Below are 72,089 nucleotides of genomic sequence, written 5' to 3' on the forward strand. Positions count from 1 at the left end.
GATGGCCACAGCCATGGAGGAGCTTAGTCACCAGGGTCTTGAAAAAATGGTCATTGTTCAGAATAGACTGACATCTCTTGAGGAGCGATGGTCAGCTATTGAGCAGAGAAAACAGAACTTCATGGAAGTCCTCCAGTGCAGAAATGGGTTGTTATGGTCCCCTGAAATGCAGCAAGGTGCTGTCAAGCCACTTGCTAGCTCTGAAGTGGGGCTGACCCATGAGAGGGATGCTGGTAGCAGAGAACAAGGAAGAGGGGACTCCTCTTCAAGAGCTCACATGACCATGCCACTGCAGAGCCCTCGGTCAGAGCCCCACCAGAGTCCTCACCCAACTGAGATCGGCGTCTCAGCCCCTGCACAGCCATAGGAGCAGCAGACTGTTGCCGAGCCCTCACAGGTTCGCAACCCCAGAGGACGCCCACCAAAGGTGTCGAGACAGGAGCAGCAAGAAAGTGAGCAAGGGGCCTCCACATCTGCTGCAGCCACAGGGGAAGCACCACGTAGGAGCATTCGTAAGAGGAAGATAAAGCACAAGTAGTCACAAGGGTAGTCACTTGGGTGTTCTGTTGTGTTTATTTTTGAAAAGCCATCCGTGACTTTATGTGATAAAAAAACTTGATGGCAAACTGTTGCAGTTGTGGCCTGTGTCATTTCGCAAATGGGACTTCCACATTGAGGGCTTAGGGCAACTTGCAATTGTCAGTATGGTGGTCAGAGTGATAGGAATCTGCAGGGTCTTGGCCATTGTCGATGCTCTGGTAAGAAGGTGTGAGGCAAAAGTGTTTGATTGGGCAGCCTAAGCAAATCTGGCCAAGATGAATGTGTCCCTTGCATCCCGGGCAGCAATGTGCTCGCGTGCTGCTGCCGCTGGTTTATGCACCTCCGCAAGCTGTTCGTTGTCACTCTCCTCCTCCTCCTCCTCCTCCTCATCATCATCCTCATCCTCATCTGAGGAGGCTATGCGATGAGCCACTTTTACCTCAGACAGCTGCAAGCCACGATGCTGTGCCATGTTGTGAAGTGCACAGCAAACCAGAACGATTCTGGAGACCCTGGCAGCTGAGCACTGTAGGGCTCCACCTGATCTATCAAGGCATCTGAATCGCATCTTCAGCAAGCCGATGGTTTGCTCGATTATGGATCTGGTGGAAGTGTGGCTGGAGTTGTAGCGCTCCTCAGCTTCGTTAGATGGTCTTCTCAACGGCGTTATTAGCCACTTCTTCAGGGGATAGCCCTTGTCTCCAAGTAGCCATCTGAAAAGTTGGTCTGGCGGACTGAAGAGCGGAGGCACACTAGACTGGCGCAGGATGAAGGAGTCATGGCAACTGCCAGGGTACTTGGCGCAAACATGCAAAATTTCCTTCTTGTGGTCACGCACCAGCTGCACGTTGAGGGAGTGGAAGCCCTTGCGGTTGACAAAAATACCTGGATTGTGATGGGGTGCCTTAAGGGCCACATGTGTGCAGTCAACAATACCCTGTACCCTTGGAAAGCCTGCCAGATTAGCAAATCCAACCGCAAGCGCGGTTACACTTGCTTGATCCTTGCAGAAGTTGATGTAATTGTGCGTGATGGCAAAGAGGGCATCGGTTACCTTCGTGATGCAAATGTGTGCGGCCGCCTGGGAGACGCCGCTGATGTCTGCTGTTGATCCCTGGAATGAGCCTGAAGCAAAAAAGTTGAGTGCGGTGGTGACTTTGATGACCACTGGTAAGGGGTGTCCACCTGCTCCTCTGGGCTCCAGGTCTTGCTGCAGCATTGTGCAGATGTCACCCACTACCTCTCGCGAAAGTCAGAGCCTCCTTTGGCACTGCTGCTCAGTCATGTTGAGGTAGCTCATCCTCTGTCTGTAGCCCTGTTTTCGGGGTATCTCCTGTGGCGACGTGCTTCCATGCGCTGGGGCCTTCTGGCCTGTGCAGCTTCAGGTGGGTAAGCAGCTGCTTGGCGCTCCTGTTGTTGCTCCTGCTTTTGGTGCTGCTGTTGTTCAGGGTTCTGCTGCTGCTGCGGCTGGTCTTCGTCTGAATCTGATGTCCAGGAGGAAAGGAAATAAATGGTTCCCATGCTTCTGGTATATACCTCAGTTGAGGAAGCGCTCAGTCAAGTTGGGGTGAGGGGTTTCCCAGGAGGTCACACGGGAGATGGATCTGAGCCTCAAAACTTCCACAATGAGTAGGCCTGCTAAAAGTTCTCCAAGACCTGAAAAAACAAAGTTCTGCCACCTGCAAATGATCATTGTTGAAAATTCCTTTTTAATGGTGGAGCTGCAGCTGTTAGTAAGCAATCCACTTGTGAGGCCGCCAGGATTAACTGGCGTGTTCCAGAGGAGACGTGCAGCACGGAGGAAATGTGTTAAAGTTAGAAAGGCCTCTCAAAATGGCATTATAGAGGCAATTAAGTGCTTCTTAAGGGCCTTAAGGGCTTATCCCACCTCTTGGAGGCGGGATCGAAACGGGGTCTGAAAGGCTGCTTTTGGGAAAATTGATCAGAGGCGGGCTGGAGGTGGGATTGGAGCCGCCCGCTATTTTTTGCAATTTTAACACCTCACACTCCTCCAAACTCGCCTTCTCGGGCCTGGCAAAATCCAGCCCTATGACTCCCCTTCCCTTTGCCTCAGCACTGACGGCAGTACCTTTAGCTACCTCGATCCTACTCTCTGGCATTCCCTCCCCACACTCTTCCACCTCAATCTCTTCCTTTAATGACCGTCTCAGGATATTGATCATTTTTCTGGACCTCCCCCTTCCTAGCTCAGTTTTTGTGTTTCTTCATGCCTATCTATGAAATGCCTTGGGATGTTCTTTACATAAAAGGCATGATATAAATGTAAGTTGTTTGATGTTGTTGCAGTACCAGAGAATATAACACACTGACACCAATGTCTAAAAATTGGCCACTTTGAATATTAACGTGGAATTCCTTTTCTGCTATCTTTATAAAGCTGTTAACCCTTTCATTTTAAATAGGTTAACACCTCCATTAGCACACAAACACATTTAATACAAACACATTCGAGAGCATATAAATTAACCAATCAAAGAAGCTAATTTTTAAAAATACAAATAGGGGAATACTTTGTACAGAGAGTGCTCCTGCTATCTTATCCTTTTCCTTTAGGGAATGCCATTATAGATGTGTGTGCCAATTACTGCAGTTTGAGTAATGACTCATTCACCTTGACAGATTCTGGCCGAGGCAGGTGGTTTCAGGGAATAGAAGTGGCTGGTGCTGGCTGTTAGGTAGGTAACTACTCTAGGATGCTTCTTTAATTCTGTCTGCATTTCTTGCAATTAATGCTAGTTACTGGTATAAAGCCAAGGTTCATGAATCCAGTGCTAAATCCCCAAACATGAGTCACAGAGGGAGAGAGAGAGATAGGAGCAAACCTATCCACTTGAGCAGTGACAGATTAGTGATCCTTAGAGTGTATTTTTAAAGTACTAATTTTAAAGTACAACTATGCAGAAAAACTGAAACATTGGACAAGAATTAGGCACAGCTTAGGATAAATAGAGCATTTTTAGATGATAGGCACCAAATGTCACGTGATACGGTTCATCACTAGCACTTGCTGCAAATTAATAACACATTCTATATATTACAAAACATTAATAGACAGTTCTGTATTGACAGCTTTACAGAAATATTACAAGTTCATCGTTACAAGGATATAACAGCTTTTTCTAGTATAAATAGATCACAACCATAGGGAGAAAGATGGTTTGATATTTTGTTGTTATTCAACTGTTGTCATTTATTAAATTGCAGGGATTGAATTCCTTCCCAATTCTCCACTCAGTCTCTGGACCTACTTCAGTCAGTCAGTCCTGCACAAATGCTGTATTTTAATAATTTGTCATGGGGATAATTTAAATTTCTAGCTTCATGACTCATGGCACTATAAATATTACGAGAATTTAAATGCATATTAAAATGAGAAGGTTGGAGAAGGAACTGAAGGAGCAACTGCCTCACTGTTACCAGTGCTTAACAGGAAGGTGACATGCCAGGACTGCTGATTGTTCTCCTAGTATTTAGAGTGGCAGTGAAGCAAGGAGCTGTTATCATGCACTGTAAATATTCACAAATCCTATTGAGATTGTGTTATGATCTTTCCCCTGTAAAATTTACAACAAAAATACACTGTAAGGATCACTAGTCTGTCCCTGTTCAAGTGGATAGGTTTGCTCCCATCTCTCTCTCTCCCTCCCTCTGTGACTCATGTTTGCCGATTTAGCACTGGATTCATGAGCCTTGGCTTTATACCAATAACTAGCATTAATTGCAAGAAACGCAGACAGAATTAAAGAAGCATCCTAGAGTAGTTACCTACCTAACAGCCAGCACCAGCCACTTCTATTCCCTGAAACCACCTACCTAGGCCAGAATCTGTCAAGGTGAATGAGTCATTACTCAAACTGCAGTAATTGGCACACACATCTATAATGGCATTCCCTAAAGGAAAAGGAAAAGATAGCAGGAGCACTCTCTGTACAAAGTATTCCCCTATTTGTATTTTTTAATGAATTTATCTCCTATCTGTTGGGAGACGTCTTAGTTTTATTAGCATATTTTTTGTCCCCTGGAGATCCAACACTTTGGGCTTCTGCTTGCATCCTGAACCACTCCAGTGATTTATACTACAGGACAGCTCTATATATCTTGGAGCAGTTCCATTCATTTCAGTGAGAGTTAGTGCTTCAAGCTGACCTTGATATGGATTTGGAAGTGCCAGAGTGAGAGGTAACTAGTAGTGCCTGGGTCCCGCTATATCTCGCTATCTGTCAATCCTTTGGGGCATGTGCCTCTCCATGGAACAACCACATAACCAGCCAGTAACCATTCACCATGTCCAGCTTCTATCAATCTTGGGTACATATCTTGGAGGAGAAATTTGTGTGTTTAGGGCCACATGTTAGCGCCACTACTGCCAGCTTATGGCAGTTCCAGCGGCGCACGTCATATCCATCTTGCCGGTAGCGCTGCTGCAAAATCCACTCAGCAGGCACATCGCAATCATGGAGATCATGACGTCAGTGACTGTACAACGCTCAATTGACGCCCGCTCTCCCAACTTCATTTTGGCCATTGCAGTTACCGGCTGGAGAAAGCAACGACAGGTTGAGGTGGCGTGCAGCAGCAGGAAGTTGGCTCCAGCGATGATATTTAGAGGGATCATCACCAATCACTCGCACCGGACAGGGTTTTGCAGTTTGAATGGTTGTGTGCCACTTCCTGCAACTGCAAAAGTTTTCTTTAGTTATTTCAAGGCTATTTGGTATCAGGGAGTGTTCTGGCAAGTACAAAACAGGCACATTATTTTTGATATGCTTCAAACTATAACACTTGTTAAAAGTCATGGGGGCTGTACTGGCAGTCGACCTCACCCTCCAGGATCTACAGCAGAGGGAGTGGAGGCAGTGAGAAAGACAGGAACATGTGCACAGAGGGAGGAGGAGGGCCATCAGAGCTTTCAACAGGAGGCCTTAGCCTCCTAGGGTCTTCCGACATCACTTCTCCTACCTTCAATTAAGCGAGGAGCAGTGCATTAGGAGGCTTCACTTCACCAAGGAGGTGGTCACAGAACACTGCCACCTCCTGCAAACAGACCTCCAGCCTCAGACCAGGGTGACCACAGCTCTCCCAGTGGCAGTCAAGGTCACTGTGGCCCTCAATTCCTTTGTCAGCAGATCCTTCCAGTCTGCAGCAGGAGATGTAGCTAACATCTCATAGTTCGCTGCCTATCGCTGCATTTGGGAGGTCACTGAAGCTCCCTACACCAGGAGAAGGGATTACGTTGGCTTCCCAATCACCAGAGAGTGAAGCAAAATGAGTGTGCATGTGGCTTTGCCAGGATAGCGGACTTCCCCATGGTGCAGGGCACCATCGACTACACCCACGTAGCTTTGCAGGCACCGCATAACAACCCTGAGATCTTCTGTAACTGCAAAGGCTACCACTCACTTAGTGTGCAGTTGGTGTGCAACCACACACAGCGAATCCTTAATGTCAATGCCCGCTATCCTGGCAGCAGCCATGAGGCCTTCATCCTGCACCAGACCGGTGTGCCGGCACTCTTCCAGCCACCATGTCAAGCTCGAGGGTGGCTGCTCGGAGACAAGGGCTGTCTGCTTTCCACCTGGCTCATGACTCCCCTCCGCAACCCCACCACTCCTGCTCAGCACTCATATAATGACAACCATTCTGCCACCAGGAACATCATTGAGCAGACCATCGGCCTACTGAAGCAATGGTTCTGCTGCCTTGATCACTCTGGAAGAGCCCTCCAGTACTCGGCTGAGCGGGTGTCCCATTTCGTGGTGGTTTGCTGCATGCTCTACAACTTGGCCATCATGAGGGCCCAGCCCTTGCCACCAGGGATTGTGGGACCACCTCAGGAGGAGGACAAGGGAGAGGAGGACGAAGGAGAGGAGGATGAGGAGGAGGACGAGGAGGAAGAGGATGAGGAGGAGGAGGTCGAGGAGGAGGAGGAACAGGAGGGAGGGCGGAGGCAGCGAGACAGTCGGCCTTCTGGACGGGCTGTCCGTGTTGAGCTCATCAGACACTGGTTTGCATGATTGAAACCCCAGATTCCCGTAGCTCACCATATCCCTATCATACCATTCCTGTCTTACGCCATATCACAGCGTCCTCCTTAGTGCAAAGCTGAAATGAGACACACCACAAAAGATTCCAAAAACAATTAATAAATGTATTTATAAACATATCACACATATTACATGAATACTATTAACTAATCATCCTTGTGCAATCACTTATTGCCTGTCGTTCGTGTGCCTTTTCCTACTCTAGTGCCCCTATGCAGTGCTTCCGCAGTGGCTGCAGCGTAGCTGGTGGAAGGCTGCTGAGTTTCCATACGGGAGACTTCAGATGGCCTTGCAGGACTACCTCGATCAGTTGTGGACCTAGAAGGCCTGGCTGTAGACTGAACCACCTCGGCACGTACGGCAGCAGTCTAGGCTGGCTGGCTGCCAGGCAGCTGCAAGGGCAATGGCGAAGTGCCAGTGGTGGGAATAGGAATGCTTTTATCCTGAGAGAGGACAGCAGTTTCCTACTCCACAGACCCACTGCCACTCCCACGGGGCGGCGCCTTAGCATTCCTAGCAATCTGTTGGCACACAGACTGCTGGCCTGCTGTGACTCCATGAAAGCCCTGGTTGACTGTGGTAGACCCAGCTATGATGGCAGCAATCAGAGCTTGGGTGGCATCAAGCTGAGATTGCATGAGAGCAATCTGAGCTTGTGAGTCTTCAAGCCAAGACTGCATAAGAGCAGTCTTAGCTTGGGAGACGTCATGCTGAGACTGCATGAGAGCAGTCCGAGCTTCCGCTGCAGCACTGAGATGTTGGGTCACTTCCACCTGTGCTGCAATGGAAGCTGCGACATTGCTCATCATGTGCACCATCACATCTGGGTCGACACGATCTCTCTGCGAGTGCACCATCATTTCCAGACTGGAAATCCTGGGCTCTATGCTCTGTGCAGAGACCCGTGCAATATTGGAGACGACTCCTCCACATTCCTTGCCATTGCCGAGAGGCTCTCTGGCAGCCTTGCCATTGCACCTATCATTTCTGTGTGCATACCCATCTCGCTTCTTCTAAAGGTCTCCCCATCGAGGTCCCCATCTGAGTCCTGTGCAGCAGAACTCGTGCGCAAACTTGCCCTCCTGGGAGCTGGGCCCCGCGCTACCTGGCCTTGCTGCTGCTCACTTATGCCCGGTGTCTCATCCTGTGCAGATCCCGCTACTACACTAGCCTCTAAAGAACACGTAGTACCAGTATCTGAGCTGGTGTCTGTGAGTGACAGATGCAGTGACGCGGTGTCTTCTTCTTCCTCCTCTTCTTCCCCCTCGTGCTCATCGATGCCCTTGGGGACAGGCTGCTTGGGTGCTTGCTGATAATCTGAAAGCAGAAGGTACAAGAGTTGGGTAATAGTGAGGGGCAGAAATGTATGCATACAGCATGAGTAGCTTGAAAGTCAGAAAAGGTTATGGGCTGAGGGATGTGAGAAGAAGGAGTAGGAATGAACATACTGTTGTTGTCCCCAAGGGGGTTAACGTTGCCGGTGGCCACGGTGCCGACAAACTGGGGCCCAATGATCTCCAGCACTCTCATCTCCAGATGGCTCAGCTGTTCAATGTGGGCTTGGCCGCCGCCTGTCCACTCCTGCTCAAGCTGGTTGTGAGCCACCTTGGCTTGCAAGAGAAAGGAAAGTGAGTGTGGTGCAATGTGTTTGGGTGATGTGCCTGCCATAGTTGAATAGCTGTCATTGTGTGCAAGGTGTGAGATGTGGGTGTGAGTTGATAGGTAGAGATTGTTGGTGGGTGAATGCTGGGGATTGGGGTGGGGTGCATTGAGCAGTGTGTGAAGCTTGTGGTATATAGCATTTGTTGAAGCCTTCACTCACTCTGACTACCCGTGTGAGATCATTAAGCTTCTTCCTACACTGGGTGTGGGACCTGAGGACCACAGTGCTGCCCATGACATGGTGTGCCACCTCCCACTGCATAGTCCGGCAGACTTGTGGTGAGGACCTCCTGCCAGTTGACGGGTACAGGACCGCCTGCCTTCTCTCCATCGCAAAACCAATGCCTCCGGAGCTTCATCTGAGAACCTCCGGGCTCTCTCCCTAGGGCGATGATCTGCCATCAGGATTTGTAAAGAAATCTTCCTTCTCCTTGTCTTTCTTATGGTTGTTGGGGCAGCTGCACACCCAACAATGCTGAGAATGAGGTGCTGCAGCATCAATGAACCTCCCTTTAAGTAGTGAAAAAAGCCTGTGGCAATCATTACTTGGAATTAGATTGCCCCCGATATTGGTCCAGTTTTTCAGTGTAATGCCAATGAGCTTGAGTTTTAGGACTAGCATCATGACTGCAATCATTTTAATGAGGAGTAAGCACGAATTTTGTGTGCATCCTAGATGATTTTCAGGTGGCACAGCTTAACTTTTTTTAGTCTAAACACTGCCCATCTCTTGGCTATAACGAATTTCTAGCCCCTTATTTTTAAAAATCTAGTGGGGTGAAATTGGTCTTTGGCGATAGCACACAATGGGCGATAGCAAAACGGCAGCCTGTTTTACACCCTGCTTGATTTTCTTTTCCATTGACTTCAATGGAAAAAAATTCCAGACAGGTGGAAATACAGGCTGCCAATTCGCTATTGCCCATTTTGCACTATCGCCACAGACCAATTTCACCCCCAGTGCATGTTGTTTGCATCACGATTTACAGCACTAAAATTAGGGGATTACTGCAGTTGAAAAATATTAGTGCAACAACTACAGAGCAAAATTAATTTGCATCCGAACACACACAGAAAAACACAGTATCCAGTTCAGCTATATATGGTGCAAATCCAAGGATGATGCAACAGTCCAGGTGACTAAGGAGGGAAGATTCCCCCCACCCTCACCCCCATTCACTATATATAATGAATTGTAAATGCGTGTATAAAAAATGTATTTATGATTTCATAATAGTGAAATCTTCGCTCCCTAATGAGTCAGTGCAAAGTTATACAGAGTTTAGGGTGGAAATTGTACTGCGTGGAGAAACTAAGGCACAATTGGCAATAAATATACACAAAGGGCTGGATTTTCATTGAGGAGGCGGGTAGGAGGCGGGACTACAACTTTCGGGGTTGTAGTCCCGCCTCCATCGAGTTCTAGCCAACCCACACAATTTTGACTTGATTGACCTTGTTGAGCCCGCCCAGCGGGCTCAGCAGGCCAATTAAGGGCCACCCAGCAACAGGTGACGTCGCAGATTGTTATTTCATCTGTCAAGACCTTTTGACAGATGAAATAGCAGCATTTCACAGCTGTTTGAAGCTGTCAAACACTGACAATCTGTACTCCAGGTTAATTCCTTCCTCTCAGGATGATTTAGAGATCTCCCCGGAACAGAAAGCTGAATGCTGCAATTTTTGACAGATCGCGGCCATTCTGCTTTCTGTGCCGGTGAGATGAGGGACTCCCGAGACCTGAAGGAAGGAAGGCTGCAAAGGTAAGTAAAACTTCTTTAAACACTTTAAACACACCAAACATACTTAACTTTGCACTCATGCACCCATCACTCACCTGAACACCGGATATCTCGACACCTCCAAGCCCTTCATCCCTACGGCCTGCCTCACTAACTTGGCGTGGTTTGGAGCTGTCGGGAATCCCACACTTCAAGAATGAAAATAGGGATTAGGCTAAAAACTGCCTGTTAAATACCTGTTAACAGGCAGTTAATTGGCACTAATCCCCTTCTTGCCTCGGGGAGGCGGGTCCCAGTGCGGGCCGGGTACCCGTCTCCTTTGAAACTGGCTTGGAGGCGGGATGGATTCGTGCCCTCCGATTTCAGGATTTTAACCCCCCACATGCCTCCAATCCCGCCTCCACGGCCCAATGAAAATCCGGCTCAAAATCTATGGGGGGAAAATTCAGTAGCACCTGATTTAGCGCTACAATCACCTCCAGGAGCGATAAAAGCCAAGTTTGCAGTTGGAGGCGATAATTAGCACCAGGCGCTAATTTTTGCGCCCGGATGATAATTGTGCCCCAAATGGGGTGATACTGAATTTCTCCCCCTATGCCTTTAATTTAAAGTTGGTTAATTCAAATTATTGGATTAAAAAAAAAAAATTGAACTAAAAAAATGACTTCAAATGCTCAGACTGTATACAAGTACAACATTGTCCACACTCTGGCATAGTAATTTACTGCCAGTAAGTTAAGCTATCCAATTAAGTTAAATGAAGCTATATTAATTTACCATTTTAACAGCTGTTAATGAGTCACTTGACCTTTTTTTAATGAGCTTAGCTTATAGCAGACAGACAGTTATGTGGAAAATAGTATCCAAACCCAAAGTAACAGGAGGGAATGGTATGTTACTTGGAAAAAGACTGCATATATTCAGTCAATTTATAAAAACAATGAAAGACAACTTACCAGCTACTTCTGTGCATTGAAATGACCAGGCAAGAAAGGCCAGAAAATAAACAAAATGTCTGCTATTACCAGAGATGCTGAGGAATGTAACGATCAGATGAATTACCTTAAAAGGATGGGATGTTATAAGGTGTGAATTATACTAAGTTTCAGAAAGGTAAGGCCAATATTGGACATGTGCTTTGCTCCGTGACTGGGATGAGAAAAAGAGGGCAAGGAGAATGAGAGAGGTGGAGGGTGGGTAGGGCTGTTTATTTTTAACAATCTGAAAGAGGTTAATATCTCAATCAACAAGTCCTTAGATTACGTTGAGTGTACAGCACAGAAACAGGCCATTTGGCCCAATTGTTCTATGCCGGTGTTTATGCTCCACACAAGCCATCTCCCACCCTACTTCATCTAACTCCATCAACATATCCTTCTATTCCTTTCTCCCTCATGTACTTATCTAGCTTCCACTTAACTGCATCTCCTTAAATGCATCTGTGCTATTTACCTCAACTACTCCTTGTGGTAGCATGTTCCACATTCTAACCTCTCTCTGGGTAAAGAAGTTTCTCCTGAAATCCCTATTGGATTTATTAGTGACTATCTTATATTTATGGCTTATAGTTTTGCACTCCCCTATAAGTGAAAACATTTTCTCTACATAAGTTATATTGTGTTACATCCTCACTGTATGTAAACAACAACTATAGTGCATTACAAGACCACTCTATGTGACACATAATGTATGTATAATGCTTATTGACTTCTTGTAGGTGCAGTTCTGGGCCTTTTTAAAGAAGCTGTGTCTTCATGAAAGCATAAAATAAAATTGTAAAAATACATAGTGCAAATGAGAAATATCATAAACAGATTTCTGGCTCTTTTCTTAGCTGAAACAAGTTGCCAAAGACTTTTTCTGAAGACAATGGGGGTTATTTTAGCCAAAGGGTGAAAATAGGCACTAAATGGGTGCTGTGCTAATAGGACACGCCTGTTTGAAAGTCTGGATTTAGCACACAATTTTGGTCCTATTTGCTGATTACCATAGTTTGAATTTGCCTGGAGGTGCTAAAGCAGAAACCTGCAGGTTTAGCACTCAAGTGCTGATTAGACACAATTTTTAGTCAAGCAGTACCTGTGGGCTCCTCGCACCACTTCCACTCAAGGTGTGGAGTGCGCTAGCTAGCACACAGTAGCATGTTGCAGGATTATTCAGGGACACAGGGAGAGGGTGCACAGGTTCACAGATGCGGCACTGGAGGCCCTGGTGGAGGAGGTCCAGAGGAGGAGGGATGTGCTGTACCCACAGGGGAGAAGGAGCCCACTTCGCCCTCCTTGCCCTCCTGTCCCTCTCTCCTGCAGCAGCTGGTGCTGCTCTGCCTGGCCTCATGTCCTCCTCCCAATCCTCGTCCAGACCAAGGGCAACCTAGCAAGATGCCCATGACCAAGCACTCCCTTTGTCCTGGTGACTCCTATAGGGTGCCCAATAAGATGGAGTAGCACAGCACTCACTCTCTTTAGGTGAAGTCCTCAGAGAATTTGCAAAATAAATGTTGTTCAAGTATTGGTGAAGTTTTGACAACGTGTCCCAGAATGTTTCCCGATGTGTTTCAGACGTCCTCTTCACAGCTCCAGCAGCATGTGACCATGAAATGGTGAGGCTCCCTTTAAGTGGTGAGGATCCCTTTAAGTAGCGCTTGAAATCAACATCAATGCCGTGTTTACTCCCAAACAGCTGTTCGCTGTTAGGAGAGGGCGTTAGTTGAAGCGTTAACCACCAAATGCCATGCAGCCTCTTTAATGAACGCTAACAGGCATTTTAAGTGGCAATCAGCTGTTTAACGATCCGCCGGGCGGCTGTTCCCAGCACTGGCTTCAACTCCTTTACCAAGCTTGTGTCTGGCACTAAACGCAGGCTAAACCGGCGTTGCAGCATAAGACCCCATCTTGGCCACCTTGGAGGCTTTTTAGCACCTAAAGTATTCGGCAAAAATCACCTCCATGCTTCTTTAAAGGAGATATAATCCAAATCTCTTTCTGAAATGACACATTTTAAAAGTCAAAATGCATAAATCCAACATTTGTCTGTTAACATATTGCAACCTGTAGTGTATGTGCTTTAAGTCAGAACTACTTTTTACAGCCCCTGTATACTGTAGTACCGGCAGTGACCACACCGGTATATAAGCTGTGCGCATGCCTCTGTACCCCAGTCTAGAAATTACCCTCCTCCAGTAAAGACCTGTTATTTGTTTATGTACAGCATCCGTGTAATTATTTATCCACTGAACCACGGGTCTAACAGTGGCGACGAGTGTTGATGCGAATCTACCTGCAACATAAAAAAAAAAAATAATAATTAAAAAAAATAGTCGAGTCCAGGAACACGGACGTCGACCACGAGCAACCACCCAGCAGTCAGGCAGAGATCCAACTTTGCTGGGGAGGCTGTGGAGAGCCGGGCTTGGTTCCCCAGCCACAACGAACAGTAAGAGACCGACGACAGGTCCAGAGCAGACCCTTCCCGAGCAGCGGCGGCTGGAGCCGACTGACGGCAGAGAGAGAGAGCTGGGCAGCGTCGACGGGGTAAGAAAGAGGGTGAAGAGAGCAGGGCGCAGCCGGGGGTTGATCACCGAGCGGCGTCGAGGAAAAATACTGCAAGCCGGAGAGAGAGAGGGTAAGAAACAGCAGGGTTCTAGACTGAGCGGCATCGACAGATATCAAGAGAAGAACGCGCAGAGCACAGCCAGGGATCACGGGCTCATCAGGGTCCACGGGGCGAAGCAAGGGGAGACGCCATTGAGCTGCGGAGAAACAGGGAGAGCGCGGGAGGCGCCAGTGAGCCGCAGAGAAGCAGGGAGAGCGCGGGAGGCGCCATTGAGCCGCGGAGAAGAAGGAAGAGCGTGGGAGACGCCATTTTGTGAAGCCGCAGCGGAGAAGACGGGCGAGCGCAGGAAGGAAGGAAAGCGCGGGAGACACCATTTTGTGCCAGCGGAGAAGAAGGGGAAGCGCGGGAGGCGCCATTGGGGATAGTTAACGCACAACCAAGGATGCCGAAGAGTGGCAGTATCTCTACGTTCGACAATGAAGTCGAAGATTGGGCGACATATGTGGAACGTATTGAGGTGTACTGCAGGGCGAATGAAGTGCCAGATGCTAATAAAGCACTGGTTCTGTTAAATTCCATGGGTGCAAAAACTTATGGGTTACTGCAAAATCTAACAAACCCAGAGAAGCCGGTAAACAAGAATTTTGAAAGCATAGTAGAAATCCTACAGGACCACTTAAACCCCACACCGCTGCTGATAGCAGAACGATTTAAGTTCCATAAAAGGAACCAACACAAAGACTAAAGCAATGCTGAGTACCTAACGGAACTGCGCAAGCTATCGAAATACTGCCAGTTTGGAGCGGGACTAGCAGACACGTTAAGGGACAAGTTTGTGTGTGGGCTACAAAGTGAAGGAACCCAGAAATGGCTTCTATCAGAAAAGGACCTTACGCTGGACAAAGCTTTCAATATGGCAGTATCACACGAAGCAGCCGCAAGGGGCGCTGCAGAGATACAACGGAGACCGCAAGAATACGGCACCAACAAAATGACCTATGGAACAGGGAAGTGCTAACGCTGTGGCAGAACAACACATGACCAGAAAGATTGTTGGTTCAAGGACCAAGTGTGCAGACAGTGTGGGAAAGCAGGACACATAGCAAGAGTCTGCAGGTCTGGGAAGAAAACCAACAGTAAGAAATCTCCACAGGAGAAGTACAAAAAGGTACACCAGGTGATGGACAGTGGTTCAGATGAACAGAAAAGTGACACAGACTCCGGAAGCAAGGAGCTGGGTTGTCTGAAACTACATAATGTAACCGAAATGGAGGATCACCAGACTATCTGGGTTACACTCAAGATAGACGGAGTCCAAGTGGAAATGGAATTGGACACAGGGTCAGCTCTAACAGTCATAAATCAAAGAGACTACAAGCGGCTATTTTCACACATACCCTTGAAAGCTACAGAGATTGTCTTGAAGACGTATACGGGGAAAAAGTCTACCCCAAAGGAAAAATAAGGGTGAAAGTGACATATAAAGGTCAGGAAATACCTAAAATGGATATATATGTATTGCCAAATGGAGGACCACCACTGCTAGGACGTGAATGGATCCGGAAGATACATTTAGATTGGCATTCCATACAGGCACTGAAGGTGGAGGCCAAAAAGGATGACGACGTCACACCTGGCCGACTGTCAAAAATGCTAACTGACGCAAAAGAAGTGTTCCAGGAGGGACTAGGAACACTAAAAGGAATAACAGCAACAATTAAAATAGAGGATAATGCAAGCCCAAAGTTTCTGAAGGCCAGACCAGTGACTTATGCAATCAGACCAGCGGTTGAAGCAGAGCTGGAAGGGTTGGAACGTTCAGGAGTACTGTCCAAAGTGGACTGGAGCGAGTGGGCTACACCCATCGTTCCTGTAATGAAGAGGCCGTTGAGTAATACGCCTGGGGAACCAAAGAAGGTCCGCATTTGTGGGGATTTTAAGGTGACAGTGAACCCAGTCCTTCACACGGTGCAATATCCGCTTCCACGAATTGAGGATATTTTCGCCTCACTATCTGGTGGTAAACGCTTCACCAAAATTGATCTAGCCCAGGCGTACTTGCAAATGGAGGTAGAAGAAGCTTCGAAACATTACCTTACGATCAACACCCATAAAGGTCTCTATCAATACAACCGGCTGGTGTTTGGAGTAGCCACGGCTCCGGCTATCTGGCAAAGGGCGATGGATCAGGTCCTGCAAGGGATTCCAGGGACCCAGTGTTATTTGGATGACATCTTGGTCACGGGCGAAAATGACGGTGATCACCTTGCTAACTTGGAGAAGGTGCTCACCAGATTAAAGGAATATGGGCTACGAGCTAATCGCCACAAGTGCGAGTTTTTCCAGAAACAGATCTCGTATTGCGGCCATGTCATCGATGAAGAGGGGTTACATAAGTCCCCTGACAAGATTGAGGCAGTAGTCAAGGCTCCAGCACCGGAAAATGTGTCACAACTGAGGTCGTTCCTCGGGCTGGTAAACTATTACCACAAGTTCTTACCAAATTTGTCTACGGTATTACACCCGCTGAACACCCTACTGCAAACAGGGGTACCATGGAAGTGGGATGACGAATGTAGACGAGCTTTCCAGAAGTGTAAAGAATTGATCACATCAAAAGAGGTGTTGGCCCATTTCAACCCAGCACTACCAATTCGTTTGGCATGTGATGCATCACCCTACGGCATTAGAGCGGTGCTGTCGCACAAATTCCCAGACGGGTTGGAGAGACCAGTAGCCTTTGCGTCTCGGTCACTAACCTCAGCCGAGCGCAACTACGCCCAGATTGACAGGGAGGCCCTCAGGGAGTAAAAAAATTCAACCATTATCTGCATGGGCAGAAGTTCACCTTGCTGACTGACCACCAACCACTTGTCTCCATCTTTAATCCTAAGAAGGGCGTGCCAGTAATGACTGCACAGCGGTTACAAAGATGGTCCCTGTTTCTAGGGGCGACTCAATATGAAATAGAATATAAAGGCGCGAAACAGCATGGGAACGCTGATGGGCTATCGCGCCTGCCACTGCCTACGGTGGAGGAAGCACCAGCAGTGGACCCTATCGAGATATTTTATTCGTCAATAATTGAACGATTGCCAGTAACAAACGCGGATATAGAGGAGACCCGCAATGATCCAACGCTGTCACGGGTATATGAATTGACGGTGAGGGGATGGCCAACACATGGCGACTCACTGTTGCCAGCATTCTCATCCAGAAGAGAACAGCTGTCAGTATGCCAGGGGACAGTGATGTGTGGATCCAGAGTGGTGATTCCACCCAAGTTAAGGGAGAGTTTGCTAAAGGAGCTACATGAAGGTCATCTGGGGGGATTGAAAATGAAAAGCCTTGCTAGGGCTTATGTGTGGTGGCCGGGAATCGATCAACAAATCGAAGACCTAACTAAGAGCTGCTTAGAATGCCAGAAGGTCCAAAATGCACCACCACATGCCCCTCTACACCCATGGGAGTGGCCCTCCTCTCTATGGCAATGGGTGCACATTGATTTTGCTGGTCCATTCATGGACTCCATGTTCTTAATAGCAGTGGATGCTCATTCAAAGTGGCCTGAGGTGATAAAGATGTCTTCAACCATTACAGAGAAAACGATTGCAGTCCTACGGACCATATTTGCCAGAAACGGTTTGCCAGAGCAGATCTGCTCTGATAATGGACCACAGTTTTTGTCCGACGAGTTCCAAAAATTCATGAAAAGGAATGGGGTAAGGCATTACACATCCGCCCCGTATCATCCAGCCACCAATGGATGGCTGAGAGGTTCGTACAAACCTTTAAGAAGGCGATAAAGGCCATGTGCGATGAGGAAATTCCACTACAGCATAAAATGGACAATTTCTTATTAGCCTACCGAAACGCGACACATGCAGTTACCAACCAGACCCCGGCCATGATGTTCTTTAACCGAAGGTTGAGATCTTGTCTGGACTTGCTCAGACCAAATGTGCGAAGAAATGTTGAGGACAAATAATTCCAGCACATCAACGAGAAGCCGACAAGGAGCTTCAATGTAGGGCAACCAGTCTTGGCCCGTGACTATCGAACAGAGAAGTGGCAACCCGGAATGATATGTACAAGGCAGGGGCCATTAATGTACACAGTGGATGTCAGGGAGAACATTGTGAGACGCCACGTCGATCAGATCTTAGCGTCACAGGAAGGCGTCAACCCCACGTCTCGAGTACCTGGGGATGAACCCGACATACCGGTAGTATCTATTTCAGACCCAGTAGCAGTGGAACCCGATGAACTACCCGATGAAAAGGCGTCAGAATCGCCTCTGCACCAAGAACAAGAACCCCCGGAAAGGCGCTATCCTGAAAGGGTCAGGAAGCCGCCCAAAGACTGAATCTATAAATGGACTTTTGTTATTGAATGTACATGTAAAAATGTAATTGTTATTTGAATATTAAGGGGGTATTAATCTAAAAAGGGAGGAATTGTAGTGTATGTGCTTTAAGTCAGAACTACTTTTTACAGCCCCTGTATACTGTAGTACCGGCAGTGACCACACCGGTATATAAGCTGTGCGCATGCCTCTGTACCCCAGTCTAGAAATTACCCTCCTCCAGTAAAGACCTGTTATTTGTTTATGTACAGCATCCGTGTAATTATTTATCCACTGAACCACGGATCTAACACAACCGATGTCTGAGTTTCTGGATAAAGAGCCGATCACTGTCTCTGATGAGGAGGAGGAAGATTATTCAGATGATTTGGAAGAAGTGGGGGGCGGGCAATATCAGTTTTTCTCTTCTTCTTAGGAAGTCTCTCGGAACCGGGGATGACTTGCTTCCACACTAAAAATGAGTTCTCAGGTGACTGATGAGTCCAATGCGGGACCTACAGTCTCTGTCACAGGTGGGGCAGACGGTGGTTGAAGGGGCGGGTGGGTGGGGTACTTGGGTTGACGTGCACACCTTCCACTGTTTGCGCTTGGCTTCCGCTCGCTCCCGGCAAAGAGACTCGAGGTGTTCGGCGCCTTCCCAGATGCTTCTCCTCCACTTTGTGCGGTCTTGGGCCAGGGATTCCCAGGTGTCGGTGGGGATGTTGCACTTTTTCAAGGAGGCTTTGAGAGTGTCTTTGAAGTGTTTCCTCTGCCCACCTGGGGCTCTCTTGCTGTGTCAGAGCTCCGAGTAGAGCGCTTGTTTTGGGAGTTTCGTATCGGGCATGCGGACAATGTGGCCCGTCCATCGGAGCTGATCAAGCGTGGTTAAGGCTTCGATGCTGGGGATGTTGGCCTGAGCGAGAACACTGGCATTGGTGCACCTATTCTGCCAATGGATTTAGCAGGATAGGCGCAGACAAAGGTCCTCTACCAACCTACCCCACCAGACAGTACTGCTCCCCAATTATCAAAATCCATGACGAGGCCTTGGACAACGTGGACCACTTTCCATACCTCGGGAGCCTACTGTCAACAAGGGCAGACGTTGATGACGAAGTCCAACACCGCCTTCAGTGTGCCAGTGCAGCCTTCAGTCGCCTGAGGAAGAGAGTGTTTGAAGACCAGGACCTCAAACCCAGCACCAAGCTCATGGTCTACAGAGCAGTAGTGATACCCGCCCTCCTGTATGCTTCAGAGACATGGACCATGTACAGCAGGCACATCAAAGCACTGGAGAGGTACCACCAATGCTGCCTCCACAAGATCCTGCAAATCCATTGGCAGGATAGGCGCACCAACATCAGTATCAGTTAGTATCATATAGTCAATACAGTCCACACCACTTACACCGTCCACACTTATCACAGGTAGCTGCCTATATCGGGCAAATGATGCTAACTATTGCCATTACCATAGGAGTCGGTTACAAAGGTGGCGCTTATTACGCAGTGTCTATTTCAGGAAGTTCAATAATTACTTACCCTGAACTCACTGATTTAAAAGGCTGTGCTGATTTCAGGCAAATTCAGATCCAGAAGCAGTTTCAATCAGTTCTTCGTGCCTCGTTAAATTGCGATTACCTTAGTGATCAGATTTTGGATGCATCTTCTAACAATTAGGAGAGGCAGTTGCTCAGCGGGATTTCATGTTTGTTTTCTTACCGTCCGCTCCATATCACAGGCAAATCACGTTAAACATCAACACACCCTCTCTAAGCGGTGGGGACTGTATCTGCAGGGCGCAACATAACTGTAAAGTACTGGATGGTAGACAGATCTTCCACTCCAGCATTCTCCACTGTCCAATTCATGGTTGTGTAATCTGGGTACCACCTAAAATGAATGGATCAGGAATTCTCCCCTCACCCCTTCCCTTCAAGGCAACAGGACTCATGAACTGCCATTGACTGCAGTGAAGCTGTGCAGCCTGACTTACACCAGCTGCACTATGACACACCACTTGTGCTCCCATTACCCAAGCCAGTGAAAATTGGGTCTATAGTCAATCCGGTGACTAGCCTGCTAGTAATCTGTTAAAAAAAATTGTGTCATGTGAAATATAAAATTACATTTAACATTGCAATTTCCCCCTTAAATCAGGGAATGAAATCTGAATTATAATTTTAGAAAGATTAACCATTAATTAAAGTCTAATGGACCAGTAATAATAAAAACTCTTAGTAGTTGAATATCTTACAGTAGCTTTATATTTAGGCAGAAAACTATGCAGGATAATTGAGCAAGTATCAGAGTAAAGCGCCAAGGGGGAGAAATTCATTATCGCCTGTGCAGCGCTGCTGTGATCCGAGGCTACTTCCCTCCCTTAAAGGGAAGGGCCATTGCTGCAGTCGCTACATTGGGACCAGTTAGCTTGTCCCCGAGGGCGGCCGCGATCCGGCTCGATCAGCCCCATGCACTCCAGTGGAGTGCTGGGCTGATCGAACGCGGCCTAGGAGAAGCAAAAAAAAATTGAACTTTCACCCCTGAAGTGCCCGGCCTCCCGATCAATGCCTCCTGCAGCTGTCGGTGTCATTGCCCGGCAATGCTGCAGGGGGTGGAACCAAAGTTCGGGTCCGGGGTGCTACCGAAGCAATGGACACGGAAATGACGTCACGATCTCCGGGCAAAGAAGATTGGAGCACGAAGTCTTACCTCCGCCGCAAGCCTCTCACCGAAGTTCACGGGAGTCGTTCATCTCGCCGCGCCCGTGCGGTAAGTCGTTAGCGTCCCCCCCCCCCCGGAGGCGTTAACGGAAGGTGCTAAGGAGGCCAATTTCTAGCCCCAAGCGTTTAAACTCAACTTCCAATTTTAGTATCCAAAAGGAAAGCTTATTCAAATGAGACTTTTCCCTTAATAATTGAGGAACATGTGAAAGTAGCAGTCATTAATTTTTACTTTACTTAAAAGTACCATAAACCCTGGTAAATGTACAGCAGCATTACCACACACAGCACAAACTAGCAGTATGTATTTTTTTTTAAATTGGTCTATTACTAGTTCTATCAAGCATTAATCACAAGGTAGATTGAACACTTAAAATGAAGTGTTAACAATTTGGTGAGATTACATGCTAAATTTGACGTAATTTTAAGAATATGATGAAATATAGTCATTTCCAGGCTTCTGATGAATCTAGTCTCTCACTCTGTTAGCAAGCTGTTCTAGCTTAGCAACCAGCAATACCCAGCCAAGAAATGCTATTAAAATGTCCAATTTACAGAAATTACAACATGTATCATAATTTCACACTCAGAACATCACAATGAACTCGACGATGTGCCAGCAGAGGTGTTTCTCAATCTTGAGCTATTTACCGTGCAACAGAGACAGCTGTTCAGTGAGAAACTGCTCTGGTTATCTTTTTCCTCCATCTGAGATGGGGCATACCACTAGGGCAAAGTGCTCCATCTAGCAGGAGTGCTGGGAAGTAGCAAAACACACTCAGCGAGGGAAGTAGGGTTCAAATGGCAGTCGTGACTGTGATTTGAATTGGAGCTTTGAGAAAGATGGTCCAACTCACCACTAGGAGTGCTACAGATCTATGCTCAGCTTCAGTTCCAAAACAAATAGCTGTGTTGATGTAAGCCTCTTCAACATTTTAGCACCAAGTAGTGAGTAATTTAAAGAAAAAGGACATATAACACAGGGTGTAAAATATTTGATTTATATAGGACTACTATATATAGTATATTCATATATTCTTACTCATCACAATGTATTTCCATTTCTTTCTTAAATGTGAAAGTCCAGTAATCTGAGTGCAACCATTTTTGTTTCTAAATTTGGGGGTTCGGGAGCCATTTTTTCCCTTTGTTCCATTGGTTCCTTGCAGGAGCCAAGGTGCTGATGTGGGGCGGGGTGGGGGAGGGGGTGTTGAGGTGGGGGGGCACTAAAACTGCTGCATAAAAGGGTGATCTCACTATAGGAGGGGGCATTACATGTTTTTAAACACACAGAAAATAGATTGGTGCACTGTTTTATTCCGATCTCAGGCTTGAGGTAGGTTTAAACCAATTCAGAGATGTGGAGCTAATTTCTATGCCGACCTTGTAGCCTTGTGCCCACTGCCGTAGGTGCTAAACACGGTGGAGAACACCAGAAATTTAGGCAGCAATTACTGCTGCAGAGAGAAGTTGGATTTCCCAGTTTACTCCAAACCGGAGCTACAATGATTAACAGGATTTCTTTTTTTGTTGTTGGCATCAGGCTGTCAAGACCTGCTTGAAGCATTACCAATTCCACCAGCACTGCCTTCCTCTGATCTCTACTTAAATACTCCAGTTATTGTTTGTCCTTACTTGGAACTGAAGTAAAAATAATGGGAATGCAAAAAGCATAGCACAGTTTGCACAATGAGCAGCATTCCCAGTGTCTGTATTTTGTCCATTGGTGCAGAATGCAGATAACTGAATGGGAGCAGAGACTGCATGGAGCCCTCACAGCCCCAGATGGCCAGAAAGCATCTCACGCGCAGGACTAATTACCTGGATATGACTGCAGAACTCTCTGCACTGACCCTGGAAGATGGTTACTAAGTTGTACCATCACATGATAACCCAACTGGAAGGTCAAGGCACTGTGAACACAGCACAGTCCTGACTTTTAATGCTTCAGGCTTTTGGCTCTTGGTGTCCAAGCCATGTAGCAGACATCCAGGCCATTTTCCAAGGGTGCAGGACATCACTGAATGGGCTCATTTAGCCTCCATCAAGCCAAGCCATACCTTACAGAAATAGAAAAGGACACTCAGTCAATGTGGAGAGAGTGTGTGATGTCAATCCAAGCTAGCCAGGAAGCTGTCATGCCTTACATCATGCTGGACATTCAAGGTTTGTTCCAAGGAGATAGTAGGTTAGATGGATGGCTATTGGAGGGCTTAAGCTATCCTCTGACCTTGGCTGTTGACACCAGTTGCTGTGACACCACAATGTACCCCATACCAAAACAAGGGTGCTCATTGTGCACTATTTTGCAATTTTGAAGCAATGATTCAGTTGCCTGGATCAATTAAGCATGCACCTAAGAAAGTGTCCAAGGTTGTAATGTTCCATAATGCTCCATAATATCACAATTGTAAGAAGCATTAGTGTGCAGTCCAAAGGCAGCAGTCTTTGGGGATGAGTAGGGCAAAGGGGGACTTGAAAATGTGACTGATGTGGATCGGGCATTACTGCAAAATTAGCGAACAGTGTCAGCAGATCACTGTTACATTCTTCAGCCAAGCTCCAACATGTTGAAATACAGTGGAGGTAATGATGCCGTTCATTTCTCCTTGTACTTTGAAGTGCTGATAGTGCCTTGCAGCTTGCAGGAAAGGTATGCTTTAATCACTGGAACTGATGGCTATTAGGTGCTTCCCAATAATCAACATTCCTGTAGCATGGTACTGACCTAGTTGTCTTGAGGGTCAATACATGCCAGTCTACCTCACAATGTATGCTAAGGGGAAACAGCAAACTTCTGGTGGAATGTATTCAATATGTCACCCTATGCTCCCCTTCTGCAATGGATGCTTCTAATGGGTTTTTGTCTACCTCTTTCTCCGTGTCTGCATCTTTGTGCATCCCAGCTGTACATGCAGAGCTCTTGGATGAAGAGGGGCTGTTGCCTCTATGTGCAAACAGCCCAGAATGTCCTGCACCTATTGGTGGACTGAAGTACTTTAGAACTCTACCGGACTTTGTCAGTAAAGTTAATTATGCTTTTCGGTGGTCAAATTGTGCAGCTGTGAGGTAAAACCGGCATTAATAGGAACCGTACTTGAAGCAGGTTCAAGTACTATCCTCTGGTTTGCAGAGTAAAGGCCACAGATAGGATGTTACTCATGCTGATGAGTCTCCTGCAAAGAGTTTTGTCTGATTTTAGGTGGACTGACAATTTGACCTCTTAAAACTATTAATAAACTTTACTTACCATGTCAGATAGAGTTACATAGGAAAATAGGAACAGGAATAGGCCATTCAACCCCTTGCTCCTGTTCCGCCATTCAATTAGATCATGGCTGATCTGTACTTTAACTCCATCTACTCAGCTTGGTTCTGTAAACCTTAGTAGCCTCACCTAACAAAAATCTATCAATCTGAGTTTTTAAATTTTCAGTTGACCTAGCCTCAACAGCTTTTTGGAGGAGAGAGTTCCAGATTTCCATTACCCTTTGTGAGAAGAAGTGCTTTCTGACAACACCCCTGAATGGCCGAGCTCTAATTTTAAGGTTATGCCCCCTTGTTCTGGACTCCCCACCAGAGGAAATAGTTTCTCTCTATCTATCCTATCAAATCCTTTAATCATCTTAATCACCTCTATTAGATCACCCCTTAACCTTCGATACTCAAGAGAATTCAAGCCTAGTTTATGCAACCTGTCCTCATAATTTAACCCTTTTAGCACTGGTATAATTCTGGTGAATCAGTGCTACACCTCCTTCAAGGCCAATATATTCTTGCTCAAGGGCGGTGCCCAGAACTGAAGGCAGTTCTCCAGATGGGGTCTAACCAGAGGCCTGTACAGCAGTAGCAAAACTTCCACCCATTTGTATTCCAGTCGTCTTGAGATAAAGACCAATATTCTATTAGCCTTTTAAATTATTTTTTGTACCTATCCACTAGCTTTTAGTGATTTCTGTACTTGGACCCCTGAATCTCTCTGCTCCTCCACACTTCCTAGCTTCTCACCATTTGGAAAATACTCTGGTCTATCTTTCTTAGATCCAAAGTGGATGACCTCACACTTTCCTACATTAAACTCCATCTGCCACAGTTTTGCCCACTCACTTAATCTATCAATGTCCCTTTGCAACTTTCTGCCACATCTACATTATTTACTGTGCCACCTTATCGTTGCCAGCAAACTTAGATATACATCTCTCTATTCCTTCATCCAAGTCATTTATAAATACAGTGAAAATCTGCAGCAGATCCCTGGGGACCATGGGTAGGATTTTCAGTGGGCCGTGGAGGCGGGATGGAGGCATGTGGGGGGTTAAAATCCTGAAATTGGGGGGCACGAACCCACCCCGCCCCCAACCAACCTCCATGCCAGTTTCAAAGGAGGCGGGTACCCGACCCGCACTGGGACCCGCCTCCCCGAGGTGGGAAGGGGATTAGTGCCAATGAACTGCCTGTTAACAGGTAGTTAACAGGCAGTTTTTAGCATAATCCCTATTTTCATTCTTGAAGTGTGGGTTTCCCGACGGCTCCAAACCACGCCAAGTTAGCGAGGTAGGCTGAAGGGCTTGGAGGGGTCGAGATGTCCGGTGTTCAGGTGAGTGATGGGTGCATGAGTGCAGAGGTAAGTGTGTTTGGTGTGTTTAAAGTGTTTAAAGAAGTTTTACTTACCTTTACAGCCTTCCTTCCTTCAGGTCTCGGGAGTTCCTCATCTCACCGGCACAGAAAGCAGAATGGCCGTGATCTGTCAAAAATTGCAGCATTCAGCTTTCTGTTCCGGAGAGATCTCTAAATCATCCTGAGAGGAAGGAATTAACTTTGAGTACAGATTGTCAGTGTTTGACAGCTTCAAACAGCTGTGAAATGCTGATATTTCATCTGTCAAAAGGTCTTGACAGATGAAATATCAATCTGTGAAGTCACCTGTAGATGGGTGGCCCTTAATTGGCCTGCTGAGCCCGCTGGGCAGGCTCAACAAGGTAAATCAAGTCAAAATCATGTGGGTTGGCTACAACTCGATGGAGGCGGGACTACAACCCCGAAAGTTGTAGTCCCGCCTCCTACCCGCCTCCTCAATGAAAATCCAGCCTCTCTAGTCACATCCTGCCTATTTGAGTACATACCCATTATCCCTTCTCTCTGTCTCCTAGCCCATTCCCTATCCAAGCCATTTGGTTGCCTCCAATTCTATGCACTCTCAATTTTGTTAACAGTCTCTTATGTGGAACCTTATCGAATGCCTTCTGGAAGTCCATATAAATAACATCCATAGATACTCCCTTATCTACCATGTTAGTTATCTCCTCAAAATTCAACTAGATCATTAGACATGACTTACCCATTACAAATCCATGCTGATCAACTCATATTTGTCCAAATGCTCACTCACACTGATAACAGAATCTAGCAACTTCCCCACACTGATGTTAAACTAATCAGCCTAGTTATAAAGTAAAGATGATTAGCTGCAAATCAGAGTACCAGACAACTATGATTTATAACATGCAGTTAATCAGAACTCTCCCCACCCCTTCTCCAATATTATCTTGGAATTAAACAAAGTCTTTGTAGGAGTCTCTGCACTCCTAACAAAGAATCTATAACTTACTGGAAGTTAACAAACTGAATTTATTGTCTAAGAACTTTACAAAACAAGAAACTACAGGAGAAGCTCAAAACAGGTCTTTTCTCTTTCAATCCACACGAGGACTGGCTGGCCCCGCCCTCTACCTCTGACGTCATGATGCCATCATGTTTCCCGCCGAAGGGGACGTCACGTGACCCACGTGATGACGTCATCGCGTCAGATCGCGATGTTGTCGATCTAGCTCTGTTTAACCAGAGCCAACTTGAAAGGTAATAACATTGGTTACAGACAATTAATGCTAGAGGTAATAACATTGGTTACAGACAATTATGTAAGTCACTGTAAGAGTCTCTTAGTGGTTTTGCCACATCTTCATATTACCATCGTGAAAATGAACAGTTCAATCTTCTTGTGACCTTTGATAACAGAACTCTATTTTGAGAGGTTTCCCTCAGCTAGGGAGTTACATGAAATACATAAGCCAAACCCTTGTGGAACGTTTTAGTCAGAATATCCTTCAGAAACCAGTAAGAACTATATAATCTGCAGCAAATGGACAGACTTATATCCCAAGTCACAAGCATCTTAATGAACTTCTCTACACCAGCAGAATCTAGACTCATTATTAGGGTAGGTCTTGACTTTGTGCAATAGTGCGAAATGGGCGATAGTGAGTCAGCAGCCCATTTTACACCTCCTCTGGTTTTTATTTTCATTCAAATCAGAAGAGATGTAAAATGGGATGCTGGCTCGCTATCACCCATTTTATACTATCACACAAAGTCAAGATCTACTCCATTGTCTGATTGTTAAACCAGGCAAAGCTCACACAAAACCATGAGTGAATTATTCAAGATAGAATAATGCAGATTTCTGTATGCTCTGAACAATTTTATCTAAACAGTACAAGGATACATATTGGAGCTACTTTTATACCTGGCACCTGTTTATTTTGGATTATGGGAGACTGGCATCCGTGAGGGGGCATTTACACTGCTCCCTTATCCTGGTGGCAGAGTCCTAGACTGAGAGAAAACCATGTCCTTTCTGTTCTCGCACTGGGAGTTAATACTGACAGAACTGTGTTTATTTGAAACATATCTATATAATGGTCACAATACAGACTTACCCAGAGCTGGTCTGGTAAGTGAAGCAGTGTCATTGTGTTGTAAAAATGTGACAAGTCGACAAAATACTCCAGAATCCATTGCAAGTCATGCCATGCATCAGTGCCATGATTTATGTCTGCCCATTGCTGAGAGTCAGTCAGAGAGACAATGCCCTTATAAGTGTAATACATGATGACCACATTATACTGACCAATGTAGCACATGACCACATTATACTGATCAATGTAATACATGATGACCACATTATACTGACCAATGTAACATGTGATGACCACATTATACTGACCTGTGTAACACATGATGGCCACACTATACTGACCAATGTAACATGTGATGACCACATTATACTGACCTATGTAGCACACGATGACCACATTATACTGACCTATGTAACACATGATGGCCACATTATATTGACCTGTGTAACACATGATGGCCACATTATACTAACCAGTGTAACACATGATGGCCACATTATACTAACCAGTGTAACACATGATGGCCACATTATACTAACCAGTGTAACACATGATGGCCACATTATACTAACCAGTGTAACACATGATGGCCACATTAGACTAACCAGTGTAACACATGATGGCCACATTATACTAACCAGTGTAACACATGATGGCCACGTTATACTAACCAGTGTAACACATGATGGCCACATTATACTAACTAGTGTAACACATGATGGCCACATTATACTAACTGGTGTAACACATGATGGCCACATTATACTAACTGGTGTAACACATGATGGCCACATTATACTAACCAGTGTAACACATGATGGCCACATTATACTAACCAGTGTAACACATGATGGCCACATTAAACTAACCAGTGTAACACATGATGGCCACATTATACTAACCAGTGTAACACATGATGGACACATTATACTAACCAGTGTAACACATGATGGCCACATTATACTAACCAGTGTAACACATGATGGCCACATGATACTAACCAGTGTAACACATGATGGCCACATTATACTAACCCGTGTAACACATGATGGCCACATTATACTAACCAGTGTAACACTGGCCACTCCAGCTTCCTCTGAAATTCAGAGCACCCCTATCTATACACAGTCACGTAGAAAACACTTGTTGCGCACAGACAGTAGTGTGCATGAGTTTTGGAGAAAGTCAGAGTGCCCGGCACAACTGAAGTATCGTGAATAACATCGATGAGGAGACTGGACGTACCCTGATGTCTGCAAATAATGACAGCATCAAATCGCCTGGTTTCCTTACCCTCAGAAGCCTTGATGAATCTATCACCTTGGCACCACTTTCCACGCCGCTAATAAGACACATATAATGCAGTTCAGTTAGCATTCTTCCACAGTAACTTATTCACCAGCCTGCTCTCCTTTATTTTATAATGCACTGGAGGATTGGAGTAAACTCTCCACTAAATGGAATAAAAAAACCATCAGTTCCAACGTTAACTTGTAAAAAATAACTTTAATATTCCATCTATGTCTGAATTATGGAGATTTATGTAAAAGCTGAAGACAGTAATGCTGGATCATGTAACAGTCTTTAAGCTCTCCCACCCTTCAGTTATTTTGTATTGTATTTCTGGCTTCATATTTCTTAAATAGCAATATGTTGCACAAAATAACATTTTGAATCTATTATTGAGTACTTTCACAACAATTTTGGATACTGCCACATTTGCTAGCAGCCCTGTGCTTCTGATTATCCAAAACACCTCAAACTATAATTGACAAGTAAATAAAGGAGTTAAGCATGAACAACTGGCTGCTATAGCAACAATCACAGCAATAAATGAGGGAGATGTACCTGGCATGGTTACAACCTGCACGCATGACAATGAAGGACTGAATGATTAATGTGCTCAGTGGAAAAGTGGTTTATTGTGCAAAATGTAATCATCCGCAACCACTAAGTATTCTCACATTCTGAGCATCCTTTATCGCTATTGCTGTCTCTTATACAGGAATACATCTACAGGAATCAATATCCTCATTCACACAAAAAACACTTAAAAAATAATCTGTGACCACACACACAAACATGAACACTTAATAATCTGTAACAAAACACACACATAAAGGATAATCTTGACTTTGTGTGATAGTGCAAAATGGGTGATAGCAAATCAGCAGCCCGTGTTACATCTCTCCCTATTTTTATTTCCATTAACTTCAAAATTACCCCATACTATTCATACTTAATTATATGCTCAAGTGTTTTACACACACAAACAAATCAACACCCAGAGCACCACTCACCAAATTGCTTATTCATCCTGGGATTTTACACACTAACAGTGCAATTACTTACAAGAGCGTTAAAAAAAACAAGCCTGAAGGCTTTGGCCTAGAAATTCAGTAAGGCCCCGCCAGGTCTTTAGCGCCTGAAATTTAGCGCTCGCCCGGATTCCCGTAGCGCCCGCCTGAAATTCAGTTGCGGCGCCCCAAGACGGAGGCGGGCGCTATTGCAGGGTTTGGCCGCCTCGCTTGGGGCGATGAAAGTCAATTGCAGGCGTCCAGCTGCCGCTGCGGCACCCGATGCGGTGCGGCAGGCTGGGGTACTGCAGGCCTCCTCCTTCTCTTAAGGAGGAGCTGCCTGCAGCCGTGAGATCGCCACTGGATTCCCCCGGCAAATGAGCCCGGCACCACGGAGAAGTGCCGGGCTCGCGGGAGTCAGACACCAATGCCGCGGGGGGTGGTGCAGGAGTCCGGGGAGGGAGGTGCGGCCAGGCGGCCGCCGGGAAAGCGGCCGACCGCCCGTCCACCTTTATGCGCCGGCCTCTCGGAGCTGCAAGGCACCGTTTTTCAAACGCTGTTTGCGGCCGCCACGGGCGAGGCGGCCGCAACTGAATTTGGCGGTCGGCACAGAATTGCATTGGAGCCGGGGCGCTGCGCACACCGATGACGTCATCGGTGCCGGCGCAGCGCTACCGGCTAACGCCGATGTTAGGGACCAACTGAATTTCGGGCGCTAAAAAACTTCCGGCGCAAACCACTCTTTAGCCAATAAGTGGGCGCAAACGCGACTGAATTTCTAGGCCTTTGTGTCTTAATGTGAGGAGCATTCGTAATAAGGTGGATGAATTAGCTACGCAAATAGAGGTAAACGAATATGATATGATTAGGATTACGGAAACATGGCTCCAGGGTGGCCAAGGCTGGGAACTCAACATCCAGGGGTATTCAATATTCAGGAAAGATAGGCAAAAAGAAAAAGGAGGTGGGGTAGCATTGCTGGTTAAAGAGGGGATTAACACAATTGTAAGGAAGGATATTAGCTCTGTTGATGTGGAATCTGTATGGGGAGAACTGAGAAATACTAAGGGGCAGAAAACGTTAGTTGGAGTGGTATATAGACCTCCAAACAGTAATGCAGAGGTTGGGGATGGCATTAAAAGGGAAATTAGAGAAGCGTGCAGTAAGGGCACAGCAGTTATCATGGGTGACTTTAATCTACATATAGATTGGGCTAACCAAATTAGTAACAATACTGTGGAGGAGGAATTCCTGGAGTGTATACGGGATGGTTTCCTGGACCAATATGTCGAGGAACCAACTAGAGATCAGGTCATCTTAGACTGGGTATTATGTAATGAGAAAGGATTAATTAGCAATCTTGTTATGCGAGGCCCCTTGGGTCGGAGCAATCATAATATGATAGAATTCTTCATTAAGATGGACATTGAAGTAGTTGACTCAGAGACTAGGGCCTAGAAATTCATTGTAGCCACTTTTGGGGCATTAAAGTTGGGCGGCCGCTAAAGTTTGCGCCCGCCGCCAAATCGAGGCCACTTCTCCGATATTCATTAGCTTCGCCCTAAGAGTTTGCTCGAGGGCTAAAACTGGCGCTGGACGCCTCTCTTTAGGCGCTAAGCCGGAGGTGCTGAGCGAGAGCGCCCAGGCCGGGCGCAGCGCAGGTGCGGCCACTCGTGATTGACAGCAGACACCCTGGCGCCGGCCAGCTCTTAAGGGGGAAGGGTCGACTTTGTCTGCTGCCACGCCCTGGATAGTGGAGCCCTCCAGCTAGGCCTGAACACTGCTGCTGGACCCAAATAGCGCCTGAAGCCATGCAGAGGGCCCGTGAACAAGCGCAGCGCTTCTCAGAGCGTGATCTGAGTGTGCTGGTTGGTGGTGTGGAGAAGAGGCGCCATATTTTGTACCCGGACAATGGCAGGAAGGCGCCGGTCCGCGCCTACCGGAGAGCCTGGAGGCATGTCGCCAGCAAGGTGTCAGCCAACAGCGAGGTCCCCAGGACCGGTGTCCAATGCCGCAAAAAGTTTAATGACCTCACGCGGATTGTCAGGGTGAGTACCCTTTCCAGTGACCTCCTCATCCTTGCATGTGCGCCTCACATTATGGGCAAAGGGACCTGAAAGCCCTAATGGCCAGCCCTCATCCAGCAGCTATGGAACAGGCATGAACATCAATTGCACATTCTGCACTTAACACACTGGCCAAGCTATTCCACCATGGGAGGCAGTGCACACAAGATCAGGGCGACACACTGGCCAGGCTATTCCACCATGGGAGGCAGTGCACACAAGATCAGGGTGACACACTGGCCAGGCTATTCCACCATGGGAGGCAGTGCACACAAGATCAGGGCGACACACTGGCCAGGCTATTCCACCATGGGAGGCAGTGCACACAAGATCAGGGCTACACACTGTACTTAGAGGCCGTCCTTTCTCTTGCAGGCCAAGCTGGCCAATAACAAGAAGAGCCTGACTGCGACCGGGGGAGGCCGACCCCAGATCCAGCCGCTCACCGAGCTGCAACATCGCGTGGAGCGCATCATGGGTGGCCGGGTGATTGGCCCCGTTGCATGTGGAGATGCCGACCCTGTTCTGGGCACCAATGGTAAGGACATCAATGTGTGGACCTCTCTCGTCCCACTTGCGCATCAGATCTACATCCTTTGCCACTGTCCGACCAATGTGCTGAATGCCACCACTCATGCATCCCTCGCTGACGCCCTCTCCTCACTCTAAAGCTACTCTTGTGCCTTCCTGCTTTCAGATGGTGAGGAGGAGGTCCCTGAACATGCCAGTGACAGCCCCTCAGAGGAGGAGGAGGAGCAAGAGGAAGGCGGCCCATCAGGGGAACCCTCAGCCGTGGCAACCCATGCCAATGTAGGGGACACGTCTTCCCTGGAGGGGAGCGTCGCGGAAGTGTCGGAGGGGAGGGGAGCTCATGGGACCTGCGGCCTGCAGAAACGCCGGAGGGGGGTGCCAGCTCGGCGGCCTTCTCCCCAGAGGGGGGAAGGGTCGGAGGGGAGTCCAATTGCTGGGCCCAGCGGCGTCCAGCAACGCAGGAAGGGTCGGCCAGCTCGGCGGCCTTCTCCCCAGAGGGAGAGTCCGGCCTCCAGTCCGGAGATGGTCTTCGCCGAGGAGATGGAACGCCTCGAGGACTTGTCCCCGGACTCGGAGCGCCGGCACACGGAGCTCATGGGGGTAGTGGCACGGTTGCCTGAGGCCATTGAGACCCTCTCTCGGAGTGTCACCGACGTCAGGGCCTCACAGGCCATCAGTTTGGTGGAATTCGGGGCAGAGCAGGCAGCGAGTCGGGTGGCATTCGGGGCAGATCAGGCAGCGAGTCGGGCGGCATTCGGGGCAGCTCAGGCAGCGAGCGGGCAGCTGATCAGTGGTGCCGTGCAATCACTGGGTGTTCTGATGAGGTCACTGAACAGGTCAACACGGGCACTCACTGCTGCCACACTCGCTGTGTCAGCCAGGCATCGCCAGGCACCCGGCGCGCTGCAGCAACACAGCAGTCTGTCCCTCGGCAGATTGGTGCGCATGCTGCAGTGCTGGCCCAGGCGAGTGCCAGTGTCTCAGGTGACCAGCGAGCGCCTGCCATCCGCCAGCTTGCCCCCATTCCTCCAGCCGCCACTGCCACTCCCCCAGTGGAGCTGCCAGGAGCTGCTGCAGCGACTGATGCTGGCCAGCCACAGCTGCAGCATTCAACAGCCGCCCGCTCGACGGCCAGACCTCGACTAGGCCGACCCCCAAGGGCATCTGCCGTCACGACATGTGCCCCTCTGGAGCCTGCCCCCAGCCTTGCAGAAGCCAATGGCCTTACTTTGAGGAGGAGCAGCAGGGCAGGCAGGGGCCACACAAAGATGGCCAAGGCATCGCCCTAGCGGGCCAAAAAGTCGAATGTGTGGCCAGTTGTGTTTGTTTTTTGAGGCCGAGAATTGGATGTTTGTTTTTTGAGGCCGAGAATTGGATGTTTGTTTTTTGAGGCCGAGAATTGGATGTTTGTTTTTTGAAGGCCGAGGATGTGATGTTTGTATTTTACGAAGTCCGAGGATGACGGCCATTTTAGTTGCACTGTTTTGTTAATCCTCTCCAGATTGTGGGAGCGAGTAATGTGTTTGAGTGTTTTTTGGGGGTTTCGTCTGTTTTTGGTTTTCATGTGGGAAGGGCCCTGAGTTTGTACAATAAAGCATTTTATTTATTAACATTGTCCATGTTTGATCTTTGAAGTGTTTGTTGCCTTAACCGGCTGAGGGCTTGCGGAGCGGCTGCAATCATGTTCTTTCATTGGCACAAGCCATTCCCTGACAGGGGGCCTAGAAGTGACGTTCAATAAGCCGCCGACGGGCGGCCCTTAGACCTTCTGCCTCCCTCCTGGGCTGGTACTCCTCGTCCTCCTCCTCCTCATGCTCCTCCTGCTCCTCCTCCTGAGGTGGGGGTCCAACGTGAGGTGGCAGTGCCTGAGTCCTGCGGATAGCCAGGTTGTGCAGCATGCAGCAAACGACGACGAATTGGGAGACTTGCTCCTGCGAATACTGGAGGGCTCCCCCGGAGCGATCGAGACAGCGGAACCGTTGCTTGAGGACGCCGATTGTTTGTTCTATGATGTTCCTAGTCGCTTGATGGCTCTCGTTGTATGCCTCTTCAGCAGGGGTCGTGGACGCGCGGAGCGGGGTCATGAGCCAGGTACACAAAGGATAGCCTTTGTCCCCGATAAGCCATCCTCTTGGGGGAGGCTGTGCCTGGAACATGTCAGCCACAGTTGTCTGTCGCAGGATAAAGGCATCGTGGCTGCTGCCTGGAAAGCGGGCATTGACAGCTAGGATGCGCTGCCTGTGGTCACACACCAGCTGTACATTGAGGGAATGGTAGCCCTTCCGGTTGCGGTAATCCTCGGCATGCTCCAGAGGTGCCCGCAAAGCCACATGCATGCAGTCAATGGCGCCCTGCACCATGGGGAAGCCCGCTATTCTTACAAATCCCACTGCACGCTGCTGCTGCTTGTCCAGGGTCATGGGGAAGGAGATTAATTGATGTCTCCTTCTGAAAAGGGCTTCGGTCACCTGGCAGATGCAGCAATGCACGGCGAACTGGGAGATGTTAGCGATGTCCCCAGCAGCGGATTGGAAGGAGCCGGTGGCATAGAAGTTGAGAGCCACCGTCGCCTTCACTGCCACCGACAGACGTCCTGCGCATCAGCTGTGGCTGCAGATCTCTCTGAAGCAGCTGGCAGATGTCTGCAACCACCTCCCTTCTGAATCGCAGCCTCCTTACACACATCGCGGCAGACATGGTCAGATAGGAGGACTGCTGGCGGTATACCCTGGGTGGGTAAAGCCTCAGTTGGCGGCGCCTGTTGCCCCCTCTGCGTCTAGCCAGGGCTGCCACTCTCTCACGGCGTCTGTAAGCCCTTCTGGCATAAGGCTGAAAGTCAGCATTGGCACCCAATGCAGCCCCCATTATATGCTGGCAAACACTGAGCTCTCAATGAAGGCAAAGATAATTGCTAAGCTCTGGCCTGAGCCAAAAATACCTGTCCTAGTGTTGGTCCAAACCAGTAAGCTCTCCTCCTTGGTCTCTCTCCAAAAAACCGTTGCACAAGAGTGAATGCTGCAAAATGGCTGGCCTTTATAGTGCAGGGTAAGTGCCCTTTAATTAGCGCTCCCCGCGGCCCACCTCGGCTGTGTACCGTTCCACTTCACAGTCGTTAGGGCCGCCCGGCGCACAATGGCCCGGCGTGAGTGAAGTTCCGGTTCGGGGCGCACAAAGGGCGTTGCACTAGTAAATGACGTCATGATCTGCGCGCGCAGCAGGGCGCGCGCTAAGACTTTGCGCCGGCGCTAAATGTGTACTGAAGTTGGGGCGAGGCGCAGATCGCGCTGCGCCCGGGCGCTAAGCGCCTAGCGCTCGAGATCTACTCCTCCTAATGCGCTAACGGCTGGCGCGCCCAACTGAATTTCTAGGCCTAGGGCCCTGAATTTAAATAAAGGAAACTACGATGGTATCAGGCGCGAGTTGGGTAGGATTGATTGGGGAATGTCACTCAAAGGGTTGGTGTGGAGATGCCGGTGTTGGACTGGGGTCGACAAATGTAAGAAATCACACAACACCAGGTTATAGTCCAACAGCTTTATTTGAAATCACAAGCTTTCGGAGCGCTGCTTCTTCGTCAGGTGAAGTGGAGAGATGCATATAGGCACAGCATATATAGTCAGAGAATACTGCCAGATGATTACAGGTAATCTTTCTAACTGCCCTTTATCACATCTCGGCAGAGAGATAATCACAGCAATCAAAGGTGTGAATGGTGTCCAAACAGGTCAGTCAGGAAAACATTACATCAAAGAACAATGAGTCTACAGGACTAGACAGACTAGATGCAGGAAGGATGTTCCCAATGTTCGGGGAGTCCAGAACCAGGGGTCACTTGTGCATGTACCTTTAAGGGAATAACTGGTCTTAGACTGCAGTACCGGCAGTGACCACCCCTGTATAAAAGGCCCTAGCAGGCTTCTGTAGTTTCAGTTTCAAGCTGCCTCTTGTTCAGTAAAGTACCTGTTAAACTGTTCTCCCGAAGTCCGTGTATTATTGAGGCGCGGACTTTACAGTCACAGTCTAAGGATAAGGGGTAAGCCATTTAGGACAGAAATGAGGAGGAATTTCTTCACCCAGAGTGTGGTGAACCTGTGGAATTCTCTACCACAGAAGGCAGTGGAGGCCAATTCATTAAATATATTCAAGAAGGAGTTAGATATATTTCTTAAGGCTAAAGGGATCAAGGGATATGGGGAGAAAGCACGGACAGGGTACTGAATTTGGATGATCAGCCATGATCTCGTTGAATGGCAGAGCAGGCTCGAGGGGCCGAATGGCCTATTCCTGCTCCTATCTTCTATGTATCTATGTATGTGCCAACATACTTAATTATTCAAAATCTGAACAAGAATTACATCAAGTACAAAACTGCACTGGATTGGACTGTACACAGTAACATGAATCACAGGGCAACAATCTAGAAATCTAAAGTTTTGCTTATAGCAGGCATCACAATTTAAATGTGTATAGGAATGTAGGAACAGGAGTAGGCCATTCATCTCCTCAAGCCTGTTCCACGCCATTAAATTATATCATGGCTGATTTGTACCTCAACTCCATTTACCCGCCATTGCTCAATATATGTTGATACCCTTACCCAACAAAAATCTGGCGATCTGAGTCTTGAAAATTTAAATTGACCCATTATCCACAGCCTTTTGGGAGAGCGAGTTCCAAATTTCCACTACCCTTTTTGCATTCTGATTTCACTCCTAAATGGTCTGGCTCTAATTTTAAGGTTATGCCCTCTTATTCTGGAATCACCTACCAGAGGAAATACTTTCAATGGGCACAAAATTCGGATTGGTAGCACCCGTTGTTTGGGTGCTGCAGCTGCCATTTGGGTGCTAAAATGGCTTCCAATGCACGCGTGCGCACACTTATGGGGCTATTCCTGCCGGACGCCATATTGGCGAGGGCATGAGCGCACGCACACTGAACGTCCACTGGAAGTATGCAGAGCAGGCTGGTAATCAGTGTGCAATGATGATTTGACATCAGCGGTGTCATTTTGGAGCTCAACATTCCAGCTAATGCCCTTTCTTAACCTCACACAGCTGAGCACGTGTTCGGCAGCAGGAAGGACCCCCCACCAGTTCTAGTTAAAGGGATCATCAACTACTTACAGGTTAGTTGCTGGTTGATTTCTTCTGCTGTTGGCACAATTCTATAAGTGTTCAGTGCTTTCTATAGTGGTTTCAAGTTGCAAAAGTCTACAGGGAGTGGTGTGACAGGTGCTGAAGGACTTTTTCCTGACTTCAAGGCTTCTGCAGAAACCACCTGCTGCCAGACATGGGTGCAACAGTGGGAATTCCCCTTGGAATACAGCATGGCTTGGAGAATGAACAGAGGCCACACAGAGCAGGACAAGCTGCTGGAAGAGGAAGGGGGAGAAGAGCTCTCAGAAGGAGGCCATATCCGCCCAGGGTTTTCAGGGAGTAATTCTCCTACCTGAACCTCAGCGAGGAATAATGTGTATGATGTCTGCGCTTCAGTAAGGACGTCCTCGCTGAAATCTGCCACCTGCAGCAATCTTGCAGTTTGCCATCCACTGTTGCGGAAGGGTGGTCACTGATGTTCTCTATTCAAAGAAAGCTGATTACATTTCATTCTCTCTTGCCAGAGATAAGCAGGCAGAGTGAGTATGCTGCTTCACTAGGATTGCAGGCTTCCCCATGGTGCAGGGTGCCATTGACTGCACGCACTTCGCTTTGTGGGCTCTGCATGTCAACTCCGCCATATAACGGAATCGAAAGGGATTCCACTCCCTCAACATCCAGCTGGTGTGCGACCATAGACAATGAATCATTGTGGTAAACCACTGTTATACTTGTCTGTGTCTGTATGTGTATTCCACTAGGTACAGGTCTGGACATGCCTCGGCTGACTCCTCCCACTATTCCAGGTATATAAGTGACTACCTCCCAGTCCCTTAGTATTCTGGACGGGTCGACCACTCGAGACAAGACCTTCATTCTTTAGTTAATAAAAGCCTGATTGTTACTCGCTCAGCCTCAGTCTTTTGAGTAATTGATGGCGCATCAATTTTATTAACTAAATTTTTTATAATGGAGAAGATCCTCACACCAGCATGCCTGAACCTGGACAGTCGGGAAGCGGACGCTTCCACCAAGTTTGCTCACTGGCTCACCTGCTTCGAGACATTCCTGACTGCCTCCACTGCGGTCGAAACGGATGCGGACAAACTGTCTGTCCTGATCTCCAAGGTGAACCACCGAGTGTACTCAGTCATCTGGGACGCGACCTCGTACACAGCCGCCCTCCAGCTCCTCAAGACCCAGTACACGCGCCCTGTGAACGAAGTATACGCTAGGCACCTTCTGGGGAGTCGCAAGCAACAACCTGGGGAATCGACTGAGGAATACCTCCAAGCACTGTCCGTGCTTGGCCGGGCCTGTGGGTGTAAGGCGGTAACGCCCACTAAGTACACGGAGGAACTGATCCGGGATGCCTTCGTAGCGGGCCACAGGTCCAACTACACCCGACAGCGACTGCTGGAGCAGAGTGACCTCACCCTCGACAAAGCCTCCGAAATCGCAATAACGCTGGACGCAGCCTTCCGGGGCATGGATGCCTACTCCTCTGCACCGTGGACGCCGCGGGGAACGAAACCTGGGACACGGTAGGACAGCCCCATAGCACCGTGCCACCCCAGCCACAGCCCAACAACGGCCCAACTACCGCAGCAGTGTCCCAAAGCCAGACAGCAGTATCCCAAGGCCAGAAATGCTACTTCTGTGGCCAGGCCAAACACCCCAGAGCGCGCTGCCCGGCGAAGAATGCGACCTGCTCGGGCTGCGGGAAAAAGGGACACTACGCCAGTGTCTGCAAGGCCAAAGCCACCCCGAACGCCAGCAGCGCCGCGTGTGGGCCGTGCGAGCCGCCATCTTGGGCCCCCAACAGCGCCGCGTGGGGGCCGTGCGGGCCGCCATCTTGGGCCTCCCCAGCCATGTGCGAACCACCGCAGCAGCAGCCATCTTGGACGACTCCAGCCACATGGGAATCATGGACGCTGCCATCTTGGACACCAGCCGGGACGCAGCAGACCGCCAACCCCCCCCCATCTGATACCCGCAGCGACACACCGACCCCTACGCTGGCCTCTGTGACGCTGGACCAAACGAGACCGCACCAGCTAGCCCGGTCCAAAATGGACGTTAAGGTAAACGGCCATGCAATAAACTGCCTTTTTGACTCCGGGAGCACAGAGAGCTTCATCCACCCCGACACGGTGCGGCGTTGCTCTCTCCCAGTCCTGCCTGTGCACCAGCGGATTTCTATGGCCTCCGAGTCCCAGTCAGCGGACATTGGCGGCTACTGCGTGGTGACACTAGTAGTAGACGGGACTGTGTTCAATAATTTTAAACTCCTGGTCCTGCCCGACCTCTGCACTGCCGTTCTACTGGGGTTGGATTTCCAGTGCCACCTCAAAAGCGTTACGATGGCGTACGGTGGCCCCCTCCCCCCACTCACAGTCCGCAGCCAGCAGCCCCCAAATTGCCCGCCGCGCACCAGATGCAACCTCTCCACGCTCAGAGTCCCACCCCCCTCACTGTTTGCTAACCTCACCCCCGACTGTAAGCCCATCGCCACAAAGAGCAGGCGATACAGTGCCGGGGACAGGGTTTTCATCAAAACTGAAGTGGAACGGCTCCTGAAGGAGGGGATTATTGAGGGCAGCTCCAGCCCCTGGTGAGCCCAGGTTGTGGTCGTTAAGACCGGCGAGAAACAATGCCTGGTCATCGACTACAGCCAAACAATAAACCGCTACACCCTGCTGGACGCCTACCCACTCCCCCGCATAGCCGACATGGTCAACCAGATCGCGCAGTACCGCGTCTTTTCGACCATTGACCTGAAATCAGCGTACCAGCAGCTCCCCATCAGCCCTGAAGACCGCCAGTATACTGCTTTTGAGGCAAACGGCCGCCTCTATCACTTCCTTAGGGTTCCCTTCAGCGTTACCAACCGGGTCTCCGTCTTCCAAAGGGAGATGGACCGGATGGTCGATCAAAACGAGCTGCAGGCCACTTCCCCTTACCTAGATAATGTGGCCATCTGCGGCCATGACTTGCAGGACCATGACGCAAACCTCGAGAAATTCCTCCGCACCGCCCAGCTCCTGAACCTGACATATAACAAGGAGAAGTGCATATTCCACACAGACCGCCTCGCCATCCTTGGCTGTGTTGTAGAACACGGGGTCATCGGTCCCGACCCGGACCGGATGTGTCCCCTTATGGAACTCCCACTGCCTCACTGCCTAAAAGCTCTGAAGAGGTGCCTCGGGTTTTTTTCCTACTACGCTCAGTGGGTCCCCTACTATGCAGACAAAGCCCGTCCGCTGATCAAGTCCACCTCTTTTCCCGTGACGGCAGAGGCCCGCTTAGCCTTCCACCGTATCAAGGAAGACATTGCCAAAGCCACCATGCACGCAGTGGACGAATCCATCCCCTTCCAGGTGGAAAGCGATGCGTCCGACTTCGCTCTGGCCGCCACCCTTAATCAGGCGGGGAGACCTGTGGCATTCTTCTCATGAACCCTCCAGGGCCCGGAGACTAGACACTCCGCGGTCGAGAAGGAGGCCCAGGCTATCATGGAGGCTGTGCGTCATTGGAGGCACTACCTGGCCGGAAAACGATTTACCCTGCTCACTGACCAGCGTTCAGTTGCTTTTATGTTCAACAACAAGCAGAGGGGCAAAATCAAAAATGACAAGATCTTGAGGTGGAGAATCGAACTTTCCACCTACAATTACGAGATCTTGTACCGGCCTGGGAAGCTCAATGAACCCCCAGATGCCCTATCGCGTGGCACCTGCGCCAGTGCGCAGATCGATAGGCTGAGGGCCCTCCACAATGACCTCTGCCACCCGGGGGTCACCAGGTTCTTCCACTTCATCAAGGCCTGCAACCTGCCTTACTCCATCGAGGAGGTCAGGACCATGACCAAGAACTGCCAAGTCTGCGCTGAGTGCAAACCGCACTTTTATAGACCAGACAGAGCCCACCTGATAAAAGCCACTTGCCCTTTCGAACGCCTGAGCGTCGATTTCAAAGGGCCTCTCCCCTCCTCCGACCGCAATGTGTACTTCCTCAATATCATTGACGAGTACTCCCGGTTCCCGTTCGCTATCCCCTGCCCGGACATGACCAGTGCCACGGTCATTAAATCTCTGAACAGCCTCTTCACCCTGTTCGGTTTCCCCAGCTATATCCATAGCGACCGGGGCTCATCGTTTATGAGCGACGAACTCCGCCAGTACCTGCTCGCTAGGGGTATAGCCACAAGTAGGACCACCAGTTACAACCCCCGGGGGAACGGACAGGTGGAAAGAGAGAATGCAACAGTTTGGAAGGCCGTCCTGCTAGCCTTAAAGTCTAGGGGCCTTCCGACCTCCCGCTGGCAGGAGGTGCTCCCCGATGCGCTCCACTCGATTCGGTCACTGCTCTGCACTGCCACCAATGCCACCCCTCACGAGAAAATGTTTGTCTTCCCAAGGAAGTCCACATCGGGGACATCGTTACCGCCATGGCTGACGTCCCCAGGGCCGGTACTACTGAGAAGACACGTGAGGGCCAATAAAACGGACCGCCTGGTCGAGAGGGTCGACCTCCTCCACGCCAACCCCCAGTACGCTTACATTGCGTACCCGGACGGGCGGGAGGACACAGTCTCCATACGAGACCTCGCACCCTCGGGGACCGCTGTAACCCACTACGACATAGTCTCCATACGAGACCTCGCACCCTCGGGTACCGCTGTAACCCACTACCCATTACCACCTCCCCCCACGACCCGATATCCAACCCCAGCAGCCGGCTCGCCTTGGACCGTCACCCACGAGGACTACACTCCAGGGCCCCAGCCTACACGGGACGCGACGCCGGAAGCTCCACCACCCCTGCCGTCGCCACGTCGATCACAGCAGCAGACAAGACCTCCGGAGAGACTCTAATACACGAGCTTTTAAATACACTTCACCCCGCCGGACTCATTTTTAAACAAGGGGTGAATGTGGTAAACCACTGTTATACTTGTCTGTGTCTGTATGTGTATTTCAATAGATACAGGTCTGGACATGCCTCGGCTGACTCCTCCCACTATTCCAGGTATATAAGTGACTACCTCCCAGTCCCTTAGTATTCTGGACGGGTCGACCACTCGAGACAAGACCTTCATTCTTTAGTTAATAAAAGCCTGATTGTTACTCGCTCAACCTCAGTCTTTTGAGTAATTGATGGCGCATCAATCATGCTGGTCAATGCCCGGTATCCTGGCAGAAGACATGATGCCTTCATTCTGCGCCAGTCCTCTGTGCCAGCTGCAATTGAGCCACCACGGCAAACCAAAGGGTAGCTACTGGGTGACATCCGCTGATGACATGGCTCATGCCTCCAGTCTGCAACCCACACACATGTGTGCAGCATGGATACAATGAAAGCCATGCTGCCACAAGAAAAGTGATAGAGCAGAATATTGGCGTGCTGAAACAATGCTTCTGTTGTCTGGACCGCTCTGTAGGTGCCCTGTAGTACTTGGCAAAGCTGGTGTCAAGATTTATGGTGGTCTGCTGCATGCTCCACAACCTCACCATCATGAGGGCACAGCCCTTGCCACCAGCTGTATGGCGAGCAGCTGAAGAGGAGGAGGAGGAAGAAGTGGAAGAGAGGAGGCAACCTACACAGCCCCTTTCTGGCTGGGCTGTCAGTGAAGAACTCATTCGAGTGCGATATCAGTAACCGTAACCCCAATTTCCCAGTCACAAACAGTCCCACACGTTAACTTCCCCCTGTCACTGACCATCACAGCATCAGCTTGGCCACAATGCAAAAATAAAAGACACCACAAAATAAACATTCCAAACAAAATCTATCAAAGGAATCATGCCATATTGCATACAAACATAGACTAATCAATGGTTTCAGACCCGCCATGGCCAAGGCCTCACCAAATGGCAGTTCCAATAATGGCCATCACTGTCTCCTCCATGGGGGTAAGGACATACAGGCGCGCCAGTCTCCCTCCAGTTAGCTCCTGCTGCTTCCGGTTGTGTGCCACCTTGTCTTGCAAGAGAGAGGGAAGTGTGTCAGTGAGTGTGATGCAATTTATTGGGTGATGTGGCTGTCATGGTCCATAGCTGGCAGTGTGTGCAAGTTGTGAGTTATGGGTATGAGGCTTGCAGCAGTGCTAAGTGTGTGAGGGTGAGGTGAAGCTATAAATGTTAGGTATGAGTCCTGATTGATAGAGATTGTTGGTCAGTGAGTGATGGGGGGTGATGGGGGGTGATGGGGGGTCGTGCATTGAGCAGTGCCTGAGGCTAGTGGGGCAGTTGGTAGAATTGGCATTTGAAGATGCATTCACTGACCTTGACCAATCAAGGCTTGACTCCTGGCATTGACCTCCATGGCTATCTGTTCCCAGTGCCTTGTAAGTCTGTGTCTGGATGGCCTCATGGCCCCCTGTGGATACTGGACAGCTCTCTACCTTTACACCTCCTTCTTCAAAGCCTCCAGGTCAGCGTCTGAAAACCTTGGAGCCCGCTCTTTCTCATGATGTATCATTTTTCCCTGTTTCCCAGGTCAGATTCACTTCCTGAATTACTTCCAGTACCTGCTCCAGCCACAATGCACCTCCCGGTTAAGAGATGCTGGCTAGCTTTAAGCAGTGCAGACTAGCTTTAATTGGTGCTAGCAAGTAATGATTTTGGGGCCCCTGCTGATGCAGCCAATGAACAGTGTTGTTAGCACTGGCTGCACGCTGAAATCATTGAAATGAGCAGGCAGCATGAAGTTGGCCTGTTGCCTGCATTACATTGAACGGGCGCAGGTTAATCGCGCATCGCGATATCCGCGCCCATTTTTGGAAGCTATCGAATGTAGCCCCATCTGTATCAACCCTATCAAATCTCTTCATCATTTTAAAAACCTCAATACCTTGGTTTGCCCTGAGGTAGCTGGAAAACCAGGTCTTATGCGACCTAACAGGCAGTCCTAAAGGGACAACCAAAAAGGAAAGTTTGTTAAAAAATACTTAGCTGAATGGGAAGCCAGGAGTAGCAGGAGTGCTCCTCCTGTCTCCACATTAAAACTGTGGGCTGCTGCTGGCCACCGCTCGCACCCCCTCCCACCCACCGATCGCAACCTTGACCGCCCCCCAATAGCGACCTCAACATTCCCCTCCAATCATGACCTCGCCCCCCCCGATTGCAACCTTGACCACCCATCTGATTGCGACCTCAACCAACCCCTCCAATCACGAATGTTGATCCGTCCTCTGATTGCGGCCTCGACCCCCACTCCTATTATGACTTGACGCTCCCCCCTGCAATAGCTGCCGTCACGCTCCCTCCCAGCCACCATCACCCTCCCTCCTGGCCACCACTGCCCTCTGTTCCGATCATCTCTACTCACTCTCCTAATGGCCCCCCCCACCTTCCTGGTCCTCTTTAAGGACTTAGCTGCCAGCGACACAGCAGCCCAATCTTTGAGGCCTCTTCTCCAGTGAGCTTCGATGATAATGAGGCCTGAGACCCAATATTAGTTGTACCTCGGCATATCCATGCAAATGAATTCTAGGCCAATCTGTCTCTGTCCCTTTCTAAATTTCTGCTCCCATTAACATAAGTTACTGTGTCTCCTAACTTAGTGTCATCAGCAAATGTGGCTGTACAACTCTCTATTCCTTCATCTAAGTCATTGATATATATGGTGAAAAGCTGAGGCCCCTGTACAGGTCCCTGGGGTCCACGACTTGTCACACCAAGTCAATCAGAGTGCAGTCCCTTTATCCCTACGCTGTCTCCTACCTCCCAACTAATTACCAACCCAAGAATGCAACACTAACTATGTCCATGGTGAAAAAAGTCAATAGTCATGCATTTCCAAGTGGCTTTCTCTTCAGTTAACCATGCTAATTTTCTCAAATCTTGATAGGAACAAAAAGCTACTCTGCAGGAGTGAGAAACCAGGCACAAATCAATTAAATAGCAGTTTTTTTCTAAACGTATTTTTCTGTGACGAACATCTACCATAAATCTTCAGATTTACTCAAATTATTTTTTTTTACTATTTTCAGTCACCATTTTAATTTTATTAACCACCTGATTATATAGCTGTATGAATAACATTTGGAACATTAAAAAATTATATAATTCTGAAAGAAAATTAAACTGACTGATAAAATATTTCTAAGAATTTTCCCACACACAGACCTACTCTCTCATTCAGGCCTGGAGGTTTGAGTTTTTTTTCATTCTCCGATGTGGGAGTTGCTGGTAAGGCTGACATTTATTGCCCATCACTAGTTGCCCTTGAGATAGTGATGTTGGGCCTTCTTTTTGAAACACTGCAGTCCGTGCGTTGAAGATTTACAAGGATGATACCAGAAATGCGAGGGTATACCTATCAAGAAATGATGAACAGGCTCGGTCTCTTTTCGCTTGAAAAAAGAAGGCTGAGGGGTGACCTAATTGAAGTCTTTAAAATTATGAAAGGTTTTGATAGACTAGATTCAGAGAGAATGTTTTCACTTGTCGGGAAGAGCATAACTAGAGGCCATCAATATAAGATAGTTACCAACAAATCAAATAGGGAATTCAGAAGAAACTTCTTTACCCAGAGAGTGGTGAGAATGTGGAACTCGCTACCACAGGGAGTTGTTGAAACGAATAGCATAGATAAATTTAAGGGGAGGCTAGATAAGCATATGAGTTAGAAGGGAGTAGAGGGTTATGCTGATAGAGTTAGATGAGGAAAGACAAGGAGGCTTGAGTGGAGCATAAACGCCAGCATGGACTGGTTGGGCCAAATGGCCTGTTTCATAGAAACATAGAAACATAGAAGATAGGAGTAGGAGTAGGCCATTCGGCCCCTCGAGCCTGCTCCGCCATTCAACGAGATCATGGCTGATCATCCAAATTCAGTACCCTGTCCCTGCTTTCTCCCCATATCCCTTAATCCCCTTAGCATTAAGAAATATATCTAACTCCTTCTTGATATATTTAATGAATTGGCCTCAACTGTCTTCTCTGGTAGAGAATTCCACAGGCTCACCACTCTCTGGGTGAAGAAATTACTCCTCATCTCAGTCCTAAATGGCTTACCCCTTATCCTTAGACTGTGACCCCTGGTTCTGGACTCCCCTGCCATTGGGAACAGCCTTCCTGCATCTAGTCTGTCTAGTCCTGTTAGAATTTGATAAGTTTCAATGAGATCCCCTCTCATTCTTCTAAACTCTAGCAAATATAAACCTAATCGACCCAATCTCTCTTCATACGTCATTCCTGCCATCCCAGGTATCAGTCTGGTGAATCTTTGCTGCACTCCCTCCATGGCAAGAACATCCTTCCTCAGATAAGGTGACCAAAACTGCACACAATACTCAAGGTGTGGTCTCACCAAGGCCCTATCCAACTGCTCCTGTACTCGAATCCTCTCGCTATGAAGGCCAGCGTACCATTTGCCTTCTTAACCGTCTGCTGCACCTGCATGCTTACCTTCAACAACTGGTGCACAAGGACACCCAGGTCTCGTTGCACTTCCCCTTTTCCCAATCTATTGCGGTTCAGATAATAATCTGCCTTCCTGTTTTTGCCACCAAAGTGGATAACCTTGCATTTATCCACATTATACTGCATCTGCCATGGATCTGCCCAATCGCCCAACCTGTCCAAATCGTACTGGAGTTTCTCTGCATCCTCCTCACAGCACACATGCCCACCCAGCTTTGTGTCATCTGCAAACTTGGAGATATTACATCGAGTTCCCTCATCTAGATCATTAATATATATTGTGAATAACTGGGGTCCTAGCACCGATCTCTGCGGTATCCCACTAGTCACTGCCTTCCACTCAGAAAAAGACCCGTTTATTCCAACTCTTTGCTTCCTGTCTGCCAACCAGTTCTCTATCCAACTCAGTACATTACCCCCAATCCCATGTGCTTTAACTTTGCACGCTAGTCTCTTATGCGGGACCTTATCGAAAGCTTTCTGAAAGTCCAAGTATACCACATCCACTGGTTCGCCCTTATATATTCTACCAGTTACATCCTCAAAAAATTCCAGTAGATTAGTCAAGCATGATTTACCTTTTGTAAATCCATGTTGAGTTTGTCCGATCCTGTCACTGTTTTCCAAGTGCTCTGCTATTACATCTTTTATAATGGACTCCAGCATTTTCCCCACTACCGATGTCAGGCTTACCGGTCTGTAATTCCCCGTTTTTCCCTACCACCTTTTTTAAATAGTGGGGTTACATTAGCTACCCTCCAATCCATGGGAACTGTTCCAGAGTCTATAGAATTGTGGAAGATGACCAGCAATGCATCTACTATTTCTAGGGCCACTTCCTTAAGTACCCTAGGATGTAGATTATCAGGCCCTGGGGATTTATCGGCCTTCAATCCCGTCAATTTCCCTAACACCATTTCCCTACAAATACTGATTTCATTCAGTTCCTCCCTCTCATTAGACCGTATGTTCCCCGACATCACTGGGAGTTTATTTGTGTCCTCCTTTGTCAAGACAGAACCAAAATATGTATTTAATTTTGTCCCTCAGAATTTTTTCCAATAATTTCCCTACCACAGATGTTAGGCTCACTGGCCTGTAATTCCCTGGTTTATCCCTGCTACCCTTCTTGTATAATGGTACTACATTAGCTGTTCTCCAGTCCTCTGGTACATCCCCTGTGGCCAGAGAGGTTCTGAAAATTTGTGTCAGAGCCCCTGCAATCTCCTCCTTTGCCGCCCACAGCAGCCTGGGATACATCTCGTCCGGGCCTGGGGATTTATCCACTTTTTGGCCTGCTAAAACCGCTAGCACCTCCTCCCTCTCGATGCTAATATGTTCAAGTATGTCACAGTCCCCTTGCCCAATTTCTATGTCCGCATCGTCTTTCTCCATAGTGAACACAGATGCAAAAAATTCATTTAAAACCCCGCCTACATCATCTGGCTCTACACACAGATTGCCACTTTGGTCCCTAATGGGCCCTACCCTTTCCCTGGTTATCCTCTTGCCCTTAATATACTTATAAAACATTTTAGGATTTTCCTTTATTTTGCTCGCCAGTGTTATTTCATGGCCCCTCCTCGCCCTCCTAATTTCTTTTTTAAGTATGCCCCTGCACTTTTTATACTCCTCTAGGGCTTCTTCCGTCTTTAGTCTTTTGTAACTGCCAAAAGCCCCCCTTTTATTTCTAATGCATTTTTGTATATCCCTTGTCATCCAAGGTTCCCTTTGCTTGTTGGTCCCACCCTTGACCTTTACAGGAACATGTTGGCGTTGTACTCTCTCTATTTCCCTTCTGAAAGTCTCCCACTGTTTTGATGCGGACTTTCCTATAAGTAGCTGCTCCCAGTCCACTTTGGCCAGATCCTGCCTTATCATATCAAAATCGGCCTTCCCCCAATTTAGAACCCTTATTTCCGGGCCATCTTTGTCTTTTTCCATGACCACCTTAAATCTCACCGAATTATGGTCACTGTCGCCAAAATGCTCTACTACTGATACTTCCACCACTTGCCCGGCTACATTCCCCAGAATTAGGTCCAGTACCGCCCCCTCTCTTGTAGGACTTTCTACATGTTGGCGCAAAAAGCTCTCCTGGATGCACTTTAAGAATTCTGCACCCTCTAAGCCTTTCACACTCTGACTATCCCAATTTATATTGGGGAAGTTGAAATCCCCCACTATTATTACCCTATTATTTTCACACTTCTCTGAGATTTGCCTACATATCTGTTCCTCTATCTCCCCCTGACTGTTTGGGGGCCTATAGTACACTCCCAGCAAAGTGCTTGCCCCCTTTTTGTTTTTAAGTTCTACCCATAAGGCCTCATTAGAGGAACCCGCTAATATATCATCCCTCCTTACAGCAGTAATTGACTCCTTAATTAATATTGCAACACCCCCTCCCCTTTTACACCCCCCTCTGTCTCGCCTGAAGATTCTATACCCCGGAATATTGAGCTGCCAGTCCTGACCCTCCCTCAACCATGTCTCCGTGATAGCAACAATATCGTACTCCCATGTGCTCAACAACAACTTCAGTTCATCCACCTTATTTGCAAGACTCCTTGCATTAAAATAAATGCCTTCCAGCCCTGCCATATTCCCTTTTGCCTTTACATATTTGCTCTGCCTTCCCAGCTGACTTGTTTTTTCCTCTGTATTTGGCTGTAAATCACCCCCTACTATAGCTCCACTCTGTACCCCATCCCCCTGCCAAGTTAGTTTAAACCCCCCCCAGCAGTGCTAGCAAACCTCCCCGCAAGGATATTGGTTCCCCTCTGGTTCAGGTGTAAACCGTCCGACTTGTACAAGTCCCACCTTTCCCAGAAGCAGGCCCAGTGATCCAGGAAACTAAAGCCCTCCCCCCTGCACCATCCCTTTAGCCACACATTCATCTGTTCTATCTTCCTATTCCTATACCCACTAGCACGTGGCACCGGGAGTAATCCAGAGATTACAACCTTTGAGGTCCTGCTCTTTAATCCTTCACCTAGCTCCCTAAATTCTTGCTGCAGGACCTCGTCCCTCTTTTTACCTATGTCGTTGGTACCAATGTGGACCACGACCTCTGGCTGTTCACCCTCCCCCTCCAGAATGCCCTGCAGCCGCTCAGTGATATCCTTGACCCTGGCATCAGGGAGGCAACAAACCATCCTGGATTCACGTCTACGGCCACAGAAACGCCTATCTGTTCCCCTTACTATAGAATCCCCTACCACTATTGCTCTCCCACTCTTTTTCCCCCCTTCCTGGGCAGCAGGAGCACCCCCAGTGCCAGGAAGTTGGCTGCTGCTGCCTTCCCCTAGTGAGTCATCCCCCTCAACAGTATCCAAAGCGGTATACTTGTTTGAGAGGGGAATGGTCACAGGGGTCTCCTGCACTACCTGCCTGCTTCTATTGCTCCGCCTGGTGGTCACCCATTTCCTGTCTTCCTGTGCAGCCCTTCCCTGCGGTGTGATTTGGATGAGAATGTAAAAGATATGATCAGTAAGTTCACAGATGACACGAAAATTGGTGGGGTGGTAAATTGCGAGGAGGAAAGCCTCAGGCTACAGGTCGATATAAACGGGTTGGTCAGATGGGCGGAAAAGTGGCAAATGGAATTTAACCCTGAAAAGTGCGAGGTGATGCATTTTGGACGGACAAATAAGGCAAGGGAATACACAATGAGTGGTAGGACCCTAGGAAGTACAGAGGGTCAGAGGGACCTTGGTGTACATGTACATAGATCCCTGAAGGCAGCGGAACAGGTAGATAAGGTGGTTAAAAAGGCATATGGGATACTTGCCTTCATTAGCCGAGGCATAGAATATAAGAGCAGGGAGGTTATGATGGAGCTGTACAAAACGCTGGTGAGGCCACAGCTGGAGTACTGTGTGCAGTTCTGGTCACCTCACTATAGGAAGGATGTGATTGCTTTGGAGAGGGTGCAGAGAAGATTCACCAGGATGTTACCTGGGATGGAGCGCCTCAGCTATGAAGAAAGACTAAACAGGCTGGGGTTGTTTTCCTTGGAGCAAAGAAGGCTGAGGGGGGACCTGATTGAGGTGTACAAAATGATGAGGGGCATAGATAGGGTAGACAAAGAGGAACTTTTCCCCTTAGTAGGGGGGTCAATAACAAGGGGGCATAGATTCAGGGTAAGGGGCAGGAGATTTAGAGGGGATTTGAGGAGGAACTTTTTCACCCAGAGGGTGGTTGGAATGTGGAACTCAATGCCTAAAAGGGTGGTAGAGGCAGGAACCCTCACAACATTCAAGAAGCATTTGGATGAGCACTTGAAATGCCATTGCATACAAGGCTATGGACCAAATGCTGGAAAATGGGATTAGACTGGACAGGGATGGATGGGTGGCGCAGACACGATGGGCCGAAGGGCCTCTTTCTGTGCTGTAAAACTCTATGACTCTATGACTCTATTATAAATTCCCCTGATTCTAACTGCAAGGGACCTATGCTTGACTTTACCAATCTTTTTCCCTTCACATATATATAGATGCTTTTACAGTCAGTTTTTATGTTCCCTGAAAGATTACTCTCATACTCTATTTTCCCCCTCTTAATTAATCCCTTTGTCCTCCTTTGCTGAATCCTAAACTGCTCCTAATCCTCAGGTTTGCTGCTTTTTCTGGCCAATTTATATGTCCTCTCCTTGCATCTTATGCTATCCCTACTTTCCCTTGTTAGCCATGGTTGAGTCACCGTTTTTGTTTTATTTTTATGCCAAACTAGGATGAACAAATTCTGTAGTTCATCCATGCGATCTTTAAATGTTTGCCATTGCCTATTCACCGTCAACCCTTTAAGTAACATTCCACAATCCATCCTAGCCATCTTGCACCTCATACCATCATAGTTTCCTTCATTTAAATTCAGGACCCTAGTCTCTGAATCAACTACTTCACTCTCCATCTTAATGAAGAATTCTTCATATCAGATCGCTCCTCCCCAAGGGGCCTCGCACAACAAAATTGCTAATTAATCCTTTCTCATTACATAATACCCATTCTAAGATGGCCTGATCTCTAGTTGGTTCCTCGACATATTGGTCCAGGAAAACATCCCGTATACACTCTAGGAATTCCTCTTCCACAGTATTGTTACTAATTTGGTTAAACCAATCTATATGTAGATTAAAGTCACCCATGATAACTGCTGTGCCCTTATTGCACGCATCTCTAATTTCCCGTTTAATGCCATCCCCAACTTCAGCATTACTGTTTGGGGGTCTGTATACAACTCCCATTAACGTCTTCTGCCCCTTGGTATTTGTCAGCTCTACCCATACAGATTTCACATCATCAGAGCTAATATCCTTCCTTACTATTGTGTTAATCTCCTCTTTAACCAGCAACGCTACCCCACCGCCTTTTCCTTTTTGCCTGTCCTTCCTGAATATTGAATACCCCTGGATGTTGAATTCCCAGCCTTGGTCACCCTGGAGCCATGTCTCCGTAATCCCAATTATATCATATCCGTTTACATCTATTTGCGCAGCTAATTCATCCACCTTATTATGAATACTCCTCGCATTAAGACACGAAGGCTTCAGGCTTGTTTTTTTAACACTCTTAGACCTTTTAGAATTATTGTTTACTGCGGCCATGTTTGATTTACACCCTTGATTTCTCTGACTTCCACTTTTGCTTTTCTCCTTCCTGTCTTTTGCTTCTATCTTTGTTTCACTCTCCTCTGTCTCCCTGCACAGCTTCCCAACCCTCTGCCATTTTAGTTTAAACCCTCCCCAAAAGCACTAGCAATCACTCCCCCAGGACATCGGTCCCCGTCCTGCCCAGGTGCAAACCATCCAGTTTGTACTGGTCCCACCTCCCCCAGAACCGGTTCCAATGTCCCAGGAATTTGAATTCCCTCCCCCTTGCACCATTCTGCTAGCCACGTATTCATCTGAAATATCCTTCTATTTCTACTCTGACTAGCACGTGGCACTGGTAGCAATCCTGAAATTACTACCTTTGAGGTTCTATTTCTTAATTTACCTCCTAACTCCCTATATTCAGCTTTTAGGACCTCATCCCAATTTTTACCTATATCGTTGGTACCTATATGCACCACGACAACTGGCTGTTCCCCCTCCCCCTCCAGAGTGCCCTGCAGCCGCTCCAAGACATCCTTGACCCTTGCACCAGGGAGGCAACATACCATCTTGGAGTCTCATTTGCAGCCGCAGAAACGACTATCTATTCCCCTTGCAATAAAATCCCCTATCACTATAGCTCTCTTGTTCTTTTTCCTCCCATCCCGTGCAGCAGAACCACCCATGGTGCCAGGAAGTTAGTTGCTGCTGCCTTCCCCTGATAAGCCATCCTCCCCAACAATATCCAAAGTGGTATATCTGTTTGAGAGGGGGATGGCCACAGGGGACCCCTGCACTACCTGCCTGCACCTACTACTCTGCCTGTCGGTCACCCATTCCCTTCCTGCCTGTGCAGCCTTTACCTGCGGTGTGACCAACTGATTAAACGTGATATCCACGACGTCCTCAGCATCGTGAATGCTCCAGTATGTATCCATTCACAGCTGCAGTGCCGCGATGTGGTCTGCCAGTAGTTGTAGCTGGATACACGTCCCGCACACATGTTCGTCAGGTACACAGGAAGTGTCCCTGATTTCCCACATAGTGCAGGAGGAGCATGCCCTGGGGCCGAGCTGTGCTGCCATGACTTACCCTTTAATTAATTTAAATTAAATCAATACCACCAATTATACTACAATTAAATGATATACTCAAAGGCCCTTGTTTCCTAGCACTCCCTGCTATACAACAGAGACCTTAGAAACTATAACCACAAAATTAAGACCTTCTAAACTTTATAAACTATGAACCTTAACTGTCAAACTATAGAGTAGTATAAATACTCACCCAATCAGCTGCTTCCTCCTGCCCGCATCACGTTTTGAATCGTGATGTGGCTCTGGAACGCCGCCGCTGGTCTGCGAGGCTGGTAAGCCTGTGAAAAAAAGCCCACGAAAGTGAATTTAAATACTCACTGAAACTCCACGCTCACTGCTCCCGACACTGGCCTGTGAAAAAAAGCCCGCGAAAGTGAGTTTAAATACTCACTGAACCTCTGCTCTCACCGCTCCCGACAATGGCCTCTGTAAAAAAGCCTGCGAAAGTGAGTTTAATACTCACTGAGTATCCGCTCTCACTGCTCCCGCCAGAGGATGCAGATGGTGGAGGGAATGGATGTTTAAGCCGATCAAGTGCACTGCTATATCTTGGATAGTGTCGAGTTTCTTGAGTGCTGTTGGAGCTGCAGCCATCCATGGAAGTGAAGAGCATTCCATCACACTCCTGAATTGTGACTTGGAAGTGGGAGAGAGGCTTTGGAAAGTTAGAAGATGATTCACTCGTTGTAGAATACCAAGCCTCTGACCTGCTCCAGAAGCCACAATATTTATGTGGCTGGTCCAGTTCAGTTTCTGGTCAATGGTGACCTACAGAATGTTGACGGTGGGGGATTCTTTGGACATGGTCATTGCTTGACACTTGTGTGACATGAATGTTACTTGCTACTTAACAGTTCAAGCTTGGATGTTGTCCAGGTCTTGCTGCATGCGAACAGGGACTGCTTCATTTTCTGAGGAATTGTGAATGGAACTGAACATTATGCAATCATCAGCAAACAGCCCCACTTCTGACCTTATGTTGGAGGGAAGGTCATTGATGAAGCAGCTGGAAATAGTTGCCAAGGATGCTGCCCTGAGGAATGAGTTCTCCCTCATTCCCCAGCCCCAATTGTGTACCAAGGCTTTGGCTGAATGAAGAGACTCAACCAGTGGATTCCTAGAATACAACAGTGTCACCCTGTGCATGTCACAGTAGTGGACGACAACTCCCAGAATGCGTGGTTGCCACTTTGAATGTGTCCCACTGAGAGTCAATAATTCTTAGAATGCAGATGAAGATTGCCAACTTTTTGCTGACTGTACTACATACTGTGCATTAATCTGGAAGCCCAAATGACCGAAAGCATGATGTTTTTTTTTTTAAACGAGCCCGCTCCCTCCTGGCATTTTTCCCCAGAACCCACTCCCTCCTTGGCATTTTTCCCCACAACCCACTCTCTCCCCGGCGCTTTTCCCCAGATCCCACTCCCTCCTGGCTTTCAGCTTGTTACGGGAGATGGTTCGTTAAAATTTTTTTTTAAATGCCGGGGAGGGAGTGGGCTCTGGGAAAAAATGCTGGGAGGGAGCGGGCTCTGGGGAAAAATGCTGGGAGGGAGCGGGCTCTGGGGAAAAATGTTGGGAGGGAGCGGGCTCTGGGGAAAAGTGCTGGGAGGGAGTGGGCTCTGGGGAAAAATGCTGGGAGGGAGCGGGCTCTGGGGAAAAATGCCAGGGGGGAGCGGGCTCTGTGGAAAGATGCCGTGGAGGCAGCGGGCTCTGGGGATAAATGCTGGGAGGGAGCGGGCTCTGGGGAAAGATGCCGTGGAGGGAGCAGGCTCTGGGGGAAAATGCCGGGGAGGGAGAGGGCTGTGGGGAAAAATGCGGGGGAGGGAGCGGGCTCCGGGGGAAAATGCTGGGGAGGGAGAGGGCTCTGGGGAAAGATGCCAGGGAGGAGCGAGCTGTGGGGAAAGATGCCGGGGTGGAGCGGGCTCTGTGGAAAGATGCCGGGGTGGAGCGGGCTCTGTGGAAAGATGCCGGGGAGGAGCGGGCTCTGGGGGAAAGATGCCGGGGAGGAAGTGGGCTCTGGGGAAAAATGCGGGGGAGGGAGCAGGCTCTGGGGATTGTTGCCAGGGAGGGAGCGGGTTCTGGGGAAAAATGCTGGGAGGGAGCGGGCTCTGGGGAAAAATACTGGGAGGGAGCGGGCTCTGGGGGAAAATGCTAGGGGGGAGCGGGCTCTGTGGAAAGATGCCGTGGAGGCAGCGGGCTCTGGGGAAAAATGCTGGGAGGGAGCGGGCTCTGGGGAAAAATGCCGGGGGGGAGTGGGCTCTGGGGAAAGATGCCGTGGAGGGAGCGGGCTCTGGGGGAAAATGCTGGGAGGGAGCGGGCTCTGGGGAAAAATGCTGGGAGGGAGCGGGCTCTGGGGAAAAATGCTGGGAGGGAGCGGCGGGCTCTGGGGAAAAATGCTGGGAGGGAACGGGCTCTGGGGGAAAATGCTGGGAGGGAGCGGGCTCTGGGGGAAAATGCTGGGAGGGAGCGGGCTCTGGGGAAAAATGCTGGGAGGGAGCGGGCTCTAGGGAAAAATGCTGGGAGGGAGCGGGCTCTGGGGAAAAATGCTGGGAGGGAGCGGCGGGCTCTGGGGAAAAATGCTGGGAGGGAACGGGCTCTGGGGGAAAATGCTGGGAGGGAGCGGGCTCTGGGGGAAAATGCTGGGAGGGAGCGGGCTCTGGGGAAAAATGCTGGGAGGGAGCGGGCTCTAGGGAAAAATGCTGGGAGGGAGCGGGCTCTGGGGAAAAATGCTGGGAGGGATGGGCTCTGGGGAAAAATGCTGGGAGGGAACGGGCTCTGGGGGAAAATGCTGGGAGGGAGCGGGCTCTGGGGAAAAATGCTGGGAGGGAGCGGGCTCTAGGGAAAAATGCTGGGAGGGAGCGGGCTCTGGGGAAAAATGCTGGGAGGGAGCGGCGGGCTCTGGGGAAAAATGCTGGGAGGGAACGGGCTCTGGGGAAAAATGCCAGGGGGGAGTGGGCTCTGGGGAAAAATGCTGGGAGGGAGTGGGCTCTGGGTGAAAATGCTGGGAGGGAGTGGGTGTTAAGTCTGTGTGTTCTAGTTGTAATTACTAACACAGACTACAAGATTAAAGTTCAACAGATCTTTACTGGTTGGAGGTCAGGACTATACTAAATACAATATTACTACACAGTGCTTAAATACCGGTGGTCACCACCGGTATTACGTATACAGCAGCCAGAGAAAGTAGTACATCTCTTAAGGTGGAACAGGCTTAAGTTCTCTTAAGGTGGAACAGGTTACATACAGCACAATCCTCTCTTTTTAGCTTAACAGTCATATCCCCATTTAACATAACATAATAACATATATAACTTCAGGTATAAACAGTTCAAAGGTTCAGTCTCTCAGGAGGCCTTCTGATTCGGTTTGGATAACGCCTTTCAGTGGTCTCTGATTCCTGTTGCTGAGGTGACTCCTCTAGTTGGTCTCCCATGCATTGGGTGTTATCATCATCAGGTACATTCCCTGCCGAGGTAGATGCTTCAGGTTCATTAACGTCTTCCACAGTTGTCTCTGTCGCAAACATGGGTTCGACCCTTGCTCTCGATTCTACCAGTTGATCCGCATGACGCCTTATCACATTGTTACCAATATCTACTGTGTACATAAGAGGTACTTGTCTGGCCTGAATTGTTCCGGACTGCCATTTTTCATTTCCATAGCCCCTTGCCAACACTGGTTGTCCTACGTCGAAACTTCGAGTGGTCTTGTTATTAATATGCCGGAACTGTTTGTTTTCCACTTCCCTCCACACATTTGGTTTTAACAAGTCCAACCTGGACCGCAACCTCCTGTTATAAAACATCATGGCAGGACTTTGGTTAGTCACTGCATGAGCGGCGTTTCGATATGCCATTAGGAAATTGTCCACCTTGTGCTGTAGCGGAATCTGATCATCGTTCATGGCCTTTATTGCCTTTTTGAATGTTTGGACAAATCTCTCGGCCAACCCGTTTGTCGCCGGATGATATGGGGCAGAGGTATAATGTTTCACCCCATTCTTCTTTAAGAATTTTTGGAATTCTTCCGACACGAACTGTGGTCCGTTGTCCGAACAGATCTGTTCTGGCAATCCGTTCCTTGCGAATATTGTTCTTAACACCGCAATTGTCTTTTCTGAAGTAGTGGTATTCATCTTGATCACTTCTGGCCATTTGGAATGTGTGTCCACCGCAATTAGGAACATGGAGTCCATGAATGGACCAGCAAAGTCAATATGTACGTGTTGCCATGGGGCTGAAGGCCATTCCCATGGGTGTAGTGGTGCGATCGGAGGTGCATTTTGCACTTTTTGGCACCCAGCGCAGCTTTTCATCAACTCCTCTATCTGTTGGTCAATACCCGGCCACCATACATAAGCCCTAGCAAGACTTTTCATCTTAACTCCCCCCAGATGACCTTCATGCAGTTCTTGTAGAACTCTTTCCCTTAACTTGGGAGGAATAATCACTCTTGTCCCGTACATCAAAGTACCATGGCAGACGGACAGCTGGTCTTGCCTTGCCGAGAATGCCGGTAACAGAGGATCACCACGTGTTGGCCATCCTTTCACTGTCACCTCGTAGACTCTGGACAGTGTCATGTCGTTCCTGGTTTCTCTTTCAATACTTGCATTGGTGACTGGTAAACACTCGATGATGGTCGAATGAAATAACTCAACAGGGTCAACTTTCGTCGTTTCTTCTTCTTCAGGTAGTGGCAGGCGCGACAGCCCATCAGCATTGCCATGCTGCTTCGTACCTTTGAATTCTATTTGATATTGATGTGCCCCTAGGAAAAGGGACCATCTCTGGAGACGCTGTGCTGTCATCACTGAAACACCCTTCTTAGGGTTAAAAATGGATACCAACGGCTGATGGTCTGTCAGAAGTGTGAATTTTTGGCCCTGCAGGTAATGATTAAACTTCTTCACTCCCCATACAAGGCTGAGAGCCTCCCTATCGATCTGCGCATAGTTGCGCTCAGCGGAGGTCAATGATCTGGATGCAAACGCGACTGGCCTTTCCGTGCCATTTGGCAACTTGTGTGAGAGTACTGCCCCAATACCATATGGAGAAGCATCACAAGCCAACCGAATAGGCAGTGTCGGGTTGAAGTGAGCCAACACTTCCTCTGAGGTGATCAATTCTTTGCTTTTGCGAAATGCCTTCTTACAGTTTTCGCTCCATTCCCATGGTACCCCCTTCTGTAAAAGAGCGTTTAGCGGGTGCAGTACCGTGGATAGATTTGGTAGAAATTTATGGTAATAGTTAATCAATCCTAGAAACGACCTCAACTGAGAGACATTATCCGGAGCGGGAGCCTTTACAACTGCCTCTATCTTGTCAGGAGACTTATGAAGCCCCTCCCGGTCAATGACATGACCAAAGTACGAGATCCGCTTCTGGAAGAACTCACATTTCTGCCGATTAACTCTAAGTCCATACTCTTTCAGTCTGTTGAGCACCAGTTCCAAGTTTGCGAGGTGTTCTTCATCACCATCACCTGTAATCAGAATATCGTCCAGGTAACATTGTGTGCCTGGAATTCCCTGTAATACCTGCTCCATGGCCCTCTGCTAAATTGCTGGAGCCGATGCCACTCCAAAAACCAGCCTATTGTACCGGTACAAACCTCGATGCGTGTTGATCGTGAGGTATTGGCGTGACTCTTCTTCAACCTCCATCTGCAAGTACGCCTGCGCCAGGTCTATCTTGGTGAAGTGTTTCCCGCCAGACAATGAAGCAAAAATATCCTCAATCTGCGGAAGCGGATACTGCACCGTGTGAAGCACCGGATTAACGGTGATTTTGAAATCTCCACAGATGCGAACCTTCCCTGGTTCTCCTGGCTTGTTGCTCGAAGGACGTTTCATAACGGGAACAATGGGCGTAGCCCACTCACTCCAATCTACCTTAGACAGTACACCTGAACGTTCTAGCGCTTCCAGTTCCACTTCTACAGTAGGTCGTATTGCATAGGATACCGGTCTGGCTTTAAAAAATTTTGGGTGTGCATGTTCATCAATCTTGATGTTTGCCGTAATTCCTCTCAGTGTTCCCAGTCCCTGCTGGAACACCTCTTTAGCATCATCCAATATTTTGGACAATCGTTTAGGTTTGACATCTGTTTCCCCGGAATCTACCGTTAGTGCCTTTAAGGAGTGCCAGTCCATATTCATTTTCCTAATCCACTCCTGTCCCAGTAGTGGTGGACCTCCTTCAGGTAGCACATATAAGTCCATTACTTGGCTTTCTTCGCCCTTGTGGACCACTTTTACCTCTATCTTTCCGATGGGGTACACTCTTTGCCCCGTGTATGTTTTCAATATAATCTCCGTATCCCGTAGGGGAATATGTTGGAATAACCTTTTGTAATCTTTCTTATTCATGACCGTCAATGCCGATCCAGTGTCCAATTCCATCTTTACTTGGACTCCTGCTACCTGAAGGGTGACCCAAATTGTCTGGAGATCTGCATCCTTACCAACATTGTGTACTCTTAAGCTACCCAGTTCATTACTGCTAGCGTCTGAATCTGACTTCTGTTCGGTCGAACTGTTCTTTGTCACCTTGTGTACCTTTTATGTATTTTCCTTGCGGTGACTTTTTGTTGCTGGTCTTCTTTCCTGACCGGCATATTTTAGCTATGTGGCCAAGCCTGCCACACGTTCTGCATTCTTGGTTTTTAAACCAACACTGGTTCTGATCGTGCGTTGTCTTTCCACAACGATAACATTTTACAGTACTCAAACCCAATTTATTTGTACTGAGTTCCGGTGACCGTAGCTGCATTACTGCCGTGCCTCTCGCTGCGGCTTCGTGTGCTGCTGCCATAGTGACCGCTTTCTCAAGCATCAGCTCATTCTCCTCGAGCAGTCGCTTTTGTGTATCTTCTTTTAATAAACCACGCACAAATTTATCTCGTAGCGCCTCTGTCCGTCTCGTTCCGAACTGACAGTACTTTGCTAGCTTACGCAATTCCATTAAATATTCAGCATTGCTTTCATCCTTCAGCTGCCTTCTGCTGTAAAATTTAAATCGTTCCGCTAGCATCAGCGGCGTGGGGTTTAGATGATTTTTCAGGACAGTAACAATCTCCTCGAACGTCTTATCCGCCGGTTCATCTGGTGATAAAAGGTGTTTCAATTGCCCGTATGTCTTCGCACCCATTAAGTTTAATAATGTTAGTGCTTTCTCTTCATCTGGGATTTTATTTGCTTTACAATAATTTTGTATGCGTTCTACATACATGGCCCAATCTTCGATGTCGCTATCAAAGGTATTAATGTTCCCATGTTTAGGCATCGTTGCAATTTAATTTATTTTTATTATTATCCAAGATGGCGGCTTCCCGCTCTTGTCTTCGTCCTCCGCCTACAAAATGGCGGTTTTCCCGCACTTGGCGGTCTTCACCCGTCCCCCGACGCTGTCTCCGCTTCACCGCGGCTCTCGCGCCTTCAGTTGCCCCAGATGCTGCGCCTTTTTAGCCCGAATGCGGCCCGGCCCTTATCACCAGCCGCGATCGATGTCCCCGCGCTGCACCTTTCGGCCCGAATGCGGCCCGGCCCTTATATCCGGTCGCGATCGATCTCACCGCCCTTATTCCTCCGTCTTCCCTCCCCGTCTGTACAGCCAACGCGGCCGACTTTCTGGTCGCGTCGCTGCCCGGCTTACCCACCACCGAGGTAGAAAGAAGATAGCTGACAGCCGCTGATGGAGGCTTTGAGTTCAGGATGTCTTCTGCACTCTGGTTTCTCGATGTCTGCTGCGCGACGTGTCTTCCAGCAGGGTGATGAGGGTGGAAGCCTCTCTTCGACGTCCGTTCTGTGGACGAAGCCGCCGTGGATATAAACTGCCGCAGGGTAAGAATCGGACTCGTCGCCACTGTTAAGTCTGTGTGTTCTAGTTGTAATTACTAACACAGACTACAAGATTAAAGTTCAACAGGTCTTTACTGGTTGGAGGTCAGGACTATACTAAATACAATATTACTACACAGTGCTTATATACCGGTGGTCACCACCGGTATTACGTACACAGCAGCCAGAGAAAGTAGTACATCTCTTAAGGTGGAACAGGCTTAAGTTCTCTTAAGGTGGAACAGGTTACATACACCACAGTGGGCTCTGGGGAAAAATGCTGGGAGGGATGGGCTCTGGGGAAAAATGCTGGGAGGGAGCGGGCTCTGGGGAAAAATGTCTGGGGGGAGCGGGCTCTGGGGAAAAATGCTGGGAGGGAGCGGGCTCTGGGTGAAAATGCTGGGAGGATGCGGGCTCTGGGAAAAACTGCCGGGAGGGAGTGGGCTCTGGGAAAAATTGCTGGGAGGGAGCGGGCTCTGGGGAAAAATGCCAGGGGGGAGCGGGCTCTGTGGAAAGATGCCGTGGAGGCAGCGGGCTCTGGGGAAAAATGCTGGGAGGGAGCGGGCTCTGGGGAAAGATGCCGTGGAGGGAGCGGGCACTGGGGGAAAGTGCCGGAGAGGTAGAGGGCTGTGGGGAAAAATGCGGGGGAGGGAGCGGGCTCTGGGGGTATATGCCGGGGAGGAGCGAGCTGTGGGGAAAGATGCCGGGGAGGAGCGAGCTGTGGGGAAAGATGCCGGGGAGGAGCGGGCTCTGGGGAAAGATGCCGGGGAGGAGCGGGCTCTGGGGGAAAGATGCCGGGGAGGAAGTGGGCTCTGGGGAAAAATGCGGGGGAGGGAGCAGGCTCTGGGGATAGATGCCAGGGAGGAAGTAGCTCTGGGGAAAAATGCTGGAAGGGAGCGGGCTCTGGGGAAAACTGCTGGGCGGGAGCGGGCTCTGGGGAAAAATGCCAGGGGGGAGTGGGCTCTGGGGAAAGATGCCGTGGAGGGAGCGGGCTCTGGGGGAAAATGCCGGGGAGGGAGCGGGCTTTCGGGAAAAATGCCGGGGAGGGAGAGGGCTGTGGGGGAAAATGCCGGGGAGGGAGAGGGCTCTGGGGAAAGATGCCGGGGAGGAGCGGGCTCTGGGGGAAAGTGCCGGGGAGGGAGCGGGCTCTGGGGGAAAATGCCAGGGAGGAAGTGGGCTCTGGGGAAAGATGCCGGGGAGGAAGTGAGCTCTGGGGATAAATGCGGGGGAGGGAACAGGCTCTGGGGATAAATGCCAGGGAGGAAGTGGGCTCTGGGGAAAAATGCGGGGGAGGGAGCGGGCTCTGGGGAAAAATGCCGGGAGGGAGCGGGCTCTGGGGAAAAATGTCGGGAGGGAGCGGGCTCGTTTAAAAAAAACCAGAAGCATCATGCTTCCGGTCGTTTGTGCTTCCAAATTAATGCGCAGTATGCTTCTGTATAGCTTCCGGTCATTGGCAGCAGTCATTCCGAATACAGTAACGGACAGGGTACATGGGTTTACAAACAGGAAGTGATAGTTCACTCTCTGAATGATCAGACCTACTGTCAATAAAAAAAAAGTTCTGGTGCTTTAAAGAAACATCCAGATTTTCTGATTGTACAAACAAAAAGTTTTTCTCCCACAGATAACCTCCTGATTCAAAATCATTTTCAAGGGAACACAGTAACAGGGGTAGGCCATTCATCCCTTTGAGCCAAGGGGGAGAAGATTGTATCAGAACAGTTCCCATTATAGTATGCAACATCTCTCCTATTGTTAAAACCGATGATCCCTGTTGTAAAGCGGAATAATTGTCAACAGTGGTTACCCTATTAGAGGGAGTGGGCCTTTGGCGTAGCGGTAGCATCCCCGCCGCTGGGCCAGAAGACGTAGGGTTTCGAACCCCGCTCCAGACAGTCCCAGCAAGTGGAGTCGGAGCTCCAGCTCTAAATTCTGGGTTGACATCCAGCGGGATACTTGCGTCCATGGGTGTGGGTGGCCCCCCCCCTTCGTATGGGTTGTGGGAGCCCGTAAAACCCTCCCGCCATAGGACTAACCACCCTAATGGCTGGTACGAAGATGGTTACGGTCACGGAAGGAGTGTTAATCGCGGCCAGAAATCCTTCCTCCACTTCATACAGTTCCCCAAAGGGAACAGTGTGAAGACACGTATGACGACGACCCTATTAGAATGGGTCAATGGGGAGGGTGCTTCTTGGAGCATTCTAGTTAGTAACACAGAACTGGACTGTACACAGTAGCATGGAATTCAGGTTAATGTCTATCTATACAGTAATTAAAAGAAATTACGAACTTGAATTTCATGTCATCAGGTATCCCATAGCGTTACACAGCAAATTAAGTGCTTTTGAAGTCTAATCATTGTTCTAATGTAGGGAAACACAGCAACTAGATTGCAATTTGTGCACAGCAAGGTCCCACAAATAAGATAAATGACCAGATAATTTTAGTGATGTTGGGTGAGGGATAAATGCTGGCTAGGACACCAGGAGAACCTGGTTTTCTTCAGGCATTACCACGATACTTTTTCACCTGAGAGGGCAGATGTAGCCTCAATTTAATATCTCATCCAAAAGATGGCACCTCCAACAGTGCAATACCCCTTCAGTACTACATTGAAGTGTCAGCCTAGATTCTTTGCTCAGGTCTCTGGAGTAGAGCTTGAACCCCCAACACTTGGATCCAAGGCAAGAGTGCTGCCACTGAGCTAAGGTTGGCACTCTAATGTTCTTCCTTATAGCAGGCATCACATATTTAATATTGAAATTACGTTGAACTTAGTATGTGTTATAAATCTCATCATCAAGAAACTACTTATCAAATAACGCTGGGTGGCCAACTGGTGGCGCCGTCCAAGGAGTATAAATACTCGGGCATCGGCCCCAGCTTTCCAGGGACATTTTGTAAGACAAGGAGCTAGTGAAACACAACTAGACTTCCATGTTCTGAAACAAGTTGATTAAAGCCTTGCTTTATGCTCGAACCAAGTGTGTAGTGAGTTTTATTACGTCAATTTAATCAACTTGATATCGATGCCACGCTTTGGGTGATTTTGGGAACAGCCAACTATGACTCGAACCATAGAAGGGAACTCAGACAAGTAATCAATCCATCATGGAGAAAGTACTCAGCCCCGCCTGTCTTGACCTGGACCCGAATTCACTTACAGCTGCTAAGGTATGGAAACACTGATATCGTACTTTCAGCAACTTCCTCAGGGTGTGTGGTGAAAATCTTCCTGATAAATTAGAGATGCTTACGAATTATGTATCCCTCATGTGCTTGATTATATTGAAGACTGTGTACATAAGAACATAAGAACATAAGAAATAGGAGCAGGAGTAGGCCAATCGGCCCCTCGAGCCTGCTCCGCCATTCAATAAGATTATGGCTGATCTGATCCTAACCGCCAATCTACTATCACAGAACCATCTCCTGAATCTAACAGAATTAGACACATGAAATAGGAGCAGGATCAGGCTACACGGCCCCTGGGCCTGCTCCGCTACCCACAGGGCCATGTCCGATCCGAACCTAGACTCATGTCCAAATTCCTGCCCGCTCCCCGTAACCCTTTATTCCCTTTACTTCTAGGAAACTGTCTATTTCTGTTTTAAATTTATGTAATGATGTAGCTTCTACAGCTTTTTGGGGCAGCATATTCCATGGACCTACCACCCTCTGAGTGAAGTAGTTCCTCCTCATCTCAGTTTTGAAAGAGCAGCCCCTTATTCTAAGACTATGGCCCCTAGTTCTAGTTTCACCCATCATCGGGAAAATCCTCCCCGCATCCACCCGATCCAACCCCTTCACAATCTTATATGTTTCAATAAGATCGCCTCTCATTCTTCTGAAATCCAATGAGTAGAGTCCCAATCTACTCAACCTCTCCTCATATGTCCATCCCCTCATCCCCGGGATTAACCGAGTGAACCTTCTTTGTACTGACTCGAGAGCAAGTATGTCCTTTCTTAAGAATGGACACCAAAACTGTACGCAGTATTCCAGGTGCGGTCTCACCAATACATTGTACAACTGAAGCAATACCTCCCTATTTTTATATTCTATCCCCCTAGCAATGAAAGCCAACATTCCATTGGCCTTCTTAATCACTTGCTGCACCTGCATACTAACCTTTTGAGTTTCGTGCACCAGGACCCCCAGATCCCTTTGTACTTCAGTACTTTCCAGTTTCTTGCCATTAAGATAATAACTTGCTCTACGATTTTTCCTGCCAAAGTGCATAACCTCACACTTTCCAGTATTGTATTCCATCTGCCAAATCTCTGCCCACTTACTTAGCCTGTCTATGTCCCCTTGCAGGTTTTTTATGTCCTCCTCACTCACTACTTTCCCTCCCATCTTAGTATCATCTGCAAACTTTGATATGTTACACTCGGTCCCCTCCTCCAAATCGTTAATATAGATTGTAAAGAGTTGGGGACTCAGCACTGACCCCTGCGGAACACCACTAGTTACTGATTGCCAGTCTGAGAATGAACCATTTATCCCAACTCTCTGCCTTCTGTTAGATAGCCAATCCTCTATCCATGCCAGAATATTACCCCCAATCCCGTGATTTTTTATCTTAAGCAATAATCTTCTGTGTGGCACCTTGTCAAATGCCTTTTGGAAGTCTAAATACACTACGTCCACTGGTTCCACTTTATCCACCCTATATGTTACTTCCTCAAAGAACTCCAGCAAATTTGTCAAACATGACTTCCCCTTCATAAAACCATGCTGACTTTGTCCTATTAAATTATGATTATCCAAATGTCCTGTTACTGTCTCCTTAATAATGGACTCCAATATTTTACCTACCACAGATGTTAGGCTAACCGGTCTATAGCTTCCAGCCTTCTGTCTACTGCCCTTTTTAAATAAGGGCGTTACATTCGCAGTTTTCCAGTCTGCCGGGACCTTTGCTGAGTCCAGGGAGTTTTGGAAAATTATTACCAATGCATCCACAATCCCTACCGCCACTTCCCTCAAGACCCTAGGATGTAAGCCATCAGGTCCAGGTGATTTATCCGCCTTGAGTCCCATTATTTTACCGAGTACCACTTCCTTAGTGATTTTGATCGTGTTTATCTCCTCCCCTCCTTTAGCCCCCTGTTTGTCCAGTGTTGGGATATTCTTAGTGTCTTCTACTGTAAAGACTGATATAAAATATTCATTCAGTGTTTTTGCCATCTCCATATTTCCCACCATTAATTTCCCGGTCTCATCCTCTAAGGGACCAACATTTACTTTAGCCACCCTTTTTCTTTTTATATAACTATAAAAACTCTTACTATCTGTTTTTATATTTTTTGCTAATTTACTTTCATAATCTATCTTCCCTTTCTTAATCAATCTTTTTGTTATTTTTTGCTGTCTTTTAAAGTTTTCCCAATCCTCTATCCTCCCACTAGATTTGGCTACCTTATATGCCCTTGTTTTTAGTCGAATACTATCCTTAATTTCTTTACTTAGCCACGGATGGCTGTCTTTTCTTTTACACCCTTTTCTTCTCAGTGGAATATATATTTTTTGGAAGTTGTAAAATAACTCCTTAAATGTACACCATTTATCGTGTATCGTCTTACCCTTTAATCTATTTTCCCAATCCACTCTACTCAATTCCGCTCTCATACCTTCATAGTCTCCTTTATTCAAGCTTAGCATGCTTGTTTGAGATCCAACCTTCTCACCCTCTAATTGAATATGGAATTCAACCATGTTATGGTCACTCATTCCAAGGGGGTCCTTTACTAGGACATTTTTAATTAATCCTGTCTCGTTACACAGGACCAGATCTAAGGTTGCTTGCCCCCTGGTCGGTTCAGTTACATACTGCTCAAGAAACCCATCCCTAATACACTCAATGAACTCATCCTCAAGGCAGCCCTGCCCAATTTGATTTGTCCAATTAATATGATAGTTAAAATCCCCCATAATTATAGATGTTCCCTTATTACAAGCCTCAACTATTCCCTGATTGATACTCCGTCCAACAGAGTTGCAACTGTTCGGAGGCCTATAGACTATGCCCACTAGTGTTTTTTTCCCCTTATTATTCCTTACCTCCACCCAAACTGTTTCATTATCCAGATCTTTTGACCCAATATCATTTCTCTGTATTACAGTGATTCCTTCCTTTATTAACATAGCCACCACACCTCCCCTTCCTTCCTGCCTGTCCTTCCTGATCGTTAAATAACCTGGTATGTTTAATTCCCAGGCATTGTCACCCTGCAGCCATGTTTCTGTTATGGCCACAAGATCATACCCATATGTAGTTATTTGTGCCATTACCTCGTCTATTTTGTTACGAATGCTACGTGCAATCCGATAGAGAACTTTCAAATATGTTTTGTGACACTTAGTTCCTGCTTTTGCCCTTTTTATTACTTTACCTTTTATTCCATACCTTCTGCCCCTTCCTGACATGCTCTGGTTTTTAATTTCCCCACTGCTACCTAAGTGTAGACTATGACGCCACTATCCAAATACTACAGCAGCTCTATGTCAAGTCCCCAAATGAAATTTTTGCTTGGCATCTACTGGCCAGAACTCGACAACAACCCAGGGAATCACTTGACGAATTCCTTCAGAAACTTCGCAGGCTCAGCAAGGATTGTAATCTTAAAGCTGTTACAGCTGAGCAGTACCAGGAGGAGTTAATTCGTGATTCCTTTATTAATGGGATTGCGTCTCCCTTCATACGTTAGCGTCTGTTGGAGAATAAAACCCTCAAGTTACAGGCTGCCTATGACCAGGCATGTTCTCTGGACTTAGCAAAGAGGAATGCAGATACCTATCTCTCACCGCGTGCACGCGCTGCTGCTATCACTTTTAGTGACTCCTTCAATAGGCCTCGGGCGGAAGCCCTCATGGATGACGACTCCAACCTGGCTGATGGCAACCCTACCCTAGAAACCTACACTGATGATGACCCCGCCCTAGCGGCCTCTTGGCAATCCGGAAGGAAGTGTTTCTTCTGTGGAGGTGCGTTCCATTATAAGAAATTTTGTCCTGCTCGTAATGCAACCTGCAATCATTGCAGCAAGAAAGGTCACTTTTCTAAGGTATGCCAGTCAAGAGCCACTGTTAGTAAGAAAGGCCACTTTTCTAAGCTATACCAGTCGAGAGCTCCTGTTAGTTTTGCAGCTACTATCTATAAAACTGCTCCTCCCCCAAGAGCCACTACTAAGGTTACAGCTGCAATCTATAAAACTGCTCCTCCCCCAAGAACCATTGCTAAACTTACAGCTGTCAAGGGTAAAACTGTCCCTCCTCCCATCACAGCTGTTTTTCCCCAACGTCTGCCCCATGCAGCCACAAAGGTTTCGGTAAATGGACACATTTTGAGTGCACTAATCAACTCATGCAGCTCTGACAGCTTCATTAGTGAGTGGTCTGTTAGTAAGTTAAAACTGCGTATTTACCCCTCGGACAGGGAAATTGCAATGGCTCTAACGACAGTGACCACCAATTCTTCCGGCTTTTGTCTTGTCGACCTTATCCTCAATGGCCGCACTTATTTCTCCACCCGGCTCGGGGTGCTCAAGAACCTATGCAGTGATGTGTGTTAAGTCTGTGTGTCCCAGTTATGCTTATTATAAATCACTGGACACAGACCACAAGAATAACTTTAACAGGTCTTTACTATTCGGAAGTCAGGGCTGAACTGCCCAGCAAATCCCTACACAACACTTATATACCGGTGTGGTCACCACTGGTATTACAGTATACAGCAGCCAAGAGAAAGTAGTACATCTCTTAAGGTAGTTCTCTTAAGGTGGAACAGGTTACATACACCACAATCCTCCCTTTTTAGCTTAACAGTTATATCCCCATTTAACATAACATAATAACATATATATATACAACTTCATGCAAAACAGTTCAAAGATTCAGTCTCTGAGGAGGCCTCCTGATTCGAGTTGGATAACGCCTTTCAGGGGTCTCTGATTCTCGTTGCTGGGGTGACTCATCTAGTTGGTCTCTTATGGATTGGACATCATCATCAGGTACATTCACTTCTGAGGTAGATGCTTCAGGTTCACTAACTTCTTCCACGGTTGTCTCTGCCGTAACCATGGGTTCGACCCTTGTTCTCGATTCTACCAGTTGGTCAGCATGACGCTGTATTACATTTTCACCAATATCTACCGTGTACATCAGGGGTCCTTGTCTGGCCCGAATTGTTCCAGATTGCCATTTCTCATTTTTATAGTCCCGGGCTAACACTGGTTGTCCTATTTCGAAACTCCGAGTGGTCTTGTTATTTATATGCTGGAACTGTTTGTTTTCAACTTCCCTCCGCACATTTGGTTTTAACAAGTCCAACCTGGACCGCAACCTCCTGTTATAGAACATCATGGCAGGACTTTGGTTTGTCACTGCATGAGTGGCGTTTCGATATGCCAGTAGGAATTTGTCCACCTTGTGTTGTAGTGGAATCTGATCTTCGCTCATGGCCTTTATTGCTTTTTTGAACGTTTGTACAAATCTCACACCCCATTTGTAGCTGGATGATATGGGGCAGAGGTATAATGTTTCACCCCATTCTTCTTCATGAATTTCTGTAATTCTTCTGACACGAACTGCGGTCCGTTGTCTGAACATATTTGTTCTGGCAATCCATTTCTTGCAAATATCGTTCTTAGCACCGCGATCGTCTTTTCTGAGGTAGTGGTAGTCATCTTAATCACTTCTGGCCATTTAGAATGTGCGTCCACCGCAATTAAAAACATGGGCCTAGAAATTGAGTTTGCGCTGCGCCAGGGCTTTAGCGCCGGAAGTTAGCGCCGGCGCTAAGTCCCTTTGCGCGCGCCAAAAATTCAGTAGCGCCGCGCCCAAACGGCTGCCGGCGCTACTGAAGGGTTTTAGCGCCTGAAAACTGGCGCAACGCGCCGCATTGCGGCGCTATTCCGGCGCTGCGGCGCCCGCTGCGGTGCGGCAGGCTCAGGAAGTGCAGGCCTCCTCCTTCCGTTAAGGAGGAGCTGCCTGCACCCGGCCGCGGCCCGCGCAAATCTCTTCAAAAATGAGCCCGGCACCTCGGACAAGTGCCGGGCTTGCATCTGTTCCGGGGGGGGGGGGGAGAAGTCCGGGGAGGGAGCTGCGGGCAGGCGGCCGGCGGGAAAGCGGCCGGCCGCCGCGGGGCCTTTAATGCGCCGGCGCAAACACATGTTGGACTCTGTTGCCAGAGTCTTAGTTGCGGCTGCCACGGGCGAGGCGGCCGCAACTGAATTTCGGCGCTGGGGCCCGTCGGCATGGCAACCGGGACGCTGCGCACACCGATGACGTCATCGGTGCCGGCGCAGCGCTACCGGTGCAACGCCGCTTTAGGGCCCCAGGGAATTTTTGAACTGGCCATAACTCTGGCGCTAGTCCCTCTAGCGCCTCAAAAGCGGCGCTAAGGCTAGTGAATTTCTAGGCCATGGAGTCCATGAATGGACCAGCAAAGTCAATATGTACACATTGCCATGGGGTTGAAGGCCATTCCCATGGATGCAGCGGTGCAATCGGAGGTGCATTTTGCACTTTTTTGGCACCTTGAGCAGCTTTTCGTCAGATCCTCTATCTGTTGGTCGATACCCGGCCACCACACATAAGCCCTAGCAAGGCTTTTCATCTTGACTCCCCCCAGATGACCTTCATGCAGTTCCTTTAGAACTCTCTCTCTTAACTTAGGAGGAATAATCACCCTTGTTCCATACATCAATATTCCTTGACAGACGGACAGCTGTTCTCGTCTTGCTGAGAATGCCGGTAACAGTGGATCGCCATGTGCTGGCCATCCCTTCACTGTCACTTCGTAGACCCTGGACAGTGTCGGGTCGTTCCTGGTTTCTCTTTCAATACTTGCATTGGTGACTGGTAAACATTCGATGATGGTCGAGTGAAATAACTCAACAGGGTCAACCGTCGGTGCCTCCTCCTCTGTAGGTAGTGGCAGGTGCAACAGCCCATCAGCATTACCATGCTGCTTTGTACCTTTGAATTCGATCTGATATTGATGTGCCCCTAGGAAAAGGGACCATCCCTGGAGTCTCTGTGCTGTCATCACCGAAACACCCTTCTTAGGGTTAAAAATGGATACCAACGGCTGGTGGTCTGTCAGAAGCGTAAACTTTTGGCCCTGCAGGTAATGATTAAACTTCTTTACTCCCCACACAAGGCTGAGAGCCTCCCTATCTATCTGAGCATAGTTGCGCTCAGCAGAGGTCAATGATCTGGATGCGAACGCAACTGGCCTCTCCAGGCCATTTGGCAACTTGTGTGAGAGTACTGCCCCAATACCATATGGAGAAGCATCACAAGCCAAACGAATAGGCAGCGTTGGGTTGAAGTGAGCCAACACTTCCTCTGAGGTGATCAATGCCTTGCTTTTGTGAAAGGCCCTCTTACAGTCCTCGCTCCACTTCCATGGTACTCCCTTCTGCAAAAGAGCATTCAGTGGGTGCAGAACCGTGGATAAATTTGGCAGAAACTTATGGTAATAGTTAATCAACCATAGGAACGACCTCAACTGGGATACATTATCCGGAGCGGGAGCCTTCACAACAGCTTCGATCTTGTCAGGAGACTTATGAAGCCCCTCCTGGTCAATGACATGACCACAGTACGAGATCCGCTTCTGAAAGAACTCACATTTCTGGCGATTAACTCGAAGTCCATATTCTTTCAATCTGGTGAGCACCAGTTCCAAATTTTCAAGGTGTTCCTCGTCATCATCTCCTGTAATAAGAATATCATCCAGGTAACATTGTGCTTTTAAGGAATGCCAGTCCATATTTATTTTCCTAA

Source organism: Somniosus microcephalus, chromosome 10 (assembly GCF_052327205.1).
Source record: "Somniosus microcephalus isolate GS21.2 chromosome 10, FLI_Smic_1.0, whole genome shotgun sequence".
Lineage (NCBI taxonomy): Eukaryota > Metazoa > Chordata > Chondrichthyes > Squaliformes > Somniosidae > Somniosus > Somniosus microcephalus.